The following is a 72,089-nucleotide window of genomic DNA, read 5'->3' as shown; positions in this document are numbered from 1 at the left end:
AAAGGTTATTCTAACGCAAGAAGAAATGGATTTTCCAAACCTGTGAAGTTCTTATTTGGCAGATTTGTTTTATTTTTTAAGGATCATCATGCAACGTTTCATCTAATGATCACTACATTTCATCTCCTTTGTCAATTGAGCCCTGATGTTGAAGCCAGACTCCTTATTGGCAAAGACTCTGAAAATATGAAATATTATGAATATTCACTTAAAAGTGAAATTAACCGCTTAAGTCCTATATTCTTTGTTATACAATGAATAGTGAAAACAGCTGATCTACAAGCTCACGTGTTGCAATGCAACTTTTTTTATCACTTAATCCACCACCTCTGGGTCTGTGGTGTTAATTGAACACATAGACACATAGATCAGTTCCTGGAATTTAAGTTCTTGAGTCAGGTGTCCGAGTGCTAAAATCTTCTCCTGGGCTGTTCCTTGGAAATACATAGTGTTGTTAAAATAAAATAAAAAAATAATCCCGCTACTCATTTCAATGAGATAGTGCAGTACCAGAGTTGGCCACTTGTCAACTTTTGCTTGTCCTGGGGGCTTGTGTGAAACTTTATACCTGCTGTGAAATGCTGTAACTGCTGTTAAACGTTACAACTGCTGTGAAATGCTTAGAGCTGTTAATTCACGGGGTTGGTTGATTCATGGTTGGCTCTAACGTCGCCCGTCTGACGTTTCCGCATTGGTCAGTTTATGACCCATGAATCATTATAAGGACTTCACCTCGCATGTAATTCAATGCCTTTGAAGTGAACAATCTCAGAAATATTTCTTCTATAAAATAAGTTACAATCACACATTATTGCTTCTAAATGGATTTAAGCTACAGTTAATGAAAGACAACTGAAGGTTTACTCTTCCCACTTCTTAGAGTTGAGTGCATTTATCATGAGCTTCAGTCCTTTTGAAAACACAATTATGCACAGTAAAACAGGTAGAATCTACTTTTTCACTTGTATCCCATTGATTTTGTGTACTGAATAATAATCTAAAAAGCTCTGTCAGTTTCTTCAGAAGGTCTGCTGAATGCCAAGTGACGGCCGAGCAAATCCTGTACTAATGAAAAGGCTGTAAATGATTTTGTTCTCTCCTTCTTGATCCAGGGGAGGAGAAAGGTCGCTGTTTCACCATAGACTATGTGATGCCAACTAACATCCAAATGACATCAGAGCCCACCGTTAGTGTCCTGAGTAAGTCCTCTTTCTCACCCTCAGTGTGTGTGTGTGTGTGTGTGTGTGTGTGTGTGTGTGTGTGTGTGTGTGTGTGTGTGTGTGTGTGTGTGTGTGTGTGTGTGTGTGTGTGTGTGTGTGTGTGTGTGTGTGTGTGTGTGTGTGTGTGTGTGTGTGTGTGTGTGTGTATGTGTATATATATATATATATATATATATAGCTTGTTCCCTGGTGATTTTCTCAGATGGCCAAATGCCAGTCTGGTTGTTTGTTTGTTTGTTTTAGCCTTAATAAATTCTTAATAAAGCAACCATGGTGAAATCCAAATACATTTTTACAAACAAACGCCCCCACCCATATGCACAGTGTTTCCCTCCCTCTGATGTACGGGGTGGGAGACGGGGACCGGACGACATTCATAGAACAACTGACACATATGCGTAGGCCACCCATCGTGCATGTGTGTGCTGATGCTATTCCTGTCCCAACTCCCAAGGTGAGGGCTCAATCCACTGAGCACTCACACAAGATATGGGGCATATGAAAAATTCAAGGGTGCCATTTTCGTTTGGGGCCGAAACTCCCCTCATGGAGTGTGTGTGTGTGTGTGTGTGTGTGTGTGTGTGTGTGTGTGTGTGTGTGTGTGTGTGTGTGTGTGTGTGTGTGTGTGTGTGTGTGTGTGTGTGTGTGTGTGTGTGTGTGTGTGTGTGTGTGTGTGTGTGTGTGTGTGTGTGTGTGTGTGTGTGTGTGTGTGTGTGTGTGTGTGTGTGTGTGTGTGTGTGTGTGTGTGTGTGTGTGTGTGTGTGTGGCAGCGGTGGCCTAGTGGTTAGAGGGGCGGCCTTGATAGGAAGGTCCCTAGTTCGATTCCCCAATTCATCACATCAATCATGAATCACCGCTGAATAGCCCTTGAGCAAGGCTTCCATGCAGGGTCCGGCTGGAAACAAGCTTCGTGCTTAGTCCGACACCCTGGGTAAACAACAAACTTTGCTTTGCTTTGCTGGGATGCACAACGAAGCATTACAGTGTGAAAGTACAGACAGGCTGGCAGTATACATCAGGGAAAGGCACACTATAGGAGCAACAACAGCTACTTAGAGCTACGTGTGCGTCATACTCTATTAGAGAGAGAGAGAGAGAGATAAGGTGGTAACGCTTTATGTTATAGTCCCCTAATACCAGGTATTTGTCAGGAAAGTAGATGGTAATCAAATATAGTTACTAGGAAAGTATCCATAACAATTGGACAGTAAATAGGCCTACTATATAATTTACTAGTAAGTCGATTTATTTAATCTATGGTGATATATGGTGTTTTTGTTATAAATGGGCCCCTCTCATTGATTGATTGAGTAATTTATTAGCAAGATTAGAAAACAGTACGGCAGTACAGTTAGAAAAGATATGCTAAAAGGATAACACAAAAAAGCTCGGGGGGGTTCCTTTGTTGTCCATTGTACTCGAGACATACAATGCATACAATACATAACATATCAGCAACGACACTAAAAGCAATACTAGGTATATTTACAGAAAGACAGGGGGAAGGGGCGAGGCACAGAGGTTGACACTCCCACGGGGCTCCTTCCAAGGAGCTCGCTGAGGCAGTGCATTGTTTGACTCTCTGGGGGCAAGATAGTAGGGGATGATGAGATTACCAAGTACGATTATAATTTGAGGACAGTCTTGTTTTTGAGAGGATAGGGAATCGAGACTTTGATGTCTGTTGGTTGGGCATTCCACATTTTGGTGGCAGAATAGTAGAATGCATTTTTCCCCATGTTTGTGTCGAATCTAGGGGAAACTAGGTCAGAGGAGCTTCCTCTGGTGTTGTGCCCATGGGCGTCTCTCACTCTACTATAAAGAATACATCACATGGATGCACCTGGGATGTATCATCAGTGTTGTAGCCTGGGGTCATAGGGTGTTTCGGGTCAAGCAACATACACCCTCGCCCAGGTGACCCAGCCGGGGTTGATCAAGCCCCAACTTACATCCCAGGTAGCTACCCACGGTCAGTCCTATAGGGAAAGACAGGGCCACTCAGTCCGCTTCTCCGGAAGTACTCTGCCTGAACACGGGGAGGCTCTGACACGTGGAGGGACTAGGCACTGTGGGTTGTCTCCTGGCCGGGCTCCTCCTTCGTCTCACCAGGTCCAGGACCTGAGCGCTGCGCCAGATCAGGTGCACCGCCCCGATCCAAACGTGGCACACCAGAGAAGTAGTTTGACAGGTACTCACTAAATTTGGAAGCAAACATATTTCTGCAACAAACTTCCTTGGCCTACTGCAGTTTGTTTGTCCAGCAGTTTGCAATATTAGCTCCGGACTAATTCGCTCATTCACTTCCATTAGGAGTTATTTATGCAACTGCACATTATGTCTCTTTTGAGAGAGACTAGATTTGACATGACAGAACATGTGCTGCAAGAACACAACCTCCATCCATGCATGTGCTTGCCACTCCTCAGGCCACAGAATCTCTGACAGATCAGATGTTTGATGGATAATTTTAACCATGTTTCAAATATGCAGAAGTGAAGTCATGAAACCCTGCACATGATCCAATTATGACATTAATATGAGACATGGGATCGTAGCTTACCCAGCCTACAGCTTTGTCATTTAAATCAGTCCTTGTGTAGCATGTGAACATGTTATGTGACATGTTTCTGCCACCACTGGGTCTATTATTTGATCTTCTGGCATGCTGACACTTTTACGTAAGCTTAGATATCGAGGTTGTAAAGGCAAGTAGATGACACAATTCTAACTTCATGCAACTCCTTGAACAGCCTGCATCCATGAAGGTTATGATGTCAGAAATATTAAAGTGCTAATGGAGAATACAACGGGAGTTTGGTGAGCATGTGATGAATTCACCTTCTAGGTGTTATCATTCTGACACTGTGTAGGTGGTATTCAGCTCCAATTTCTTATGGAAGTCACCATTGTTTGTACAGCACCTCTGCTCCCCTAAGTGCAGTACTGTTCCGTAGAAGTAGCTGCAGCACAGAGCTTTCAATGTGGAACAAACTGGCTTTAAGTAGTTTGTGATAAAACACATTTTTTAAATAATAATTATAATAAATCTACTACAGTAACCCCGCCCCCCCAATAAAATAAAATTGAATGTTTCTATTCCACCTATATAACTCTTTGTACCTTCTCTATTTTCTTCTTTTTCTTGTCTCCCTCACTCTTTCTCTAACCCCCCCCCCCAGAGATGATCCGTTCTTCCACGCCCTTCCCATTGGTCAGCCTCTTCTTCATGTTCATCGGCTTCGTCCTCAGCAACATCGGCCACATCCGACCCCACCGCACCATATTGGCCTTTGTCTCCGGAATCTTCTCCATCCTCTCAGGTGTGGTACATTGCACATTATATGGACTGCATGGCTAGCTGGCTGGCCAGCTTATGAGCATGTAAATCTGCTATTTTTGTCGTGAAAATTTGTGTTACTTTTAGTCTAGTTTTAGTTGACTAAATATCATAAGATTTTTTATGACATTTTATGTTGGCAGGCGTTGATGGCGTTGTAATGCCTGATTTATACTTAGCTGTGTGGAAAAAATATTGCCGATCGGCATGGGCGTCGTACACAACTGCACGACAGCCACGCGCACCCGCGCAGCCAAGCATAAAATGACTTGTCTCAGTTCTACTGGATCTCTTCTCCACTAGTCCCTCCCTAACATTTTAGTCTAGTTTTTATTTGCTGACGAAATTGTCAATATATTTATTCATATAGATGTTTTAGATTAGTTTTAGTCATTATAGCTTAGTTTTTAATTGTTTTTTATTTAGTTTTCATCGGTGCAAAAGGGTAGTCAACAAACATTTTTTGTCATAGTTTTAGTCAACGAAATGAACACTGGGGGAGCGATGCAAGTCGGTAACGATGCAAGTTGTGAATGCATGCCCCACTCAAGAGTTCCCAGTGTGGTACTCATGACCACAGTAATAATAACGTTAGATATTACAATCAATGGCTACTGGCCTACTTTGGAATGATGCAAGTTGGGAATTCCCCATCCATTTACGCAACACCCATTGGGCCATTGTACCCATTCATAGAGTACCATGTGTGGTGCACACTAACATACGATCCATCGACTAAATATGGTGATTCGGGGATCCCTTACGTGATGAGAAACTGCTGTCAAACTACTGCAACGTCATGTTGAACACATACATGGACATATGCGAATGGAGTTTTCCGTTTCCCCGGAAACCGTTGGTCATTGCCACTCGGCACTGTACACCTGTATGTGTGGGACACAGATGCCAAGTTTGAAGTCAATCTTTCGGACAGTGCCCGAGTTATGCCTGACACACACACATACACACACAGGTTTCGATGGATGAATGGATGACAGTGTGACTTGCGTTCCTCTCCGTTAAAATGGTCCTGTGCATCGGTGGTATATATTGAAGTAAATATGCATTCTTTTTTTTCTCTCTCTTCCCCTGTCCCTCGTCCTGCCTCAGGTCTGTCTCTGGTGGTAGGTCTGGTGTTGTACATCTCCAATATTAGTGATGAAATGTTGAACGAGACCAAAAGCAAAGAGGCCTATATCAGCTACAAGTACGGCTGGTCCTTTGCCTTCGCCGCCATCTCTTTCCTGCTCACTGAGGTAACTGAGACCGATGTGTGCATACAGTGTTACGTCATGCTAAAATGTTTCATGGGGAAATTGCTTAATCAGGAAAAAAGAAGAAAAAAAGTGTAACTCTGAAAAAGAAAAACTTTTATGGGGATACATACAGGCACCATAAGACCCTCTTGTGTTGGGTGTAAAGTTGGTGGTGAATAGATTACATCGTACAATATCTACAGTCTGCATTATGGTAGTGATGCACATACAGTATCTTAAGTAACATGGAGTAGCAATTGTCTCTTGAGTCTTATGAGGTACAGCATAAGTAGCTACATGATAAAGTATTTATCAGAAAGGGAATACCCAATCTATACCTGAGTGTATTGTACAGCAAGTAGTCCATCACTATACTGTATGTAGTGTGAAGGATGTTATGGATTGTGGCTCTCATGTTGCTAAGACTCATGTGAGTTTGTTTCTGCTGATAGAAAAGCACTGGATGCCATCTGGTAAGCGTGTGTTTAAAATGTGTCAATGTTTATTTGAGTAATCCAATGTTGGTAGCAAGCTAACAGAAAGATTATACCGCTGTAGTCCTTTAAAGGGAAAAATGATAGATTGTAATTACACTTACACACATACACACATGCAATGCCACTGACTCACAAACAAAACATTCATTGGGCTCATTATCCATGCTACTGTTTACAGTGCAGTATCATAAATAAATAAACAAATTAACTTGCTATTACTCAGCCATGTGACAGAAAGATGATTATTGTCTTAATGGATTCCTTCCTCTGGGAATTTAGACATGGGTCTATTAGAGATCATTATGGAGGTCTATAGGATCCATTAGTGTTATATACCAGGACACGAAAATAATCACCAGGGGAAGCAGAGACACATAACAGAGCTATTTTGTATTTTGACAGTGTAATACAGGAAAACATGAGAGAAAACAAAAAAAGAGAACAAAACCCCCTAATGACAAAAGCGTAAGTCTAATAAGTAGGTCAAGTAAAAGTAAATGTGTGTGTGTGTGTGTGTGTGTGTGTGTGTGTGTGCGTGTGCGTGTGCGTGTGCGTGTGCGTGTGCGTGTGCGCGTGCGCGTGTGCGTGTGTGTGTGTGTACATACCTGCATTCATCCTTGCCTTCATGCATTTTGGCTGCACATCTTAACCCATTAAATAGCACTTTACAATAATGACCCGTTATAAAGCATTTATAAACGTTTTTAAGTAGTTTGTAGACTATTAACAAATCATTAACAACCTGTTTGTTGACATTCGTAAATGATTACTAAAACCTTTATAACTACAGTTACAAATCATTTGTAAAGTATTAGTAAGTAGTGAACTATTCATGAATAAGCCATTTATATACATCTGTAAAAGATTATTAAATCATTTGTAACGACCCATTCTAAAGCATTTATAAATGTTTATAAGCAGTTTGTAGACTATTAACAAATCATTAACAACCTGTTTATTGACATTCGTAAATGATTACTAAAACCTTTATAACTACGGTTACAAATCATCTATAAAGGTATTAGTAACTATTCATGAATAAGCCATGTATAATACATCTGTAAATGATTATTAAATCATTTGTAACTGATGTTACATAATATATGCAAGCTATGGTAGCTTGTTCATGTTTAACATATGCTTTGTTAAACATTCCTAAAGTATCTATAAATCCTTAGTACATGTTATTATGTGCCCTATAGTAAAGTGAAGACAGTTCATCATTTACAACTGTCTGTTAATGTGTTTGTTCATGTTTAACATGCTTTGTAAAACATTCCTAAAATATCTATAAATCCTTTGTACATGTTATTATGTGCCCTACAGTAAAGTGAAGACAGTTCATCATTTATGACTGTCTGTTAATGTGGACTTTCTCCTTACCTGTTGCAAACTACCTGGCTTTCATGAATGCAGACACCAAACAATTACTAGAATTATCATTCATGTTAAGCAAATGATGCGTAAGACATTCGTAAAGAGTATGTAAACCATTTGCAGACGTTATCATGAGCCTGAGCCTAGTTGCTTCTTTTGGGCTTGTTTTCATAGACCTGTCCGCTTGTTTCTTTTGCAAAATCTGGCAACACACTGATTACCTGCATTACACCTGCAGTAGCCTACTAGGGAGGAAGTGAACAGTGATGCAGTTGCAGACTGGACAGAAATATGTCTAATTCATGTTTTATGTGTTTTAACTGTCTTGTTGCAGGTGATCGAGGTAACATAAAATGGCTAATCTTACACACATGAAGTAGCATTATGACTAGGGGGTATTTCGATGGTGGCTGTTTGTATCCACAATGTTTGTTTTGATGTGTAGGCTAGTAATGTCCTCCATGCTTAGCAGTTTAGCTTAGCAGCTAAAGCTAACTTGCACTGGTGACTGCAGAGGCTCCAAGCTGCTACTCTGTGATTCTGTTGTGATTCATTTCTTTGTTTAAATGTCAGTGTGTGTGCTGTGGCCAAGAGTTGCTACATTTTATATCTTAATAAATTGTTGTATACTTGTATACTATATAACGTTACTTTTGCCACTTTTTGATGTCACATGTTTTACTAATCACTGTCTTCACTTTACAACAAGGCCCATGATAACGTTAGCAAATGGTCAACACACTCTTTACGAATGTCTTACGAATCATATTAAACATGAAAGATAATTCTAGTAATTGTTTGGCATCTGCATTCATGAAAGCCAGGTAGTTTGCAACAGGTAAGGAGAAAGTCACATTAACAGACAGTTGTAAATGATGAACTGTCTTCACTTTACTATAGGGCATATAATAACATGTACTAAGGATGTATAGATATTTTAGGAATGTTTTACAAAGCATATGTTAAACATGAACAAACACATTAACAGACAGTTGTAAATGATGAACTGTCTTCACTTTACTATAGGGCACATAATAACATGTATTAAGGATTTATAGATACTTTAGGAATGTTTAACAAAGCATATGTTAAACATAAGCTACCAATAGCTTGTATATATTATGTAACATCAGTTACAAATGATGTAATAATCATTTACAGATGTATTATACATGTCTTATTCATGAATAGTCATAAAATACCTTTATAGATGATTTGTAACCGTAGTTATAAAGGTTTTAGTTTCTTCGGATTTTTTCGGATTTAACTTTCGTTTCGGTGGTGACCAACTTTCGTTTCGGTAGTTTGATTACAAAATGTAAGTTGTGTAAAAAATAATCTGACTATACTAAGTTGTTATTTGTTTGTTTAAGTCAGGCTATACTCTACTCAGAGTCATAAGTTTACAAAATGTACTAAAGTACAGTGAACGTCTGTGCGGTTTGTCTTCATCACTGAAAATAACGTACATGTAAACTGATATAAAACTGCTGTCATGTGCAGTTGGGGTGAAGAAACACAACCATTTCACTCCTAATAATACCTATTTGATTTGACATCCTGACTTGCTGCTGTAGCTGAGGCTTGAACCTGTTACCTGCGGCTCACTAGTCAGTGACTCTATCCATTCACCTACAGCTGTTTCCTTGGAATCTGTGGTTCTGAAACGTTTTGTTGTCAACCCCCCAAATTGACATGTATTTGGGCAGTGGACCCCAATGTGAAAAGATGTAGTGTCAGGGCCCCCCATGAAAAAGATTTATATTTAGGCTGTAACACATTTTTTTTTAAAGTTATTTGTCTTGTTTGTTGTTCAAGTCAAAGCACCAGGAAGGCTGTACTTGTCAGCCATCTGTTAGCTCAATGGGTTGAGACGCAGTATTCATGATCCAGAGGCCATGAGTTCAAATCCCATTGATGTCTTTCCTATGATTCTTTCCTTTGCAGACTGGCTTCCAGAAGATCAACTGAAAACTACCAGGAAGGCTATATTTGTCATCCAACTGTTAGCTCAATGGGTTGAGACGCAGTATACATGATCCAGAGGCCATGAGTTCAAATCCCATTGATGTCTTTCCTATGATTCTTTCCTTTGCAGACTGGCTTCCAGAAGATCAACTGAAAACTACCAGGAAGGCTGTACTTGTCAGCCATCTGTTAGCTCAATGGGTTGAGACGCAGTATTCATGATCCAGAAGCCATGAGTTCAAATCCCATTGATGTCTTTCCTTTGCAGACTGGCTTCCAGAAGATCAACTGAAAACTACCAGGAAGCTACATTTGTCATCCAACTGTTAGCTCAATGGGTTGAGACGCAGTATACATGATCCAGAGGCCATGAGTTCAAATCCCATTGATGTCTTTCCTATGATTCTTTCCTTTGCAGACTGGCTTCCAGAAGATCAACTGAAAACTACCAGGAAGGCTGTACTTGTCAGCCATCTGTTAGCTCAATGGGTTGAGACGCAGTATTCATGATCCAGAGGCCATGAGTTCAAATCCCATTGATGTCTTTCCTTTGCAGACTGGCTTCCAGAAGATCGACTGAAAAGTACCAGGAAGGCTGTACTTGTCAGCCATCTGTTAGCTCAATGGGTTGAGACGCAGTATACATGATCCAGAGGCCATGAGTTCAAATCCCACTGGTGTCTTTACTCTGATGCTTTCCTTTGCAGACTAACTTCTAGAAAAACAAGTTAAAACCACCAGGAAACCTGTAACTCTCAGTCTACAGCATAGCTCAACTGGTAGAGCGTCTGTCCAATAACATGACTTGACTTGACTTGAGTGGGTTCGATTCCCACTCGAGTCAAGTGTCCCCGGTATCTTGGGGCAACGGATAAATTGACTGATATCCTTAGTGATGCTTCTCTTTGCAGACTAACTTCTAGAAAACAAGTTAAAACCACCAGGAAACCTGTAACTCTCAGCCAACAGCATAGCTCGACTGGTAGAGCGTCTGTCCAATAACATGACTTGACTTGACTTGACTTGAGTTGGTTCGATTCCCACTCGAGTCAAGTGTCCCAGGTAACTTGGGGCAACGGATAAATTGACTGATATCCGTAGAATAACTTGTAGGAGTGTGCTGGTTCAAATCCAGTCACCACCTTAGTAACTGAAACCGAATATGGCCAATTCGGTCTCAGTTACAGTTACTCTACACACCCTCTATCTATCTCAGTAACTGAGACCGAATTGGCCAGATTCGGTTTCAGTTACCAAGGTGGTGACTGGATTTGAACCAGCACACTCCTACAAGTTATTCTACGGATATCAGTCAATTTATCCGTTGCCCCAAGTTACCTGGGACACTTGACTCGAGTGGGAATCGAACCCACTCAAGTCAAGTCAAGTCAAGTCATGTTATTGGACAGACGCTCTACCAGTCGAGCTATGCTGTTGGCTGAGAGTTACAGGTTTCCTGGTGGTTTTAACTTGTTTTCTAGAAGTTAGTCTGCAAAGGGAAGCATCACTAAGGATATCAGTCAATTTATCCGTTGCCCCAAGATACCGGGGACACTTGACTCGAGTGGGAATCGAACCCACTCAAGTCAAGTCAAGTCATGTTATTGGACAGACGCTCTACCAGTTGAGCTATGCTGTAGACTGAGAGTTACAGGTTTCCTGGTGGTTTTAACTTGTTTTTCTAGAAGTTAGTCTGCGTAGGGAAGCATCACTAAGGATATCAGTCAATTTATCCGTTGCCCCAAGTTACCGGGGACACTTGACTCGAGTGGGAATCGAACCCACTCAAGTCAAGTCATGTTATTGGACAGACGCTCTACCAGTTGAGCTATGCTGTTGGCTGAGAGTTACAGGTTTCCTGGTGGTTTTAACTTGTTTTTCTAGAAGTTAGTCTGCAAAGGAAAGCATCACAGTAAAGACACCAGTGGGATTTGAACTCATGGCCTCTGGATCATGTATACTGCGTCTCAACCCATTGAGCTAACAGATGGCTGACAAGTACAGCCTTCCTGGTAATTTTCAGTTGATCTTCTGGAAGCCAGTCTGCAAAGGAAAGAATCATAGGAAAGACATCAATGGGATTTGAACTCATGGCCTCTGGATCATGAATACTGCGTCTCAACCCATTGAGCTAACAGATGGCTGACAAGTACAGCCTTCCTGGTAGTTTTCAGTTGATCTTCTGGAAGCCAGTCTGCAAAGGAAAGAATCATAGGAAAGACATCAATGGGATTTGAACTCATGGCTTCTGGATCATGAATACTGCGTCTCAACCCATTGAGCTAACAGATGGCTGACAAGTACAGCCTTCCTGGTAGTTTTCAGTTGATCTTCTGGAAGCCAGTCTGCAAAGGAAAGAATCATAGGAAAGACATCAATGGGATTTGAACTCATGGCCTCTGGATCATGTATACTGCGTCTCAACCCATTGAGCTAACAGTTGGATGACAAATATAGCCTTCCTGGTAGTTTTCAGTTGATCTTCTGGAAGCCAGTCTGCAAAGGAAAGAATCATAGGAAAGACATCAATGGGATTTGAACTCATGGCCTCTGGATCATGAATACTGCGTCTCAACCCATTGAGCTAACAGATGGCTGACAAGTACAGCCTTCCTGGTGCTTTGACTTGAACAACAAACAAGACAAATAACTTTTAAAAAAAATGTGTTACAGCCTAAATATAAATCTTTTTCATGGGGGGCCCTGACACTACATCTTTTCACATTGGGGTCCACTGCCCAAATACATGTCAATTTGGGGGGTTGACAACAAAACGTTTCAGAACCACAGATTCCAAGGAAACAGCTGTAGGTGAATGGATAGAGTCACTGACTAGTGAGCCGCAGGTAACAGGTTCAAGCCTCAGCTACAGCAGCAAGTCAGGATGTCAAATCAAATAGGTATTATTAGGAGTGAAATGGTTGTGTTTCTTCACCCCAACTGCACATGACAGCAGTTTTATATCAGTTTACATGTACGTTATTTTCAGTGATGAAGACAAACCGCACAGACGTTCACTGTACTTTAGTACATTTTGTAAACTTATGACTCTGAGTAGAGTATAGCCTGACTTAAACAAACAAATAACAACTTAGTATAGTCAGATTATTTTTTACACAACTTACATTTTGTAATCAAACTACCGAAACGAAAGTTGGTCACCACCGAAACGAAAGTTAAATCCGAAAAAATCCGAAGAAACTCAAACCTTTATAACTACGGTTACAAATCATCTATAAAGGTATTTTATGACTATTCATGAATAAGACATGTATAATACATCTGTAAATGATTATTACATAATTTGTAACTGATGTTACATAATATATACAAGCTATTGGTAGCTTGTTCATGTTTAACATATGCTTTGTTAAACATTCCTAAAGTATCTATAAATCCTTAATACATGTTATTATGTGCCCTATAGTAAAGTGAAGACAGTTCATCATTTACAACTGTCTGTTAATGTGTTTGTTCATGTTTAACATATGCTTTGTAAAACATTCCTAAAATATCTATAAATCCTTAGTACATGTTATTATGTGCCCTATAGTAAAGTGAAGACAGTTCATCATTTACAACTGTCTGTTAATGTGACTTTCTCCTTACCTGTTGCAAACTACCTGGCTTTCATGAATGCAGATGCCAAACAATTACTAGAATTATCTTTCATGTTTAATATGATTCGTAAGACATTCGTAAAGAGTGTGTTGACCATTTGCTAACGTTATCATGGGCCTTGTTGTAAAGTGAAGACAGTAATTAGTAAAACATGTGACATCAAAAAGTGGCAAAAGTAACGTTATATAGTATACAAGTATACAACAATTTATTAAGATATAAAATGTAGCAACTCTTGGCCACAGCACACACACTGACATTTAAACAAAGAAATGAATCACAACAGAATCACAGAGTAGCAGCTTGGAGCCTCTGCAGTCACCAGTGCAAGTTAGCTTTAGCTGCTAAGCTAAACTGCTAAGCATGGAGGACATTACTAGCCTACACATCAAAACAAACATTGTGGATACAAACAGCCACCATCGAAATACCCCCTAGTCATAATGCTACTTCATGTGTGTAAGATTAGCCATTTTATGTTACCTCGATCACCTGCAACAAGACAGTTAAAACACATAAAACATGAATTAGACATATTTCTGTCCAGTCTGCAACTGCATCACTGTTCACTTCCTCCCTAGTAGGCTACTGCAGGTGTAATGCAGGTAATCAGTGTGTTGCCAGATTTTGCAAAAGAAACAAGCGGACAGGTCTATGAAAACAAGCCCAAAAGAAGCAACTAGGCTCAGGCTCATGATAACGTCTGCAAATGGTTTACATACTCTTTACGAATGTCTTACGCATCATTTGCTTAACATGAATGATAATTCTAGTAATTGTTTGGTGTCTGCATTCATGAAAGCCAGGTAGTTTGCAACAGGTAAGGAGAAAGTCCACATTAACAGACAGTCATAAATGATGAACTGTCTTCACTTTACTGTAGGGCACATAATAACATGTACAAAGGATTTATAGATATTTTAGGAATGTTTTACAAAGCATGTTAAACATGAACAAACACATTAACAGACAGTTGTAAATGATGAACTGTCTTCACTTTACTATAGGGCACATAATAACATGTACTAAGGATTTATAGATACTTTAGGAATGTTTAACAAAGCATATGTTAAACATGAACAAGCTACCAATAGCTTGTATATATTATGTAACATCAGTTACAAATGATTTAATAATCATTTACAGATGTATTATACATGGCTTATTCATGAATAGTTACTAATACCTTTATAGATGATTTGTAACCGTAGTTATAAAGGTTTTAGTAATCATTTACGAATGTCAATAAACAGGTTGTTAATGATTTGTTAATAGTCTACAAACTGCTTATAAACATTTATAAATGCTTTAGAATGGGTCGTTACAAATGATTTAATAATCTTTTACAGATGTATATAAATGGCTTATTCATGAATAGTTCACTACTTACTAATACTTTACAAATGATTTGTAACTGTAGTTATAAAGGTTTTAGTAATCATTTACGAATGTCAACAAACAGGTTGTTAATGATTTGTTAATAGTCTACAAACTACTTAAAAACGTTTATAAATGCTTTATAACGGGTCATTATTGTAAAGTGCTACCAAAGCATTGGCTATTCAAAAATAGCAGACATACAAGCTCACAGCGCGTCACTTCGTGCCGCGCTGCAAGATTGTACATCTGCTATTTTTGAACATTTTAGAAAAATATTGAAAGAACTACTGGCTTAGAAGGCATGTGTCGAATCGGCCTCAGGTCTTAATGGGTTAAACACGTTGTCCCCCTCCAGACTGCAGGCGTCATGTCGGTGTACCTGTTCATGAAGCGCTACACGGCCGAGGAGATGTACCGTCCCCATCATCAGGGCTACTACCGGCCACGCCTCAGCAACTGCTCCGACTACTCTGCCCAGTTTCTCCATCCGGACGCTGTGGCCGGAGCCGGCCGCGGGCGCAGCCCGTCAGCCATCTCCTCTGAAGCCTCCCTCCAGATGAACTCCACCACATACCCCGCCCTCCTCAAGTGTCCCGAGTACGAACAGATGTCCTCGTCGCCTTGCTGAACAGGGTTTCCGTTAACTTTGGCAGATAGACAGACTAGGCTTTTTTTGGTCTCAAAGTTGTCGGGACAGTATCTCTCCTGTATGCGCGCCCTCCTCTATTAGTCCCAATACGAACCGCTGCAGACTTTATTTTGTCTCTGGGTCTGTGGGGAATCCTAGGTCGATATGTTGACTCTGTCTCATCTCTTATCTTTGGTGCCTAGCAGTCTAATGAGACAAATCTACAGTGAGCACAGTGAGTAGGGTGACGTTGCCATAGAGGCTGAGCTTGGAGTCACTTTAGGCTGTTTATCCAATCAAGTAGGAAAAAGAGGGTGTACATGTATACATTAAACCTGGAGAGTGAAACTGCACCCTGGCAGTGAAACGGTGACCCATTTCCCTTTAGAAGAGCCAAGATCCTGTTACCCTGGTTAATAGTGAAGATATCTAATCTCCAGGAAAAGGAGTCTATCAGGGTTGGTTGAGGGGGAGTGATTGCGCTAGGGTCTTGTGAAACAAATTGAATTTGACTTGGTTTTATACCCCAACTTCAATTTGAGAAGGTCGTTTTTCTTTTCCAAATTGTTCACAGATAAATCTGGAGCGTTCATTTAGTGTCTGGATTGTCAAAATGGGTCCACTTTGAGTTAAATTAAGATTTTACACAAGATCTGGCCCATGTGCTTGTGCTTTACACATCCATAACCAGTCATTATCAATCCAGACTGTTGTGTTTTGCAATGCAGTGGGGTGCATGCGGAATACACTTTTTGTATTATAATCTAATATCTGCTCTTATATGTACCTCACAACCCAGGTCTTTTTTTCATTTGTTTATGTCCAACCAACACATTCTCACGCCTGTCAAATACGTCCGCTTGGTCACGTCCTCAGGCATCACTTTCCATCGCTGGTGAAGTGGCGATGCCCTCTAGTGTATAATTCATCCATATGTTTCAGCCCTGCAAACAAGACTAAGATCATGTTTGACCAACATACCATTCTGTGTGTTAAGCCTTTGGTGTTGTGGAGTTGTTTTCTGGGCAGAGACGCCCCACCCTGAGAAATGGCATTGATCTCACCTATTATTCCCTGCTTCTCTACCATATTAACATTTCTGCGTGTGATTTTTACTCAATGTACAGGTAGCAGCTCTTTAAAAAAGATGAGCAACCCTTTTGCTACAGTGAATAAACAAAAAAAAAATTGATATTCACCATCTAGATTCATTGGGTTGAAGCCATCCTCTCTCTTATAGCCATAACAGGACTTTGAAAAACCTTTCTTTCTTATGACTATTTATACAGTGGTATGATTCACAATGTTTTTATTGAATATTGAAGTTCCTGTTTTGTTGTTTTCCTTTTCATTTCACTCTTAGCACTTTACTACTACTGTCAGTATCTCTACTACTACTGTCAGTATATACACAGTAAAAGTTTGTATTTTTTGTACAGAAAATTATCAAGAAGCTGCTAGCCCATTATAACCAAACAAACAGAGATTAGCTCATGATAAAGCCCCTTTCCAGAATTGTTTGGCCATATAAAATATTGATATTGCGATATTTTTTTCTCCTTCAAAATGTTAACAAACATTGTTAACAAATGTTAACAAAAATCAGCTTTCATAAACCATCATAGCCCAAAAATATTTGTTTCATGCAATGATTTATACATATACAGTAAACAAACCGCCTGAAAATAAATGGAAATATTTGTGCCATTTAGTTACACTAATTAATGGATTCTGGGTTTGGGGGGGGTTTTAACTGACACAGCTTTGAATAATATTCAAAGGTGAACAAAAAGGAAAGGAGAACATGTTGGCTGTGGATAAGATGATGATGGAATGTGATGGAAAGTATCTAATAGTTTGAGCGCTAAGTTGAATGTAAGATTTGCTGAAGGAAACAAAGGTGACCTAATCTAAACAATTTTTCACTGTGCACACAGTTAAATACCTCTCATACGGATACTGTATATTACCTCAAAATAAAGTATTAGTAGTTATCGCTTGAGTGATGCAGACAGTCGTTGCACAGCTCTGCAATATACTCACAGGTTCAATGTAAAACAACAAAATTATGAATTAAACCTACAGTTTTAGACTAAAACACTAATTCCAAAGGAGTTGTCACAAGTTACGTTTACTGTATAGCACATTTTGGATTGAATATAGACATTTCAAGTATCAATAAACATATTATAGGACTATATTTTCTCTTGTGCTAGAATGTTTATATGCAGTAGTTTGATATATTACTAACAGCATAATTATTGTTCATAAAAGGTTGCATGGTTTAAACGCTGGCATGCAATGAATTTCCATAACATTGAGATTTTCTTTCTTCTTTTTTGTGTGGCTTTCGTATATTCTTGCAGTCGGGAGGTATATTTAGAATTCTGTTGATTTTAAAGACTGTAAATGTGAAATTATAAGCATGTACAGTACATAGACTAACTTTTGTATATGTTCCAGTTTCATTGTTGAGTATAGAGTCAGAAATATTACATTTGTGACTACTGCATCCTGTTCAGAATGTGAGCTTTTACATAATGTCATAACTAATATAGGCTACTGTATTAAAAAGTGATATTACAGGTGGAAATGTTATCTGTTTATTTCTATTTGTCCAAGGGAGTCTTTTTCATGGGTACATGTTGCAGTGTGCTGTGTGTTCTCAACAAAATAAAACGTAATGGGATTGAATAAAGAAATACACAATGACTCTTTTTTTTTCGCAGTTTCTTGCTATTTTTCTCAAATTGTGTGCCTCAAATTACATCTCAAATGAATGGAAACCATGTGTGACATCATCAAGAGTTTAGCCTATAGCATAAAGCCTACTGTAACTTTAAAGCAATGATGAGGGAATCATTAATCCCATTTAGACCTGGAACACCTATACGTTATTTTACCTTTCAAGCCGGGAACACCTCTGTGTGTAGTTGTTGCTATATACAGTATATTATAGCAAAATTAATTAAAAAATATAGCTGCAAGCAGCGATAAACAGGTCCGAGGCATGATAGGCAAAAAGCGATATGCAACAATAGCACAATAAGACGTAGAAACAGAATAGATTGAACTTGAGACAAAGCAGCCATGCAACTAACAATGAAATGAGCATTCTCAACAGCTGAGCAAAGTGCTGAGGGATTGTGGCTATCAATCCTTTGTTTTATTTGTTACCTTGTACAGCACTTTGGTCAGCTTCTGTTGTTTTAAATGTGCTCTATAAATAAAGTTTGATTTGATTTGATTGAATGCAGGGTTAAGAACATTACTCATGGACACCTAAACCCATGGCCATAGACAGGAATCGAATCCTCAACCTTCGGACTCATAGGCTGTCACACTAGTGATTGAGCTAAGGCTTCATCCAGAAACGAAAGTTAAATCCGAAAAAATCACTGAGTGTGGAGGCCAAAATCGTCCCCCCAAAAACCTGTTAGGAGTACGTTTCAGGCAATTTAGAGTTGATTGGTAGTACTTTGTAGTGACGATTTTTTTGGTCCCTAACATTCATCGAGCTCTGGAATTAGTACATTTCACCATTGTGTCACTACCGAAACGAAAGTTGGTCACTACCGAAACGAAAGTTAAATCCGAAAAAATCATTAAGTGTGGAGGCCAAAATCGTCCCCCCAAAAACCTGTTAGGAGTACGTTTCAGGCAATTTAGAGTTGATTGGTAGTACTTTGTAGTGACGATTTTTTTGGTCCCTAACATTCATCGAGCTCTGGACTTAGTACATTTCACCATTGTGACCGAAACGAAAGTTGGTCACTACCGAAACGAAAGTTGGTCACTACCGAAACGAAAGTTAAATCCGAAAAAATCACTAAGTTTGGACTTGTGTCACTACCGAAACGAAGTTAAATCCGAAAAAATCACTGAGTGTGGAGGCCAAAATTGTTCCCCCAAAAACCTGTTAGGAGTACGTTTCAGGCAATTTAAAGTTGATTGGTAGTGACTTTTTTTTTGGTCCCTAACATTCATCGAGCTCTGGACTTAGTATTTTTTTTTTTCGTTTCGGTAGTGACACCATTGTGTCACTACCGAAACGAAGTTAAATCCGAAAAAATCACTAAGTGTGGAGGCCAAAAAAAAAAATGTTCCCCCAAAAACCTGTTAGGAGTTCGTTTCAGGCAATTTAAAGTTGATTGGTAGTGACTTTTTTTTTGTACCTAACATTCATCGAGTTCTGGACTTAGTACATTTTTTTCCGTTTCGGTAGTGACATTACCGAAAAAAAAGAAAAAAATTCTCCCAAAAACCTGTTAGGAGTACGTTTCATGCAATTTAAAGTTGATTGGTAGTGACTTTTTTTTTGGTCCCTAACATTCATCGAGCTCTGGACTTAGTAAAAAATGTTCCCCCAAAAACCTGTTAGGAGTACGTTTCAGGCAATTTAAAGTTGATTGGTAGTGACTTTTTTTTTGGTCCCTAACATTCACCGAGCTCTGGACTTAGTACATTTTTTTCCGTTTCGGTAGTGACACTACCGAAACGAAAAAAAAAAAGTTCCCCCAAAAACCTGTTAGGAGTACGTTTCAGGCAATTTAAAGTTGATTGGTAGTGACTTTTTTTTTGGTCCCTAACATTCATTGAGCTCTGGACTTAGTACATTTTTTTCCGTTTCGGTAGTGACAGTACCGAAACGAAAAGAAAAAAAAAATCCCCCAAAAAACTGTTAGGAGTACGTTTCAGGCAATTTATAGTTGATTGGTAGTGACTTTTTTTTTGGTCCCTAACATTCATCGAGCTCTGGACTTAGTAATTTTTTTTCCGTTTCGGTAGTGACAAAATGGTGTCACTACCGAAACGAAAAAAAAATTGTTCCCCCAAAAACCTGTTAGGAGTACGTTTCAGGCAATTTAAAGTTGATTGGTAGTGACTTTTTTTTTGGTCCCTAACATTCACCGAGCTCTGGACTTAGTACATTTTTTTCCGTTTCGGTAGTGACACTACCGAAACGAAAAGAAAAAAAAGTTCCCCCAAAAACCTGTTAGGAGTACGTTTCAGGCAATTTAAAGTTGATTGGTAGTGACTTTTTTTTTGGTCCCTAACATTCACCGAGCTCTGGACTTAGTACATTTTTTTCCGTTTCGGTAGTGACACTACCGAAACGAAAAGAAAAAAAAGTTCCCCCAAAAACCTGTTAGGAGTACGTTTCAGGCAATTTAAAGTTGATTGGTAGTGACTTTTTTTTTGGTCCCTAACATTCATTGAGCTCTGGACTTAGTACATTTTTTTCCGTTTCGGTAGTGACAGTACCGAAACGAAAAGAAAAAAAAAATCCCCCAAAAAACTGTTAGGAGTACGTTTCAGGCAATTTATAGTTGATTGGTAGTGACTTTTTTTTTGGTCCCTAACATTCATCGAGCTCTGGACTTAGTAATTTTTTTTCCGTTTCGGTAGTGACAAAATGGTGTCACTACCGAAACGAAAAAAAAGTTCCCCCAAAAACCTGTTAGGAGTACGTTTCAGGCAATTTAAAGTTGATTGGTAGTGACTTTTTTTTTGGTCCCTAACATTCACCGAGCTCTGGACTTAGTACATTTTTTTCCGTTTCGGTAGTGACACTACCGAAACGAAAAGAAAAAAAAGTTCCCCCAAAAACCTGTTAGGAGTACGTTTCAGGCAATTTAAAGTTGATTGGTAGTGACTTTTTTTTTGGTCCCTAACATTCATTGAGCTCTGGACTTAGTACATTTTTTTCCGTTTCGGTAGTGACAGTACCGAAACGAAAAGAAAAAAAAAATCCCCCAAAAAACTGTTAGGAGTACGTTTCAGGCAATTTATAGTTGATTGGTAGTGACTTTTTTTTTGGTCCCTAACATTCATCGAGCTCTGGACTTAGTAATTTTTTTTCCGTTTCGGTAGTGACAAAATGGTGTCACTACCGAAACGAAAAAAAAATTGTTCCCCCAAAAACCTGTTAGGAGTACGTTTCAGGCAATTTAAAGTTGATTGGTAGTGACTTTTTTTTTGGTCCCTAACATTCATCGAGCTCTGGACTTAGTAATTTTTTCCCCCCCAAAAACATGTTAGGAGTACGTTTCAGGCAATTTAAAGTTGATTGGTAGTGACTTTTTTTTTGGTCCCTAACATTCATCGAGCTCTGGACTTGGTACATTTTTTTCCATTTCGGTAGTGACACTACCGAAACGGAAAAAAAAAATGTTTCCCCCAAAAACCTGTTAGGAGTACGTTTCAGGCAATTTAAAGTTGATTGGTAGTGACTTATTTTTTGGTCCCACAAAAAAATCACTACCAATCAGCTTTAAATTGCCTGAAACGTGCTCCTAACAGGTTTTTGGGGGAACAATTTTTTTTCTGTTTTCGTCACTCGTCACTAGTCGTCACTACCGAAACGGGGAAAAAAAAACACAAAAAACTCACTACCAATCAGCTTTAAATTGCCTGAAACGTGCTCCTAACAGGTTTTTGGGGGAACAATTTTTTTTCTGTTTTCGTCACTCGTCACTTTTCGTCACTACCGAAACGGAAAAAAAAAATCACAAAAAAATCACTACCAATCAGCTTTAAATTGCCTGAAACGTGCTCCTAACAGGTTTTTGGGGGAACATTTTTTTTTCTGTTTTCGTCACTCGTCACTTTTCGTCACTACCGAAACGAAAAAAAAAATCACAAAAAAATCACTACCAATCAGCTTTAAATTGCATGAAACGTGCTCCCAACAGGTTTTTGGGGGAACAATTTTTTTTCTGTTTTCGTCACTCGTCACTTTTCGTCACTACCGAAACGGAAAAAAAAATTCACAAAAAAATCACTACCAATCAGCTTTAAATTGCCTGAAACGTGCTCCTAACAGGTTTTTGGGGGAACAATTTTTTTTCTGTTTTCGTCACTCGTCACTAGTCGTCACTACCCAAACGGAAAAAAAAATTCACAAAAAAATCACTACCAATCAGCTTTAAATTGCCTGAAACGTGCTCCCAACAGGTTTTTGGGGGAACATTTTTTTTTCTGTTTTCGTCACTCGTCACTTTTCGTCACTACCGAAACGAAAAAAAAAATCACTACCAATCAGCTTTAAATTGCCTGAAACGTGCTCCCAACAGGTTTTTGGGGGAACAATTTTTTTTCTGTTTTCGTCACTCGTCACTTTTCGTCACTACCGAAACGGAAAAAAAAAATCACAAAAAAATCACTACCAATCAGCTTTAAATTGCCTGAAACGTGCTCCTAACAGGTTTTTGGGGGAACAATTTTTTTTCTGTTTTCGTCACTCGTCACTAGTCGTCACTACCCAAACGGAAAAAAAAAATCACTACCAATCAGCTTTAAATTGCCTGAAACGTGCTCCCAACAGGTTTTTGGGGGAACATTTTTTTTTCTGTTTTCGTCACTCGTCACTTTTCGTCACTACCGAAACGGAAAAAAAAATTCACAAAAAAATCACTACCAATCAGCTTTAAATTGCCTGAAACGTGCTCCTAACAGGTTTTTGGGGGAACAATTGTTTTTCTGTTTTCGTCACTCGTCAATAGTCGTCACTACCCAAACTGAAAAAAAAAATCACAAAAAAATCACTACCAATCAGCTTTAAATTGCATGAAACGTGCTCCCAACAGGTTTTTGGGGGAACAATTTTTTTTCTGTTTTCGTCACTCGTCACTTTTCGTCACTACCGAAACGGAAAAAAAAATTCACAAAAAAATCACTACCAATCAGCTTTAAATTGCCTGAAACGTGCTCCTAACAGGTTTTTGGGGGAACAATTTTTTTTCTGTTTTCGTCACTCGTCACTAGTCGTCACTACCCAAACGGAAAAAAAAATTCACAAAAAAATCACTACCAATCAGCTTTAAATTGCCTGAAACGTGCTCCCAACAGGTTTTTGGGGGAACATTTTTTTTTCTGTTTTCGTCACTCGTCACTTTTCGTCACTACCGAAACGAAAAAAAAAAATCACTACCAAACAGCTTTAAATTGCCTGAAACGTGCTCCCAACAGGTTTTTGGGGGAACAATTTTTTTTCTGTTTTCGTCACTCGTCACTTTTCGTCACTACCGAAACGGAAAAAAAAAATCACAAAAAAATCACTACCAATCAGCTTTAAATTGCCTGAAACGTGCTCCTAACAGGTTTTTGGGGGAACAATTTTTTTTCTGTTTTCGTCACTCGTCACTAGTCGTCACTACCCAAACGGAAAAAAAAAATCACAAAAAAATCACTACCAATCAGCTTTAAATTGCCTGAAACGTGCTCCCAACAGGTTTTTGGGGGAACATTTTTTTTTCTGTTTTCGTCACTCGTCACTTTTCGTCACTACCGAAACGGAAAAAAAAATTCACAAAAAAATCACTACCAATCAGCTTTAAATTGCCTGAAACGTGCTCCTAACAGGTTTTTGGGGGAACAATTGTTTTTCTGTTTTCGTCACTCGTCAATAGTCGTCACTACCCAAACTGAAAAAAAAATTCACAAAAAAATCACTACCAATCAGCTTTAAATTGCCTGAAACGTGCTCCTAACAGGTTTTTGGGGGAACATTTTTTTTTCTGTTTTCGTCACTCGTCACTTTTCGTCACTACCGAAACGGAAAAAAAAATTCACAAAAAAATCACTACCAATCAGCTTTAAATTGCCTGAAACGTGCTCCTAACAGGTTTTTGGGGGAACATTTTTTTTTCTGTTTTCGTCACTCGTCACTTTTCGTCACTACCGAAACGGGGAAAAAAAATCAAAAAAAAATCACTACCAATCAGCTTTAAATTGCCTGAAACGTGCTCCTAACAGGTTTTTGGGGGAACAATTTTTGTTCTGTTTTCGTCACTCGTCACTTTTCGTCACTACCGAAACGGGGAAAAAAAATCACAAAAAAATCACTACCAATCAGCTTTAAATTGCCTGAAACGTGCTCCTAACAGGTTTTTGGGGGAACAATTTTTGTTCTGTTTTCGTCACTCGTCACTTTTCGTCACTACCGAAACGGGAAAAAAAAATCACAAAAAAATCACTACCAATCAGCTTTAAATTGCCTGAAACGTGCTCCTAACAGGTTTTTGGGGGAACAATTTGTTTTCTGTTTTCGTCACTCGTCACTTTTCGTCACTTTTCGTCACTACCGAAACGGAAAAAAAATTTCACAAAAAAATCACTACCAATCAGCTTTAAATTGCCTGAAACGTGCTCCTAACAGGTTTTTGGGGGAACAATTTTTTTTCTGTTTTCGTCACTCGTCACTAGTCGTCACTACCCAAACGGAAAAAAAAATTCACAAAAAAATCACTACCAATCAGCTTTAAATTGCCTGAAACGTGCTCCCAACAGGTTTTTGGGGGAACATTTTTTTTTCTGTTTTCGTCACTCGTCACTTTTCGTCACTACCGAAACGAAAAAAAAAAATCACTACCAATCAGCTTTAAATTGCCTGAAACGTGCTCCCAACAGGTTTTTGGGGGAACAATTTTTTTTCTGTTTTCGTCACTCGTCACTTTTCGTCACTACCGAAACGGAAAAAAAAAATCACAAAAAAATCACTACCAATCAGCTTTAAATTGCCTGAAACGTGCTCCTAACAGGTTTTTGGGGGAACAATTTTTTTTCTGTTTTCGTCACTCGTCACTAGTCGTCACTACCCAAACGGAAAAAAAAAATCACTACCAATCAGCTTTAAATTGCCTGAAACGTGCTCCCAACAGGTTTTTGGGGGAACATTTTTTTTTCTGTTTTCGTCACTCGTCACTTTTCGTCACTACCGAAACGGAAAAAAAAATTCACAAAAAAATCACTACCAATCAGCTTTAAATTGCCTGAAACGTGCTCCTAACAGGTTTTTGGGGGAACAATTGTTTTTCTGTTTTCGTCACTCGTCAATAGTCGTCACTACCCAAACTGAAAAAAAAAATCACAAAAAAATCACTACCAATCAGCTTTAAATTGCATGAAACGTGCTCCCAACAGGTTTTTGGGGGAACAATTTTTTTTCTGTTTTCGTCACTCGTCACTTTTCGTCACTACCGAAACGGAAAAAAAAATTCACAAAAAAATCACTACCAATCAGCTTTAAATTGCCTGAAACGTAACAGGTTTTTGGGGGAACAATTTTTTTTCTGTTTTCGTCACTCGTCACTAGTCGTCACTACCCAAACGGAAAAAAAAATTCACAAAAAAATCACTACCAATCAGCTTTAAATTGCCTGAAACGTGCTCCCAACAGGTTTTTGGGGGAACATTTTTTTTTCTGTTTTCGTCACTCGTCACTTTTCGTCACTACCGAAACGAAAAAAAAAAATCACTACCAATCAGCTTTAAATTGCCTGAAACGTGCTCCCAACAGGTTTTTGGGGGAACAATTTTTTTTCTGTTTTCGTCACTCGTCACTTTTCGTCACTACCGAAACGGAAAAAAAAATTCACAAAAAAATCACTACCAATCAGCTTTAAATTGCCTGAAACGTGCTCCTAACAGGTTTTTGGGGGAACAATTGTTTTTCTGTTTTCGTCACTCGTCAATAGTCGTCACTACCCAAACTGAAAAAAAAATTCACAAAAAAATCACTACCAATCAGCTTTAAATTGCCTGAAACGTGCTCCTAACAGGTTTTTGGGGGAACATTTTTTTTTCTGTTTTCGTCACTCGTCACTTTTCGTCACTACCGAAACGGAAAAAAAAATTCACAAAAAAATCACTACCAATCAGCTTTAAATTGCCTGAAACGTGCTCCTAACAGGTTTTTGGGGGAACATTTTTTTTTCTGTTTTCGTCACTCGTCACTTTTCGTCACTACCGAAACGGAAAAAAAAATCAAAAAAAAATCACTACCAATCAGCTTTAAATTGCCTGAAACGTGCTCCTAACAGGTTTTTGGGGGAACAATTTTTGTTCTGTTTTCGTCACTCGTCACTTTTCGTCACTACCGAAACGGGGAAAAAAAATCACAAAAAAATCACTACCAATCAGCTTTAAATTGCCTGAAACGTGCTCCTAACAGGTTTTTGGGGGAACAATTTTTGTTCTGTTTTCGTCACTCGTCACTTTTCGTCACTACCGAAACGGGAAAAAAAAATCACAAAAAAATCACTACCAATCAGCTTTAAATTGCCTGAAACGTGCTCCTAACAGGTTTTTGGGGGAACAATTTTTTTTCTGTTTTCGTCACTCGTCACTTTTCGTCACTACCGAAACGGGGAAAAAAAATCACAAAAAAATCACTACCAATCAGCTTTAAATTGCCTGAAACGTGCTCCTAACAGGTTTTTGGGGGAACAATTTTTTTTCTGTTTTCGTCACTCGTCGCTTTTCGTCACTACCGAAACGGGAAAAAAAATTCACAGAAAAATCACTACCAATCAGCTTTAAATTGCCTGAAACGTGCTCCTAACAGGTTTTTGGGGGAACAATTTGTTTTCTGTTTTCGTCACTCGTCACTTTTCGTCACTTTTCGTCACTTTTCGTCACTACCGAAACGGAAAAAAAAATTCACAAAAAAATCACTACCAATCAGCTTTAAATTGCCTGAAACGTGCTCCTAACAGGTTTTTGGGGGAACAATTTTTTTTCTGTTTTCGTCACTCGTCACTTTTCGTCACTACCGAAACGGAAAAAAAGAATTCACAAAAAAGTCACCACCAATCAGCTTTAAATAGCCTGAAACGTGCTCCTAACAGGTTTTTGGGGGAACAATTTGTTTTCTGTTTTCGTCACTCGTCACTTTTCGTCACTACCGAAACGGAAAAAAAAAATCACTACCAATCAGCTTTAAATTGCCTGAAACGTGCTCCTAACAGGTTTTTGGGGGAACAATTTTTTTTCTGTTTTCGTCACTCGTCACTTTTCGTCACTACCGAAACGGGGAAAAAAAATCACAAAAAAATCACTACCAATCAGCTTTAAATTGCCTGAAACGTGCTCCTAACAGGTTTTTGGGGGAACAATTTTGTTTCTGTTTTCGTCACTCGTCACTTTTCGTCACTACCCAAACGGGAAAAAAAAATCACAAAAAAATCACTACCAATCAGCTTTAAATAGCCTGAAACGTGCTCCTAACAGGTTTTTGGGGGAACAATTTTTTTTCTGTTTTCGTCACTCGTCGCTTTTCGTCACTACCGAAACGGGAAAAAAAAATCACAGAAAAATCACTACCAATCAGCTTTAAATTGCCTGAAACGTGCTCCTAACAGGTTTTTGGGGGAACAATTTTGTTTCTGTTTTCGTCACTCGTCACTTTTCGTCACTACCCAAACGGGAAAAAAAAATCACAAAAAAATCACTACCAATCAGCTTTAAATTGCCTGAAACGTGCTCCTAACAGGTTTTTGGGGGAACAATTTTTTTTCTGTTTTCGTCACTCGTCGCTTTTCGTCACTACCGAAACGGGAAAAAAAAATCACAGAAAAATCACTACCAATCAGCTTTAAATTGCCTGAAACGTGCTCCTAACAGGTTTTTGGGGGAACAATTTTTTTTCTGTTTTCGTCACTCGTCACTTTTCGTCACTTTTCGTCACTTTTCGTCACTACCGAAACGGAAAAAAAAATTCACAAAAAAATCACTACCAATCAGCTTTAAATTGCCTGAAACGTGCTCCTAACAGGTTTTTGGGGGAACATTTTTTTTTCTGTTTTCGTCACTCGTCACTTTTCGTCACTACCGAAACGGAAAAAAAGAATTCACAAAAAAGTCACCACCAATCAGCTTTAAATAGCCTGAAACGTGCTCCTAACAGGTTTTTGGGGGAACAATTTTTGTTCTGTTTTCGTCACTCGTCACTTTTCGTCACTACCGAAACGGGAAAAAAAATTCACAAAAAAATCACTACCAATCAGCTTTAAATTGCCTGAAACGTGCTCCTAACAGGTTTTTGGGGGAACAATTTTTTTTCTGTTTTCGTCACTCGTCACTTTTCGTCACTACCGAAACGGGGAAAAAAAACACAAAAAAATCACTACCAATCAGCTTTAAATTGCCTGAAACGTGCTCCTAACAGGTTTTTGGGGGAACAATTTCTTTTCTGTTTTCGTCACTCGTCGCTTTTCGTCACTACCGAAACGGGAAAAAAAATTCACAGAAAAATCACTACCAATCAGCTTTAAATTGCCTGAAACGTGCTCCTAACAGGTTTTTGGGGGAACAATTTGTTTTCTGTTTTCGTCACTCGTCACTTTTCGTCACTTTTCGTCACTACCGAAACGGAAAAAAAATTCACAAAAAAATCACTACCAATCAGCTTTAAATTGCCTGAAACGTGCTCCTAACAGGTTTTTGGGGGAACAATTTTTGTTCTGTTTTCGTCACTCGTCACTTTTCGTCACTACCGAAACGGGAAAAAAAAATCACTACCAATCAGCTTTAAATTGCCTGAAACGTGCTCCTAACAGGTTTTTGGGGGAACAATTTTTTTTCTGTTTTCGTCACTCGTCACTTTTCGTCACTACCGAAACGGGAAAAAAAAATCACAAAAAAATCACTACCAATCAGCTTTAAATTGCCTGAAACGTGCTCCTAACAGGTTTTTGGGGGAACAATTTTTTTTCTGTTTTCGTCACTCGTCACTTTTCGTCACTACCGAAACGGAAAAAAAGAATTCACAAAAAAGTCACCACCAATCAGCTTTAAATTGCCTGAAACGTGCTCCTAACAGGTTTTTGGGGGAACAATTTTTGTTCTGTTTTCGTCACTCGTCACTTTTCGTCACTACCGAAACGGGAAAAAAAATTCACAAAAAAATCACTACCAATCAGCTTTAAATTGCCTGAAACGTGCTCCTAACAGGTTTTTGGGGGAACAATTTTTTTTCTGTTTTCGTCACTCGTCACTTTTCGTCACTACCGAAACGGGGAAAAAAATCACAAAAAAATCACTACCAATCAGCTTTAAATTGCCTGAAACGTGCTCCTAACAGGTTTTTGGGGGAACAATTTTTTTTCTGTTTTCGTCACTCGTCGCTTTTCGTCACTACCGAAACGGGAAAAAAAATTCACAGAAAAATCACTACCAATCAGCTTTAAATTGCCTGAAACGTGCTCCTAACAGGTTTTTGGGGGAACAATTTGTTTTCTGTTTTCGTCACTCGTCACTTTTCGTCACTTTTCGTCACTACCGAAACGGAAAAAAAATTCACAAAAAAATCACTACCAATCAGCTTTAAATTGCCTGAAACGTGCTCCTAACAGGTTTTTGGGGGAACAATTTTTTTTCTGTTTTCGTCACTCGTCACTTTTCGTCACTACCGAAACGGAAAAAAAAAATCACTACCAATCAGCTTTAAATTGCCTGAAACGTGCTCCTAACAGGTTTTTGGGGGAACAATTTTTGTTCTGTTTTCGTCACTCGTCACTTTTCGTCACTACCGAAACGGGGAAAAAAAATCACAAAAAAATCACTACCAATCAGCTTTAAATTGCCTGAAACGTGCTCCTAACAGGTTTTTGGGGGAACAATTTGTTTTCTGTTTTCGTCACTCGTCACTTTTCGTCGCTTTTCGTCACTACCGAAACGGAAAAAAAAATTCACAAAAAAATCACTACCAATCAGCTTTAAATTGCCTGAAACGTGCTCCTAACAGGTTTTTGGGGGAACAATTTGTTTTCTGTTTTCGTCACTCGTCACTTTTCGTCACTTTTCGTCACTACCGAAACGGAAAAAAAAATTCACAAAAAAATCACTACCAATCAGCTTTAAATTGCCTGAAACGTGCTCCTAACAGGTTTTTGGGGGAACAATTTTTTTTCTGTTTTCGTCACTCGTCGCTTTTTGTCACTACCGAAACGGGGAAAAAAAATCACAGAAAAATCACTACCAATCAGCTTTAAATTGCCTGAAACGTGCTCCTAACAGGTTTTTGGGGGAACAATTTTGTATCTGTTTTCGTCACTCGTCACTTTTCGTCACTACCCAAACGGGAAAAAAAAATCACAAAAAAATCACTACCAATCAGCTTTAAATTGCCTGAAACGTGCTCCTAACAGGTTTTTGGGGGAACAATTTTTTTTCTGTTTTCGTCACTCGTCGCTTTTCGTCACTACCGAAACGGGAAAAAAAAATCACAGAAAAATCACTACCAATCAGCTTTAAATTGCCTGAAACGTGCTCCTAACAGGTTTTTGGGGGAACAATTTTTTTTCTGTTTTCGTCACTCGTCACTTTTCGTCACTTTTCGTCACTTTTCGTCACTACCGAAACGGAAAAAAAAATTCACAAAAAAATCACTACCAATCAGCTTTAAATTGCCTGAAACGTGCTCCTAACAGGTTTTTGGGGGAACATTTTTTTTTCTGTTTTCGTCACTCGTCACTTTTCGTCACTACCGAAGCGGAAAAAAAGAATTCACAAAAAAGTCACCACCAATCAGCTTTAAATTGCCTGAAACGTGCTCCTAACAGGTTTTTGGGGGAACAATTTTTGTTCTGTTTTCGTCACTCGTCACTTTTCGTCACTACCGAAACGGGAAAAAAAATTCACAAAAAAATCACTACCAATCAGCTTTAAATTGCCTGAAACGTGCTCCTAACAGGTTTTTGGGGGAACAATTTTTTTTCTGTTTTCGTCACTCGTCGCTTTTCGTCACTACCGAAACGGGAAAAAAAAATCACAGAAAAATCACTACCAATCAGCTTTAAATTGCCTGAAACGTGCTCCTAACAGGTTTTTGGGGGAACAATTTTTTTTCTGTTTTCGTCACTCGTCACTTTTCGTCACTTTTCGTCACTTTTCGTCACTACCGAAACGGAAAAAAAAATTCACAAAAAAATCACTACCAATCAGCTTTAAATTGCCTGAAACGTGCTCCTAACAGGTTTTTGGGGGAACATTTTTTTTTCTGTTTTCGTCACTCGTCACTTTTCGTCACTACCGAAACGGAAAAAAAGAATTCACAAAAAAGTCACCACCAATCAGCTTTAAATTGCCTGAAACGTGCTCCTAACAGGTTTTTGGGGGAACAATTTTTGTTCTGTTTTCGTCACTCGTCACTTTTCGTCACTACCGAAACGGGAAAAAAAATTCACAAAAAAATCACTACCAATCAGCTTTAAATTGCCTGAAACGTGCTCCTAACAGGTTTTTGGGGGAACAATTTTTTTTCTGTTTTCGTCACTCGTCACTTTTCGTCACTACCGAAACGGGGAAAAAAAATCACAAAAAAATCACTACCAATCAGCTTTAAATTGCCTGAAACGTGCTCCTAACAGGTTTTTGGGGGAACAATTTCTTTTCTGTTTTCGTCACTCGTCGCTTTTCGTCACTACCGAAACGGGAAAAAAAATTCACAGAAAAATCACTACCAATCAGCTTTAAATTGCCTGAAACGTGCTCCTAACAGGTTTTTGGGGGAACAATTTGTTTTCTGTTTTCGTCACTCGTCACTTTTCGTCACTTTTCGTCACTACCGAAACGGAAAACAAATTCACAAAAAAATCACTACCAATCAGCTTTAAATTGCCTGAAACGTGCTCCTAACAGGTTTTTGGGGGAACAATTTTTTTTCTGTTTTCGTCACTCGTCACTTTTCGTCACTACCGAAACGAAAAAAAAAAATCACTACCAATCAGCTTTAAATTGCCTGAAACGTGCTCCTAACAGGTTTTTGGGGGAACAATTTTTTTTCTGTTTTCGTCACTCGTCACTTTTCGTCACTACCGAAACGGGAAAAAAAAATCACAAAAAAATCACTACCAATCAGCTTTAAATTGCCTGAAACGTGCTCCTAACAGGTTTTTGGGGGAACAATTTTTTTTCTGTTTTCGTCACTCGTCACTTTTCGTCACTACCGAAACGGAAAAAAAGAATTCACAAAAAAGTCACCACCAATCAGCTTTAAATAGCCTGAAACGTGCTCCTAACAGGTTTTTGGGGGAACAATTTTTGTTCTGTTTTCGTCACTCGTCACTTTTCGTCACTACCGAAACGGGAAAAAAAATTCACAAAAAAATCACTACCAATCAGCTTTAAATTGCCTGAAACGTGCTCCTAACAGGTTTTTGGGGGAACAATTTTTTTTCTGTTTTCGTCACTCGTCACTTTTCGTCACTACCGAAACGGGGAAAAAAATCACAAAAAAATCACTACCAATCAGCTTTAAATTGCCTGAAACGTGCTCCTAACAGGTTTTTGGGGGAACAATTTTTTTTCTGTTTTCGTCACTCGTCGCTTTTCGTCACTACCGAAACGGGAAAAAAAAATCACAGAAAAATCACTACCAATCAGCTTTAAATTGCCTGAAACGTGCTCCTAACAGGTTTTTGGGGGAACAATTTGTTTTCTGTTTTCGTCACTCGTCACTTTTCGTCACTTTTCGTCACTACCGAAACGGAAAAAAAATTCACAAAAAAATCACTACCAATCAGCTTTAAATTGCCTGAAACGTGCTCCTAACAGGTTTTTGGGGGAACAATTTTTTTTCTGTTTTCGTCACTCGTCACTTTTCGTCACTACCGAAACGGGAAAAAAAATCACAAAAAAATCACTACCAATCAGCTTTAAATTGCCTGAAACGTGCTCCTAACAGGTTTTTGGGGGAACATTTTTTTTTCTGTTTTCGTCACTCGTCACTTTTCGTCACTACCCAAACGGGAAAAAAAAATCACAAAAAAATCACTACCAATCAGCTTTAAATTGCCTGAAACGTGCTCCTAACAGGTTTTTGGGGGAACAATTTTTTTTCTGTTTTCGTCACTCGTCACTTTTCGTCACTACCGAAACGGAAAAAAAAATTCACAAAAAAATCACTACCAATCAGCTTTAAATTGCATGAAACGTGCTCCTAACAGGTTTTTGGGGGAACAATTTGTTTTCTGTTTTCGTCACTCGTCACTTTTCGTCACTACCCAAACGGGGAAAAAAAATCACAAAAAAATCACTACCAATCAGCTTTAAATTGCCTGAAACGTGCTCCTAACAGGTTTTTGGGGGAACAATTTTTTTTCTGTTTTCGTCACTCGTCACTTTTCGTCACTACCGAAACGGAAAAAAAAATTCACAAAAAAATCACTACCAATCAGCTTTAAATTGCATGAAACGTGCTCCTAACAGGTTTTTGGGGGAACAATTTTTTTTCTGTTTTCGTCACTCGTCACTTTTCGTCACTACCGAAACGGAAAAAAAAATTCACAAAAAAATCACTACCAATCAGCTTTAAAATGCCTGAAACGTGCTCCTAACAGGTTTTTTGGGGAACAATTTTTTTTCTGTTTTCGTCACTCGTCACTTTTCGTCACTACCGAAACGGAAAAAAAAATTCACAAAAAAGTCACCACCAATCAGCTTTAAATAGCCTGAAACGTGCTCCTAACAGGTTTTTGGGGGAACAATTTTTTTTCTGTTTTCGTCACTCGTCACTTTTCGTCACTACCGAAACGGAAAAAAAAAATCACAAAAAAATCACTACCAATCAGCTTTAAATTGCCTGAAACGTGCTCCTAACAGGTTTTTGGGGGAACAATTTTTTTTCTGTTTTCGTCACTCGTCACTTTTCGTCACTACCGAAACGAAAAAAAAAAATCACAAAAAAATCACTACCAATCAGCTTTAAATTGCCTGAAACGTGCTCCTAACAGGTTTTTGGGGGAACAATTTTTTTTCTGTTTTCGTCACTCGTCACTTTTCGTCACTACCGAAACGGAAAAAAAAAATCACAAAAAAATCACTACCAATCAGCTTTAAATTGCCTGAAACGTGCTCCTAACAGGTTTTTGGGGGAACAATTTTTTTCTGTTTTCGTCACTCGTCACTTTTCGTCACTACCGAAACGGAATCGAAAAAAATCACTACCAATCAGCTTTAAATTGCCTGAAACGTGCTCCTAACAGGTTTTTGGGGGAACAATTTTTTTTCTGTTTTCGTCACTCGTCACTTTTCGTCACTACCGAAACGGAAAAAAAAATTCACAAAAAAATCACTACCAATCAGCTTTAAATTGCCTGAAACGTGCTCCTAACAGGTTTTTGGGGGAACATTTTTTTTTCTGTTTTCGTCACTCGTCACTTTTCGTCACTACCGAAACGGAAAAAAAATTCACAAAAAAATCACTACCAATCAGCTTTAAATTGCCTGAAACGTGCTCCTAACAGGTTTTTGGGGGAACAATTTTTTTTCTGTTTTCGTCACTCGTCACTTTTCGTCACTACCGAAACGGAAAAAAGAATTCACAAAAAAATCACTACCAATCAGCTTTAAATTGCCTGAAACGTGCTCCTAACAGGTTTTTGGGGGAACATTTTTTTTTCTGTTTTCGTCACTCGTCACTTTTCGTCACTACCGAAACGGAAAAAAAAAATCAAAAAAAATCACTACCAATCAGCTTTAAATTGCCTGAAACGTGCTCCTAACAGGTTTTTGGGGGAACAATTTTTTTTCTGTTTTCGTCACTCGTCACTTTTCGTCACTACCGAAACGGAAAAAAAAAATCACAAAAAAATCACTACCAATCAGCTTTAAATTGCCTGAAACGTGCTCCTAACAGGTTTTTGGGGGAACAATTTCTTTTCTGTTTTCGTCACTACCGAAACGGAAAAAAAAATTCACAAAAAAATCACTACCAATCAGCTTTAAATTGCCTGAAACGTGCTCCTAACAGGTTTTTGGGGGAACCATTTTTTTTCTGTTTTCGTCACTCGTCACTTTTCGTCACTACCGAAACGGAAAAAAAAATTCACAAAAAAATCACTACCAATCAGCTTTAAATTGCCTGAAACGTGCTCCTAACAGGTTTCTGGGGGAACAATTTTTTTTCTGTTTTCGTCACTCGTCACTTTTCGTCACTACCGAAACGGGGAAAAAAAATCACAAAAAAATCACTACCAATCAGCTTTAAATTGCCTGAAACGTGCTCCTAACAGGTTTTTGGGGGAACATTTTTCTTTCTGTTTTCGTCACTCGTCACTTTTCGTCACTACCGAAACGGAAAAAAAAAATCACAAAAAAATCACTACCAATCAGCTTTAAATTGCCTGAAACGTGCTCCTAACAGGTTTTTGGGGGAATTTTTTTTTTTCTGTTTTCGTCACTCGTCACTTTTCGTCACTACTGAAACGAAAAAAAAAAATCACAAAAAAATCACTACCAATCAGCTTTAAATTGCCTGAAACGTGCTCCTAACAGGTTTTTGGGGGAACATTTTTTTTTCTGTTTTCGTCACTCGTCACTTTTCGTCACTACCGAAACGGAAAAAACAATTCACAAAAAAATCACTACCAATCAGCTTTAAATTGCCTGAAACGTGCTCCTAACAGGTTTTTGGGGGAACATTTTTTTTTCTGTTTTCGTCACTCGTCACTTTTCGTCACTACCGAAACGGGAAAAAAAATTCACAAAAAAATCACTACCTATCAGCTTTAAATTGCCTGAAACGTGCTCCTAACAGGTTTTTGGGGGAACATTTTTTTTTCTGTTTTCGTCACTCGTCACTTTTCGTCACTACCGAAACGAAAAAAAAAATCACAAAAAAATCACTACCAGTCAGCTTTAAATTGCCTGAAACGTGCTCCTAACAGGTTTTTGGGGGAACATTTTTTTTTCTGTTTTCGTCACTCGTCACTTTTCGTCACTACCGAAACGGAAAAAGAAAATTACAAAAAAATCACTACCAATCAGCTTTAAATTGCCTGAAACGTGCTCCTAACAGGTTTTTGGGGGAACTTTTTTTTTTCTGTTTTCGTCACTCGTCACTTTTCGTCACTACCGAAACGGAAAAAAAGAATTCACAAAAAAATCACTACCAATCAGCTTTAAATTGCCTGAAACGTGCTCCTAACAGGTTTTTGGGGGAACAATTTTTTTTCTGTTTTCGTCACTCGTCACTTTTCGTCACTACCGAAACGGAAAAAAAAAATTACAAAAAAATCACTACCAATCAGCTTTAAATTGCCTGAAACGTGCTCCTAACAGGTTTTTGGGGGAACATTTTTTTTTCTGTTTTCGTCACTCGTCACTTTTCGTCACTACCGAAACGGAAAAAAAGAATTCACAAAAAAATCACTACCAATCAGCTTTAAATTGCCTGAAACGTGCTCCTAACAGGTTTTTGGGGGAACAATTTTTTTTCTGTTTTCGTCACTCGTCACTTTTCGTCACTACCGAAACGGAAAAAACAATTCACAAAAAAATCACTACCAATCAGCTTTAAATTGCCTGAAACGTGCTCCTAACAGGTTTTTGGGGGAACATTTTTTTTTCTGTTTTCGTCACTCGTCACTTTTCGTCACTACCGAAACGGAAAAAAAAAATCACAGAAAAATCACTACCAATCAGCTTTAAATTGCCTGAAACGTGCTCCTAACAGGTTTTTGGGGGAACATTTTTTTTCTGTTTTTCGTCACTCGTCACTTTTCGTCACTACCGAAACGGAAAAAAAAAATTCACAAAAAAATCACTACCAATCAGCTTTAAATTGCCTGAAACGTGCTCCTAACAGGTTTTTGGGGGAACATTTTTTTTTCTGTTTTCGTCACTCGTCACTTTTCGTCACTACCGAAACGGGAAAAAAAATTCACAAAAAAATCACTACCAATCAGCTTTAAATTGCCTGAAACGTGCTCCTAACAGGTTTTTGGGGGAACCATTTTTTTTCTGTTTTCGTCACTCGTCACTTTTCGTCACTACCGAAACGGAAAAAAAAATTCACAAAAAAATCACTACCAATCAGCTTTAAATTGCCTGAAACGTGCTCCTAACAGGTTTCTGGGGGAACAATTTTTTTTCTGTTTTCGTCACTCGTCACTTTTCGTCACTACCGAAACGGGGAAAAAAAATCACAAAAAAATCACTACCAATCAGCTTTAAATTGCCTGAAACGTGCTCCTAACAGGTTTTTGGGGGAACATTTTTCTTTCTGTTTTCGTCACTCGTCACTTTTCGTCACTACCGAAACGGAAAAAAAAAATCACAAAAAAATCACTACCAATCAGCTTTAAATTGCCTGAAACGTGCTCCTAACAGGTTTTTGGGGGAATTTTTTTTTTTCTGTTTTCGTCACTCGTCACTTTTCGTCACTACTGAAACGAAAAAAAAAAATCACAAAAAAATCACTACCAATCAGCTTTAAATTGCCTGAAACGTGCTCCTAACAGGTTTTTGGGGGAACATTTTTTTTTCTGTTTTCGTCACTCGTCACTTTTCGTCACTACCGAAACGGAAAAAACAATTCACAAAAAAATCACTACCAATCAGCTTTAAATTGCCTGAAACGTGCTCCTAACAGGTTTTTGGGGGAACATTTTTTTTTCTGTTTTCGTCACTCGTCACTTTTCGTCACTACCGAAACGGGAAAAAAAATTCACAAAAAAATCACTACCTATCAGCTTTAAATTGCCTGAAACGTGCTCCTAACAGGTTTTTGGGGGAACATTTTTTTTTCTGTTTTCGTCACTCGTCACTTTTCGTCACTACCGAAACGAAAAAAAAAATCACAAAAAAATCACTACCAGTCAGCTTTAAATTGCCTGAAACGTGCTCCTAACAGGTTTTTGGGGGAACATTTTTTTTTCTGTTTTCGTCACTCGTCACTTTTCGTCACTACCGAAACGGAAAAAGAAAATTACAAAAAAATCACTACCAATCAGCTTTAAATTGCCTGAAACGTGCTCCTAACAGGTTTTTGGGGGAACTTTTTTTTTTCTGTTTTCGTCACTCGTCACTTTTCGTCACTACCGAAACGGAAAAAAAGAATTCACAAAAAAATCACTACCAATCAGCTTTAAATTGCCTGAAACGTGCTCCTAACAGGTTTTTGGGGGAACAATTTTTTTTCTGTTTTCGTCACTCGTCACTTTTCGTCACTACCGAAACGGAAAAAAAAAATTACAAAAAAATCACTACCAATCAGCTTTAAATTGCCTGAAACGTGCTCCTAACAGGTTTTTGGGGGAACATTTTTTTTTCTGTTTTCGTCACTCGTCACTTTTCGTCACTACCGAAACGGAAAAAAAGAATTCACAAAAAAATCACTACCAATCAGCTTTAAATTGCCTGAAACGTGCTCCTAACAGGTTTTTGGGGGAACAATTTTTTTTCTGTTTTCGTCACTCGTCACTTTTCGTCACTACCGAAACGGAAAAAACAATTCACAAAAAAATCACTACCAATCAGCTTTAAATTGCCTGAAACGTGCTCCTAACAGGTTTTTGGGGGAACATTTTTTTTTCTGTTTTCGTCACTCGTCACTTTTCGTCACTACCGAAACGGAAAAAAAAAATCACAGAAAAATCACTACCAATCAGCTTTAAATTGCCTGAAACGTGCTCCTAACAGGTTTTTGGGGGAACATTTTTTTTCTGTTTTTCGTCACTCGTCACTTTTCGTCACTACCGAAACGGAAAAAAAAAATTCACAAAAAAATCACTACCAATCAGCTTTAAATTGCCTGAAACGTGCTCCTAACAGGTTTTTGGGGGAACATTTTTTTTTCTGTTTTCGTCACTCGTCACTTTTCGTCACTACCGAAACGGGAAAAAAAATTCACAAAAAAATCACTACCAATCAGCTTTAAATTGCCTGAAACGTGCTCCTAACAGGTTTTTGGGGGGACAATTTTTTTTCTGTTTTCGTCACTCGTCACTTTTCGTCACTACCGAAACGGAAAAAAAAATTCACAAAAAAATCACTACCAATCAGCTTTAAATTGCCTGAAACGTGCTCCTAACAGGTTTTTGGGGGAACCATTTTTTTTCTGTTTTCGTCACTCGTCACTTTTCGTCACTACCGAAACGGAAAAAAGAATTCACAAAAAAATCACTACCAATCAGCTTTAAATTGCCTGAAACGTGCTCCTAACAGGTTTTTGGGGGAACATTTTTTTTTCTGTTTTCGTCACTCGTCACTTTTCGTCACTACCGAAACGAAAAAAAAAATTCACAAAAAAATCACTACCAATCAGCTTTAAATTGCCTGAAACGTGCTCCTAACAGGTTTTTGGGGGAACAATTTTTTTTCTGTTTTCGTCACTCGTCACTTTTCGTCACTACCGAAACGGGAAAAAAAATCACAAAAAAATCACTACCAATCAGCTTTAAATTGCCTGAAACGTGCTCCTAACAGGTTTTTGGGGGAACATTTTTTTTTCTGTTTTCGTCACTCGTCACTTTTCGTCACTACCGAAACGGAAAAAAAATTCACAAAAAAATCACTACCAATCAGCTTTAAATTGCCTGAAACGTGCTCCTAACAGGTTTTTGGGGGAACATTTTCTTTTCTGTTTTCGTCACTACCGAAACGGAAAAAAAAATTCACAAAAAAATCACTACCAATCAGCTTTAAATTGCCTGAAACGTGCTCCTAACAGGTTTTTGGGGGAACAATTTTTTTTCTGTTTTCGTCACTCGTCACTTTTCGTCACTACCGAAGCGGAAAAAAAAAATCACAAAAAAATCACTACCAATCAGCTTTAAATTGCCTGAAACGTGCTCCTAACAGGTTTTTGGGGGAACAATTTTTTTTCTGTTTTCGTCACTCGTCACTTTTCGTCACTACCGAAACGGAAAAAAAAAATCACAAAAAAATCACTACCAATCAGCTTTAAATTGCCTGAAACGTGCTCCTAACAGGTTTTTGGGGGAACAATTTCTTTTCTGTTTTCGTCACTACCGAAACGGAAAAAAAAATTCACAAAAAAATCACTACCAATCAGCTTTAAATTGCCTGAAACGTGCTCCTAACAGGTTTTTGGGGGAACCATTTTTTTTCTGTTTTCGTCACTCGTCACTTTTCGTCACTACCGAAACGGAAAAAAAAAATCACAAAAAAATCACTACAAATCAGCTTCAAATTGCCTGAAACGTGCTCCTAACAGGTTTCTGGGGGAACAATTTTTTTTCTGTTTTCGTCACTCGTCACTTTTCGTCACTACCGAAACGGAAAAAAAAAATCACAAAAAAATCACTACCAATCAGCTTTAAATTGCCTGAAACGTGCTCCTAACAGGTTTTTGGGGGAACAATTTTTTTTCTGTTTTCGTCACTCGTCACTTTTCGTCACTACCGAAGCGGAAAAAAAAAATCACAAAAAAATCACTACCAATCAGCTTTAAATTGCCTGAAACGTGCTCCTAACAGGTTTTTGGGGGAACAATTTTTTTTCTGTTTTCGTCACTCGTCACTTTTCGTCACTACCGAAACGGAAAAAAAAAATCACAAAAAAATCACTACCAATCAGCTTTAAATTGCCTGAAACGGGCTCCTAACAGGTTTTTGGGGGAACAATTTCTTTTCTGTTTTCGTCACTACCGAAACGGAAAAAAAATTTCACAAAAAAATCACTACCAATCAGCTTTAAATTGCCTGAAACGTGCTCCTAACAGGTTTTTGGGGGAACCATTTTTTTTCTGTTTTCGTCACTCGTCACTTTTCGTCACTACCGAAACGGAAAAAAAAATTCACAAAAAAATCACTACCAATCAGCTTTAAATTGCCTGAAACGTGCTCCTAACAGGTTTCTGGGGGAACAATTTTTTTTCTGTTTTCGTCACTCGTCACTTTTCGTCACTACCGAAACGGGAAAAAAAAATCACAAAAAAATCACTACCAATCAGCTTTAAATTGCCTGAAACGTGCTCCTAACAGGTTTTTGGGGGAACATTTTTTTTTCTGTTTTCGTCACTCGTCACTTTTCGTCACTACCGAAACGGGAAAAAAAATGCACAAAAAAATCACTACCAATCAGCTTTAAATTGCCTGAAACGTGCTCCTAACAGGTTTTTGGGGGAACCATTTTTTTCTGTTTTCGTCACTCGTCACTAGTCGTCACTACCGAAACGGGGGAAAAAAAATCACAAAAAAATCACTACCAATCACATTTAAATTGCCTGAAACGTGCTCCTAACAGGTTTTTGGGGGAACATTTTTTTTCTTTGGTCCTGGAGGGAGTTGTCCGAGCCCTGGAGTGAGTTGGCCGAGCCCTGGAGTGAGTTGGCCGAATATTTCTTAAGTCTTCATGGAGTGAGTTGGATTTGGAGTGAGTTGAGTGGTATTCTTACAACGGTAATTACAACTACATACTTACGCCTAGTAACCTCATTCATACTTTAAAATGTTCATCTTACTGTGGACATGTTTGCCTGAAAAGGATTTTTTGAAATGTTGCATAGTTTTAGAATTGTACTCCTTTAAAAGTTCAGAGATTTATAATGGAGGCGGATGGAAGGTTTTGGGACCTCAAAAAAACGCTTTCACCTAGAAACTCCATTCACAGTTCAAACATTCCACCTTACTGTGGACATGCATGCTTGAGATTTTTTCTTTGAAATCATTTGTAGTTTTGGAGATATTTAACTCTAAGCGCCCCATGCATTGTTAATGCGGCAATGGACATTTAAAGGCAGGCTTAAAACTACATACTTACGCCTAGTAACCTCATTCATACTTTAAAATGTTCATCTTACTGTGGACATGTTTGCCTGAAAAGGAATCTTTGAAATGTTGCATAGTTTTAGAATTGTACTCCTTTAAAAGTTCAGAGATTTATAATGGAGGCGGATGGAAGTTTTGGGGCCTCAAAAAAACGCTTTCACCTAGAAACTCCATTCACAGTTCAACAATTCCACCTTACTGTGGACATGCATGCTTGAGATTTTTTCTTTTAAATCATTTGCAGTTTTGGAGATATTTAACTTTAAGCGCCCCATGCATTGTTAATGCGGCAATGGACATTTAAAGGCAGGCTTACAACTACATACTTACGCCTATAGTAACCTCATTCATACTTTAAAATGTTCATCTTACTGTGGACATGTTTGCCTGAAAAGGAATCTTTGAAATGTTGCATAGTTTTGGAATTGTACTCCTTTAAAAGTTCAGAGACTTATAATGGAGGCGGATGGAAGGTTTTGGGACCTCAAAAAAGTCTTTCACCTAGAAACTCCATTCAAAGTTAAAAAATTCCACCTTAGGGCGGGCTCTCACCAAAAGTTGGCTGGCCGCTGTTAAACGCAGGTTGTGCGCGGCCACAGTTTTTTGCTGCCAGCTGATTCTAAAAAAACGCTGTGACGCACCTGTCACTCACATTCAAGACCATCCCCGTAGCCCGCACCGCCACTAGACACTAGCCACTAGACAAAAAAATGTCTTTGCACTTTCACACTTGGGGTTCGTACATCTACATACACATTCAGATTTAAAATATAAAGTACTTACCCCATGGCCACTGATGTTACAATCATGTACGGGCCCTCATAAGTATCCGTATCTTCCGTATTGTTCAATAAAAAGCATTTTAATCCAATCAGTGGTCATTTTCTCCGTATGCTTTCAACTGCGCGACCCTAGCGGTTGAGAGGTGTATTGCACTGTTGGTACATTATAACTCTATGGGAAAATGGCCACCAATCGGATTAAAATGCTTTTTATTGAAGATACGGGTACTTCTGAGGACCCGTACATGATTTTAAAATCCGTGGCCATGGGGTAAGCACTTTATATTTTAAATCTGAATGTGTATGTAGATGTACGAACCCCAAGTGAACGAAACATAAAGTACTGGGTGAGATGCAACAGCTACAACCAGTTGGTCCACTGAGAGCACCATGTTGCTTCCTGAGTCTTGGGACGGTCCGCCTTCGACTCACCCGATTGGACAGAGGGGGAAAATCAGCTCCTGCCTCCAGCAGTTTTATGCTTCTTCGTGTAGAGCGGATAAACGCAAGGTCTGCGCGACAAGCGGAAAAATCTGCTCTTGCGTGAATCCACGCATTTGCATTGACAATGCTGTAACTCCCATCCGACGCATGTAAGACTCAGGTTCCTTGTACTGGTGTTTATTCATTTGAAAACATCGTAGAACTGACAATACATAAGAAAAGACAAAAAACAAAACATCAACTTGGGCATTCTGACATTCATAATACCAGTAAGACTCCCTAATCGGGAGATAAGCGACCGTAGGTCACATGTATACAGAAGAGGGCTGTAACGGCGATTGGTTCCTAGTTGTGTGGGCAATGTATAGTTTTGTTTGGTGGTCTAAGAAATGTGGTGGCAGGCATGTTGATGACATGAGTGTAGACATACTGTGTAGTGTGTAGCAATTTGCGTGTTTTTAGGGGCAAAACTGTAGGAGTAGTGGGCAAAAATGTGTTGTGAAAAGCGGCCTGAAGGTGGCGCTAGAAGAGGGCCATGTGAGAAATTAGGGGTGGGGTGTCCGCGTTGCCTTGGCGGACGAATAGGTACCGGCCGCGGCTCTCCCGGACGCTCCTAGCCCGAGTTACGGCATTTTATGTGAGCTGCAGTGGCAGGGGGTCCTCCACTGGGGGCGCCACCACTTTTGCATCCGTTCTGGAGCACCAGGAGTGGGTGGTCCCCGGGAATGCCCCGTGAGCAGCCCCGTTGGGGTGGTCATTTGGTAATTTGTCCACATGTGCTCATTTTTTACACTTGGGGGTCCCCGAGGCAGCTGGGGGTCCCTGGAGCTCCGGGGGTCCTTGGAGGGTGTAGTTTGGCAGGTAAGGAGTGTGTGTGCAAAATCTGGCATGGATCGGGGCAACGGGTGCGGAGATATGAGCAGGGCAAAAGTGTGACGTGCTGATTTTTTACACTTGGGGGTCCCCGAGGCAGCTGGGGGTCCCTGGAGCTCCGGGGGTCCTTGGAGGGTGTAGTTTGGCAGGTAAGGAGTGTGTGTGCAAAATCTGGCATGGATCGGGGCAACGGGTGCGGAGATATGAGCAGGGCAAAAGTGTGACGTGCTGATTTTTTACACTTGGGGGTCCCCGAGGCAGCTGGGGGTCCCTGGAGCTCCGGGGGTCCTTGGAGGGTGTAGTTTGGCAGGTAAGGAGTGTGTGTGCAAAATCTGGCATGGATCGGGGCAACGGGTGCGGAGATATGAGCAGGGCAAAAGTGTGACGTGTGTGACGGAGGGACGCACGGACACCTGGAGCAGGTTTCTATAGTAAATGCGACCTACGGTCGCAAATATACATGACTTTCACAGACTCACAACAATTACTGACACTTTGCCTGCTTGCACACGAATGGGGGTGGGGTCGACTTGGATACTTCAGTCTTTCTGCAAAACCTTTGCTTTTCTCTTCTTTACATTCTTTTATTTCACTTTCTTCTATTTTACTTTAATTTCTTTCTTTCTGTTAAACTCTCCTTCTCTCCTCCTGCTCTCTCACAGTGGAATGAGTGCTGCTGCCCTCTTCTCCAGCACAACAGGTGTCACAAACATACTTGATTACAAAAAACACACAGCTGTAACAAGTGTCAACTAATTGGAAACTTACAACACATAGAACACACATAGAGCGCCCCCAAGAGACATGTCACTAGAAGGACAAATACACAAAAATAAACAATGACCTGATGCCAGCAGTAACAATGCATTGGCAGATTCTGCCCCAGTGGTAAAATAAAAGTGCGGTGGGAGCGCGCCCTTAGTGTGGACATACATGCTTGAGATTTTTTTCTTTGAAATCATTTGTAGTTTAGGAGATATTTAACTTTAAGCGCCCCATGCATTGTCAATGCGGCAATGGACATTTAAAGGCAGGCTTAAAACTACATACTTACGCCTAGTAACCTCATTCATACTTTAAAATGTTCATCTTACTGTGGACATGTTTGCCTGAAAAGGAATCTTTGAAATGTTTAATAGTTTTAGAATTGTACTCCTTTAAAATTTCAGAGATTTATGATGATGGACGATTTTGGGACCTAAAAAAAACACTTTCACCTAGAAACTCCATTCACAGTTCGAAAATTCCACCTTAGTGTGGGACCGTAAGGGGTAAGTTGATCCTAGTCAAGGGGTAAATTTACCCATATGATATTTTGCATTTTCAAGTTTAAACTTGAACAAATAATGTATTCGTATCAACAATAATTTAATAACACATTTCCCTTTTGCAAATAGTCTTATTTATTTTCTTAATGGTATTTAAACAATATAAAACCGATTAAATAAAGTTTGTTATTCAGAACCTTTTAATATTTGCAATTGTTAATACAATATTGAAAACTTCTCTTAAATGAGTGTATTCATCCAAATGAAAGGTCATACAGCATACAGTAATTTGAGAAGCAAAGACATAATAAAAAATATGAATAGTGATTAATATTAGGATAATTGGCTCAATTTACCCCAAGGCATTTGTTTCATCTTGCCCCATGGCCACCATTTTGACCTAACCTGGCTAGCTTAATGCTTCAGGCAAATCTTTAGCTAAAGGATTCACATGGTTTCATACATTGGAATATCACCAACATGCATGATATATAAGTTTAAACCTGGGTACATTTGCTTTAAAATAAAATTCATTATACCAGAAAAGTAAAAAATTAACTTGACCAGCAAAAAACACTTTTTTGTGTATAAATATGCTTATCACTTTGCCCATGTGTCTCTCAACTTCACAGCCAGGTAGAAATGATGGGTGTGTCCTGATTTTAAGGTCACATGACAACTCATGTGTATAGTTTTAAAGATACAGGGGGTGGTTCAACTTACCCAGAGGTTCATCTTACCCCGTTCTCCCCTACTTATTGTTTCCCTGTAAATGTCCATTGCCGCATTGACAATGCATTGGGCGCTTAAAGTTAAATATTTCCAAAACTACAAATGATTTCAAAGAAAACATCTCAAGCATGCACGTCCACAGTAAGGGCGCGCTCCCACCGCACTTTTATTTTACCTCTGGGGTGGAATCTGCCAATGCTTTGTCAATGCAAATGCGTGGATTCATGGTCTTGCAGATTTTTTCCAAGAATCCACGCATTTGCATTGACAAAGCATTGGCAGATTCTGCCCCAGAGGTAAAATAAAAGTGCGACCTCCATTTTCTAAGGAGTATATTTCTAAAACTATGAAACATTTCAAAGATTCATTTTCAGGCAAATATGTCCACAGTAAGATGAAGACCTGATAGAATGGGTTTCATTGCGCGCATACTGGTTGCACGCATGGTTCAGTCAAGTGTGACGTTGTCTGTTAAGGGGTCTATAAATTCTTTATCACTTCATGCCTGTGCTTCGCTACTCTATCACTTGCCAACAACCCCCTCTAGTGGTTGTATACAGAGAGACACTGGTCCTCCCATAAAAAACGAATAATGAATGCATTCTTAATCATTATTGAGTCATTTGAATAGAAAAAAATAAATAGTGAAACATTTGGTCTATTTAGTTTATGAATATCAATAATAATATATTTGCTTATACAAAAACATAAACTTCAACTCAAATGTCAACTTACTGGGTCCTCAAATCTGCCCCAACAGAGCTGTCTCTAAAAAGCAGTTTGCATGGCAAATGTGTCTGCATGCCTGTGATAAACAGAGTGGTGGAAAATTACACAAATTTTTTACTTAAGTAAAAGTATCAATACTGGAATGTACAAATGTATATAAGTAAAAGTCTGGAATTCAAAATGTACTTGAGCAAAAGTACAAAAGTATTGGTATCAAAATGTACTTAAAGTACCAAAAGCAGAAAGTATGCAGAAGGTCCCATTTCACAAGTTTTCAAATGTATAAAAAACTTTTGAAAATAGAAGATACAAGCTCACAATGCGTCGCATCGCGACACATTGTGATCTTGAATTTGAATATTTGAATATTTTCAAATGTATATAAGGCTTTAATGGGTAATGTATTTTGTAATAATAATCAAGATCTACAAAGTAACTAGTAACTAAAGTTTTCAAATAATTATAGTGGAGTAAAAGTGTAATATTTTCCTCTGAGATGTAGTGGAGTAGAAGTAAGTATTGAAAATTGAAAATACTCCACTAACGTAAATGCCTCAAAATTGTATTTAAGTACAGTTTGAGTAAATGTACTTAGTTGCTTTCCACCACTGTGATAAACAAAGTCCAGCTAGGCCCCAGGGAACATCTGTAGTGTCTCTGTCTTTGCCTCAGGATGAACTCTATCTACAGTACATAATGGACAGACTAGACACTGATTTGAGGCTGTCACATAGCATAGATTTATCAGAGAATCTGTATGATTACACATCCTGCCATCGCATATCTGCTTAAAAATGACTGGCAAGTTATTTCAATATCACCGCAGATATTTTTACTCATGTGTGTGTGTGTGTGTGTGTGTGTGTGTGTGTGTGTGTGTGTGTGTGTGTGTGTGTGTGTGTGTGTGTGTGTGTGTGTGTGTGTGTGTGCGTGCGTGCTTGCGTGCCTGCGTGCATGCGAGTGTGCGTGCAAGTGTGCGTGCGTGCGTGCGTGCGTGCGTGCGTGCGTGCGTGCGTGTGTGTGTGTGTTCGTTCCAGAGGGTCCCCAGCTAAATTAATTAGTATGGCATGAAAATCAGTGTAACCACTTTAACCCTAAATACATCGGCTATTTTCAAATTGCCGATGACAGAGCTCTGTGAGCTTGTAGATCTGCCATGGTCAACAAATCCTTTCATTTGGGGGTCAAATACATATTAATTTGTGGTCGTTGACATGTTTGAGAACCATTGTGTCTATATGAGGCAGTATATTTCAAACGCGACTTATTTGTCAATGCACCTGCATCACAGATTTTAGATGGTTCGTGCCTGGAAGTGTAGAACTATCTTGTGAGGGCTCGCTCCCACCGCACTTTTATTTTACCCTGGGGCAGAATCTGCCAATGCTTTGTCAATGCAAATGCGTGGATTCTTGGAAAAAATCCGCAAGACCAGGAATCCACGCATTTGCATTGACAAAGCATTGGCAGATTCTGCCCCAGAGGTAAAATAAAAGTGCGTTGGGAGCGCGCCCTAAGCCCTAAAATGCCCGCAGAGTGAATGGCTGCACATGGAATAACATCTCATCTCATTCCATCTCGTCTCATCTCCTCGCTCTCAGACTGGAGTCCCGTAATGATTCAAGAAATCCAATGATATGTGTTTTTTAAAGTGTGTCATCTCTGATATAATAATGTCAAGCAGTCTCCTATTTTCTCTCTCTCTGTGCAAGGCCACTTAACTGGCTCCGGTCTCAGATAACATTCTCTCCTTTCCATACTGCCTCTAACTTTGTTTTGCTCTGATGGGTCCAGCCATGTTAACCATAACAATAGGAGGTTAATCTCGGATTGTTTTAAGAACTTTACAGGAACATTTAGGTCACACCAACTTTGGACACATAACATGAACTTGAGTTGAAGTAAGCTTGGAGGAAATTGGTTGTCACGGAAACGAACCAAGATGGCCGCCACTGACGACGACGTATCATCATCCCTCTCATCCAATCAAAGGATTCCACCTTCGCCCGGAAACTCATCCATGCCTAAACCTATGATGTCATTGTTTATGTTACCGACCAGATAAGGGTCAGTTTATAACTCCTTGCAATTAACTGTTTGAGTAGGGAGAGCCATTAGCCTAGCATCTGTGTGTCCGTTAACCTCTGTCCAGCTCTCTGGAATAAAAATGTTATCCGATTACTTTACACAATGGCTGCCTGTGTCTCTGGAGTTTTCTTATGATCTCTGTGAAATTCATCTGAATCTCATCAGGGTGATAAGAAAAATATCTATCATCCAAGGTGAAAAGAATTTAGATTGTATGACCTATACAGTTCAAGGAGACAAGGAAGAAAGAAGGAAAAGTGAATGCTTGAATATAAGAATGACTGGCATTCTAGTCAATAAACTCCCATTCAGCTCAAGTTCGTGGATATCATTACTAACTTTCACAGTTTCAGGAAATGTGGAGGCAAGTATGGAAGTATGGACAAAAACAAGAGAGCTTTTACATTTGAAGCATTTAATTTGAGCTTGCACTTGCTTAAATATCACTAATGCAACAGCAACTGTCTGAGCTGATATTCATACAAAGTGTGACTGGTTCCTCACAATTTACGATTCAACTTGAAATATGTGATTTGAACTTTTTCAGTCCTTTGTGAAAACTTTCTAAACCAGTGTTTTTAAAGACTGGGTTGGAGAATAAAAAGGGGGCCTGATCAATTAAAGAACAATTAAAATGAAATGAGAGGAAAAGTGTAATAGTGATAGTAGTAGTGATATGTATCGGAAAGCTTTCCGAGGCTTACTGTAGTTTTTCAGTCTTAAGTCAGGTTATTGTAAATCTAGAAAACAGCCATATCAAATTTGATTTCACTAGAAGATTAATTTGGTCCTCAATGAGAAAAAACGGCATAAATAAGCATTTGCACGTTCTCATATACTGTACCTGTACCTTTTCACTGAAGCTGTATAAAACTATATATATCAGCCATGACTAGTCTCAATTCTGTGCTGTGATCATAGTGTGTTCTCCTTGCCTTTCTTTCAAGGGTTGTTTGGGAGTAACAGGAGGTGAATAGAAGACGTGCTGCCTGCTGCGATCACCAATATTGTGTTATCAATATAGTGTCTAGACAGAGTCTATTAAAGGAGCCAAAAAGAGGTAGATAAAATGCATATCAGCTGGGGCCTAAAATTGAAGCGATGACACAGCCCTGTGGCTGTGGGAAGACAATTTCCTGTTTAAGGGTAGCTGTTGTGAAAGCCAAAGTTCAATAATTTTAATTTCTGATTGTAGCACTGGTAACAGTTTGTACCTGGAAGGGTAAACTAATGGAGTTGCTCTGGAGTGACACATTTGACCACATTTCTGACTCCAAAAAGACAACCATTTTACTTGTTAATCAATCATTCTAATCTATTTAATGCATTTATATAAGAACATGCAAAACATCTAGGTAAATATACCTGCTGGAAAGGCGTCATTTTCAAGATGGTGTAGTAACTGGGGGGGGGGGGGGGGTTATCAATTGAATATTCCACTATGATCAAACCATTCACCGATCCAAACTGGATCTCCATTTTTGCTGATGCATATGAACACAACTCTACAAGCATATGAAGGAGCCGTTGACCCCAGAGGTCAAATGCCCCAAACAGCTCTGTTTACACACATCCTGCCGTCTACGTGCCCCGCACGCACACCCACACGTGCACGCACAGATATACTGATGTGCACGCACATACACACAGAGTTTCCTAGACCCACTGGCTAGGATTGACAATGTTGCTGACATGGAACCATGATATCAGGACACAAACTTGGGACAAATTCAACTGGAAATAATGCCATAATTTGCAGTCTGTGACAGTTAGCTGTCACAGGGAGAGCTCCGCTTCCAACCAAATGGCCCGCGACCTATGACCTTGAGATCATCGATCCTCAAGCACTCTCAAAGATTGGAGGCAGAGTTCGTTTCATACGTTCATAGTTATTAATCCATATTAAACAAGTGGTTATTACGTGTCCTACTGTGTAAGCTTGCTGTTATATTTGTAACATTCAATTATGATTAAGTACAACTGTTTATAATACTCTCACTTATGTACATTTATATTATCATTTGATTATTATTATTCATTAGCCAATGACAGGGAGAGGATTGAGTTTCACATGGTATTTAGGATGGAGAATAAATGACCATCTCTCTGTGACCAAGACCCAGTCCAGTCTAGGTCTCGTCTTCTATGTTTGTATGCCAAAATCCTCCCCTTCTCTTGTCTTAGTGTCAGTTAGGTGTATTCTTGTTTTGTTCAATTTGAATGGGAACTACAAGATTCATTGACATTTTCAAGTCATTAAATATTGCGTTCATCTACTGCAAAGGAATCAAAGTTGTGCCTTTCAACACAACAGTGGAAAGTCAAAAGTGGACAGTGGAAAGTCGAAAGTGGACAGTGGAAAGTGGAAAGTTGAAAGTGGAAAGTGGAAAGTCGAGAGAGAAAGTATCACCTACAATCTCTCTTTCGTGAAGAATATAGACTCTAAAGAAGAATAAAAGACGGCTGTTGTTAACAGTGAAGACTTGCTGGCACTTGAGGAGTGTTGAAGAAAAGTTGGTCTACCCAGCATAAAGACGACTGTTGTTAACAGTGAAGATTTGCTGGCACTTAAGGAGTGTCGAAGAAAGCCAGGCAGGCAGGCAGTGAGGCAGGTGACAAATACCAACAGCCCCAGAACGCTACTTGAGAAGTGACCCCTGTCAATCACAGGTCTGTTCCCATCATCTGATGTGCAACGGCAATAGGATTGTATGTGTATTAGGCTTGTTTTCATCAACTTATTGACAGGGCTCTTTAACTACTGTCTCTATTTCTTTTCAGCCCTCACCTACCTTCCCCTCTTTCTATCTCTTTCTGTCTAGGAGCTCACAACAATTAGTATACCATTTTTAGCACATAAAGTTCTAATCAGAGACCACAGCAGAAATTACATCTTGTATGGCTGTATTGGAACATTAATATTGCCTATGGCTTAGGCCTTTGAGTTAATAAACTTCCTTGATTAGAAACAAAACTTGTTTGTCTTTTGTATTGTAAAAACAGGTAAACTGGTGATATATAATTTCATTGATATTCATGACATTTAATGATAATGAATCACTAAATTACCCCTATACACACTACAATGGCTGCCTGCAGCTTAAATTGGTTATATCTTTAAATTGGTTACTATTTATCATAGGAAGGTGGTTTTGGTGTTGAACACAATAAATGCAACATTTTTTGTGGTCTTTATTCATCATCATCCTCAGACTCCTCTGGAGAAACTTGTTAAGTGGATGTCACATTCCTGAAGTTGACATGCTCCACACTCACAGACAGTAGTACAAGGTACTACTAAACCTTCAAGAAACTGTCTGGATTAACATTCATTTTTGACATGAGTGGGACAAATCTATTGTCCTGCAGGTTACCCCCCCAGTTCAGAACATCCATACCATCTTCTGTTCCCATCCAGACCATGATCTGGTATTATGCTCTACGACAGTGACATTTGGTAGCAGATTCAGTTGGTGGCAGACGTTCAGGCGTTACAGCTGATGAAGCTGAGACAACCTTCTTGCTGAAAGTGTTAAATCGGATTGTTGCAAGCAAATCTGTGCACTTTCCACCAAAGAGGACAGCCATTACTTGGATCTCCTTTTAACAATCTTCTGGAAAGCAGTCTTCATGGATGAACATCAACTGAGAACACATATCATGTACGAGTACTTCTTTTAAATGGTTTATGTCATACGCTTTAAAACTGCCATGAGCTTTTGACTTGTCTGATCTGAAATAGAGGCCCTTACTATCTCCCTGTGCATAGTAAAGGAGTTAAGGGAATCAGTATCTTCTCCAATCAGCAAAGTGGTGTGAAGAAGAGATGCATCCACTGCAGCCTTTACTACAGTATGTCTACATCAGCATCTCCAGGTGCATTGACCACAGTGCAATCCCTTTCTTTCAGTTCATCACTAATCATTCAGATTAGTCTCTGTTTATTCATATCTCTTGACAGAAACTCCTCCTTACCTGAGAACTCTGTCTCAGCGGCGAAGTTGACAATGGGATGAATATTGTTTCCTCTTCTTTGATTTGTGTTTTTTTTAATGGATGGCATCCTCATAGCCATCGAACACAATGGTCGTAGCTGAGCCATAATGCTGGATGGTGAAGTCTGTATATGATATTGCATATGCAATTTTACAATAGCTTTCTCTGTGCTTCCATGGTATTCGGTGAAGGAGTGAACCTCCATCAAGAATGTAATGCTCTGTTTCTGGTACAGAATCTAGGATTGCATCACTTGCATGATCACAGATCACATGCGCTATAGTTGTGGTTTATCAGCCTTGCAGAAGACGTTTATAGCTTCAAAGAGGACAGGAGGGAAAGGACCGAGCTCGTAACGCACAACCTCCTCCAATGACAGCTATATAATCAATCAGAATCAAGTGAAAAATCATTCGTATATTTTTTTTCTATTGATATATAGCCATTTTAAGCTCCAGGCAGCCATTTTCAACTCATAGACATTTCTCAGAACTTTGATCAACAAAAAAAAACCTTCATATGTCTGTTCAGTTTTTTTCAGTGGAAACCACATGAGAGGGTCATGACTCATGATCTATCACTGTTACACATATAATAACATTTTACTGTTCTCACTGTAAAAACCCCTATACGACTCAACACATGGAATGTTCACAGAACTTTGAACTTTAATCTAACAAATACCTTCATATGTCTGTTCACTTTTTCAATGGACCAGGTGAGAAGGTCAAGGAAAAAACAAGGAAAGAGACATACTCTCTCGCCATGCCTTTCGGCCTAGCAGAGACAATAACCATAGTCAGTACCATAGTCATTAACCATAGTCAGCAGCACCATAGTCATTAACCATATAGTCAGTAGGCTACCATAGTCATTAACCATAGTCAGCACCATAGTCAAAGTCAGTACCATAGTCACTAACCATAGTCAGCACCATAGTCATGAACCATAGTCATACCAGAAGACAGGGAAGCACCATAGGAAGCACCAGATGACAGGGAAGCACCTAGGAAGTGCCATAGAAGACAGGGAAGCACCATGAAGCACCATAGAAGACAGGGAAGCACCATAGGAAGCACCATATGACAGGGAAGCACCATAGGAAGTGCCATAGAAGACACATCCCCATAGTAAGCACCATTGAAAACAGGTAAGCACCATAGTAAGTAGGCCTGGCTTACCATAGAAGACAGGGAAACACCATTGATGACAGCTCACTCTGGCCTGCGCTCTCAGTGGTAAACATTTTGGCTGCCTCCATGTTCCAAACACCGCCGCCGCCGCCGCCACCACCTCCTGCTGTACACCCCTGCACACACAGGGGCGAGCCTCTGGCCACGGCTTTCGGCCTGGTGGAGACACTATGTCATGCTTTTGTGTACGCGCGCGCCTACTGCGTACTAGCCCTAGAATGTCTGTGATCTTACATACATTTCAAGTATTTCAAATACACAGTCATAGATCACCCTCGCCGGCGCGCTGTGTAGTGGCGATCTGCGCGGCCATAAAAGTGCTCTAAACTCCGTCTGTACTCACCCAATAATTAATTCCTAAGACTTGGAGTGATATATTGTCCTCTAGTTTCATATCCATTTGAAAGTTCTGCCAGAAAACGTTTAGTTTAGTCAAATATCTCCACTTTTCCACGAGCTGCACACTTTCTGTACGGGCGAGGGGCCTGGAATGAGTACAGGACTGAATATATGTAAACTTCCTTTAGGACGCACAAATGTTTGGGACACACAATTGGCCATGGAGTGATTCATTACCCCGCACCAATCACAAGCACCTGTCAATTGTGTGCCCCATTCGTTTGGGTTTCCCTGTGTCAATTTGTTATGACGTTTGTGATGACAAGAGGATGTTTGGGTAAATACGGTCGGTCGCTCAAATCGTGCCCCTCGCCCGTACAGAAAGTCGTCCGTGTGCAGCTCGTGGAAAAGTGGAGATATTTGACTAAACTAAACGTTTTCTCGCAGAACTTTCAAATGGATATGAAACTAGAGGACAATATCACTCCAAGTCTTAGGAATTAATTATTGGGTGAGTACAGACGGAGTTTAGAGCACTTTTATGGCCGCGCAGATCGCCACTACACAGCGCGCCGGCGAGGGTGATCTATGACTGTGTATTTGAAATACTTGAAATGTATGTAAGATCACAGACATTCTAGGGCTAACTGCGTACGTGCTGATGAATTAGGTATTATAGCCTAAATAGCCTACATAACTGAGTGTTTGTCAGGCTACCAAGGATACAGGGTAGGTGGGCACTAGGGACATCTGGGCACCTCGATGTAAAATTGTCTGTTTTGTCCAAAAAGTTTTTAAAAATAAAATATTTTAAAAATGGTCCTAAGTAATGTAAATTAACCTATAGGCCTACATGATACATCATTATCAGACTTACTTTTATCCTTCAACATCTTGCCCAAAATGACAGGATATGCAGGTTTTGTAGCAAATTGTAGCAATTGTAGAAATCAGTCAGAACCCAGCATAGAAACATTTCGTCACTTTGTATTCTTTCCGCTGCCTAAAGCCGTTTCCCATTGGCTTGTAGCCTTGGAAGGTGTGGTCTGGATAGAAGATGCTGCGCTCTTGTCAAATCACATGCATTATCATATTGAAAACTACACAAAGGGGAAGTCGATCAATAAGTGGGCTTTACTCTTTTTCATTCAACCCCGCAATAGGACTAGGCTACTGCTCACATTTCCACCTGTAGCCGAATGGAAAGCATGCCGATGAACTTCTACAGAACCTGAAACCATCAGGATAATCTCAGCCGAGAGACGCCGAACTCCGACTTAAGTTAATGAAAGTGGAATATGCATTGACTTGGAAATATATCAATGATCGGAAGGAAGTATGCGATATTGTAAATATTTGGACGCACCTGTTGGAGTCTCTCTTTGAGAGTACAGAATACTCTGTGGAGAATAGAATAATTATTATTATGAGACGCCATGGCGTGGAGTGACAGAGGAGTCCAGACTTTGCTGACCATCGTAGGCGCTTTCGCTGCTTTCAGCCTCATGAGCATCGCCATCGGCACAGATTACTGGCTTTACAACCGGGCTTACGTCTGTAACGCCACTAATAATGTCACCTCCGACGACACGCAAAGCAGGAAGGTTAGAGGCGACCTGACGCACTCCGGACTGTGGAGAGTCTGCTGCATAGAAGGTGCGTAAGTTACATTTAGTTCACTTGTGTTGTTATTCCTCACGTTATATAGTTGAAGATATCAGTGGTGTAAAGTAACTTTTAGGCCTACTCAAGTACTGTTCTTAAGTAAAATGTTGAGGTATTTTTTTTTTTTACTTTACTGGAGCATTTCCAATTTGCAGTAGCCTATTTTTACTTCTCCGTTACATCTCAGAGGCAAATATTGTACTTTTACTCCACTACAATTATTTGAAAACTTTAGTTACTAGTTACTTTGTAGATTTTAATTAGGCTATAATTAGCCAATAGCCTAATAATAGTGCCTAAAAGTCACTATGGTGTCGCACTGGTTGTTGTTGTAGCCGCTATAATCAATATAAAAAGATGATCGATCACGTCAAATTGTTCCCTTTGTGGTGTGAAAAAGAAGAATTCTATGCGTGCGTAATTATTCCCTTTGAGACCAACTTTAATAATACTACTAATAATAGGCTACTATTATTATTATTATTATTATTATTATTATTATTATTATTATTATTATTATTATTATTATATTGCATTATATTATATTATATTATATTATATATTATTTTTTATTATTATTATTATCATTATTATTATTATCATTATTATTATATTATTATCCATCCACCTACCCACCCATCTACTTATCTGTTACAGTCCTACCACGACATTGCTTGACCGGTGAATTTATTAAACAATCTTTTCGTCGCTCAAGTATGAATTACTTCCACAAAACAAAACCCTGTTGCCAGCAAAACGATGTCAGCTGAGGGAGAGATACTTCATTGATTGACGTTTGGGAAAACCTGAAATTAAACAGAAAACTATTGGGACATTAAGCTGAACCTACGCATTTCGGCTCATTTAGCGAGGAATCTTAACAGTTAAAAAGTAAACTGTAATTTGGAGACGAATAAACAAAACAACCCCAAGACAAACGCACGCCACGCAAAATGCAGACCGCTGCTCGTGAGTGTCGCTGTCCATCGATGCTAGTGCTGAAATGTCCACATGAGTAGGCCTATATGACAGTTGTCTAATCCAGTGGTTCTCAACCTGTGGGTCGGGAACCCCACAGGGGTCCCCACATGCTTTTTGGGGGGTCCCCATATGACAGTGAGGTGACAATTGAAGGACTTTTTAATACCTAAAAAGAAAGAAAGAAAAGAAAAAAGATCATTACTGCATCAAAAGTATCAACAAACTATACTATAAAAACTGGTGAAACATTGGCCAAATGGTCAAATAATATCAGAAAGAGGCAAACATTTAGAAAATAGCAGATCTACTGTACAAGCTTGAAAATCGTCTATTTTCTCAATATTTATCAGTGGAACCGAGTCAAAATGCCTCAACTCCTACAAGTGCTTGTCAGGGTGGGGGGTCCCCAGTTCAAATGTGATTATTTTGGGGGGTCGTGGCCTGAAAAGGTTGAGAACCACTGGTCTAATCGTCAGTCGGCTCTGACGTATTAGTCATATTAGTTGACTTTTAATCGGCTGTGAGGTGTCAGTGAAAGACAGAGGTCTCAGTAGTTCCAAAATCCCACAGGTGGAATTTTGGAATAATGTCTACAAGTGAATCTTGTCCATTTGGTTCCATTTGAACACTCCCAACATTGAGAAACAGCGGTCTACAGTATGCTCTTTCATTTCCCACCAACTATATCCGCCTCTTTTCCCATCCCATCCAGAATATGCTGTATACAGAATTACCTTGTGCATAGTAGTACATGTGCAGGAGATTTGAGCTGTCGTCTAAATCAGTCTCTGTCAGTCAGTGAGGGATCACCAAATACGCAGGACCACAATGGAAACAAGCCCTTAGGGCTTAGGGCTTTTTGTGTTGTCCTTTTAGCACCATTGTATAATCATACCACTGTACTATTTGCAAACTGAGTTGTTCACCTGGTCGAATCTCTTTCAGGGAAGGTCTAATATCATGTGCTTACAACCACAGATCACATCGATCTGCCATTGTTTTAGAAACAACATTTAATGTGTATAAAGTTGCACTGGGGAAAAGTAGTGGACATAAATGCTTTATAATCCCTCGGTTACCCTGGCTAGCACCATGGCAGAGTGCTAGACTGTCTCAGTAAGTGTGTGAATGTGATTGCGAGGTGTCTGTGTACAATGCTTCATGCTGCATGTAAAAACAGAATGAGCTTTGCTGACAACGGCGATGGCCTTTTTAAAGGACAGCAAAGTCTTGTTATATAGTCACTCATGACAAATGAAACAAGGACACTTAAGCACCTCATCTCAGACCGTTGAGCTGGTGAAGCAGAGGAGCCTGGTGTGCCCTGAGGACACGGCATCAAAGTGACAAACACACCTGTTGATTTTCTGCCAGACACTTTTTGTCCTGTGTTGATTTGATTTGGGCTGCAGATTGACAGCGCTTCTCTGGATTGAAAAGGCATCTTTAGTGACTGTAACAGGTGCGTGTGTGTGTGTGTGTGTGTGTGTGTGTGTGTGTGTGTGTGTGTGTGTGTGTGTGTGTGTGTGTGTGTGTGTGTGTGTGTGTGTGGGTGTGTGTGTGTGTGTGTGTGTGTGTGTGTGTGTGTGTGTGTGTGTGTGTGTGTGTGTGTGTGTGTGTGTGTGTGTGTGTGTGTGTGTGTGTGTGTGTGTGTGTGTGTGTGTGTGTGTGTGTGTGTGTGCGTTTGCGCGAGCGTGTGCGTGTGTGGGCCTGGTGAATGCATTAGTAAGATGTCAAAGGCATACTCTGAGGAATGAAGCAAGCAAGGTGACTGTGGGGTGCCAGGGGTAGGTTGCCATGGTGAATCCATGCTGAGTAATAAAAGATGAGCTCTGGTCTCTCAACAGATAACCACCCACCCATCCTACCCACCCACCCTACCCAGTTCTCTGTCTCTCTGTCTCGGTGTGTGTGTGTGTGTGTGTGTGTGTGTGTGTGTGTGTGTGTGTGTGTGTGTGTCTCTCTCTCTCTCTCTCTCTCTCTCTCTCTCTCTCTCTCTCTCTCTCTCTCTCTCTCTCTCTCTCTCGATCACGTCAAATTGTTCCCTTTGTGGTGTGAAAAAGAAGAATTCTATGCGTGCGTAATTATTCCCTTTGAGACCAACTTTAATAGTAGGCTACTATTATTATTATTATTATTATTATGATTATTATTATATTATTATCCATCCACCTACCCACCCATCTACTTATCTGTTACAGTCCTACCACGACATTGCTTGACCGGTGAATTTATTAAACAATCTTTTCGTCGCTCAAGTATGAATTACTTCCACAAAACAAAACCCTGTTGCCAGCAAAACGATGTCAGCTGAGGGAGAGATACGCCTAACTTTCATTGATTGACGTTTGGGAAAACCTGAAATGAAACAGAAAACTATTGGGACATTAAGCTGAACCTACGCATTTCGGCTCATTTAGCGAGGAATCTTAACAGTTAAAAAGTAAACTGTAATTTGGAGACGAATAAACAAAACAACCCCAAGACAAACGCACGCCACGCAAAATGCAGACCGCTGCTCGTGAGTGTCGCTGTCCATCGATGCTAGTGCTGAAATGTCCACATGAGTAGGCCTATATGACAGTTGTCTAATCCAGTGGTTCTCAACCTGTGGGTCGGGAACCCCACAGGGGTCCCCACATGCTTTTTGGGGGGTCCCCATATGACAGTGAGGTGACAATTGAAGGACTTTTTAATACCTAAAAAGAAAGAAAGAAAAGAAAAAAGATCATTACTGCATCAAAAGTATCAACAAACTATACTATAAAAACTGGTGAAACATTGGCCAAATGGTCAAATAATATCAGAAAGAGGCAAACATTTAGAAAATAGCAGATCTACAAGCTTGAAAATCGTCTATTTTCTCAATATTTATCAGTGGAACCGAGTCAAAATGCCTCAACTCCTACAAGTGCTTGTCAGGGTGGGGGGTCCCCAGTTCAAATGTGATTATTTTGGGGGGTCGTGGCCTGAAAAGGTTGAGAACCACTGGTCTAATCGTCAGTCGGCTCTGACGTATTAGTCATATTAGTTTACTTTTAATCGGCTGTGAGGTGTCAGTGAAAGACAGAGGTCTCAGTAGTTCCAAAATCCCACAGGTGGAATTTTGGAATAATGTCTACAAGTGAATCTTGTCCATTTGGTTCCATTTGAACACTCCCAACATTGAGAAACAGCGGTCTACAGTATGCTCTTTCATTTCCCACCAACTATCTCCGCCTCTTTTCCCATCCCATCCAGAATATGCTGTATACAGAATTACCTTGTGCATAGTAGTACATGTGCAGGAGATTTGAGCTGTCGTCTAAATCAGTCTCTGTCAGTCAGTGAGGGATCACCAAATACGCAGGACCACAATGGAAACAAGCCCTTAGGGCTTTTTGTGTTATCCTTTTAGCACCATTGTATAATCATACCACTGTACTATTTGCAAACTGAGTTGTTCACCTGGTCGAATCTCTTTCAGGGAAAGATCAGGTGGGTCTAATATCATGTGCTTACAACCACAGATCACATCGATCTGCCATTGTTTTAGAAACAACATTTAATGTGTATAAAGTTGCACTGGGGAAAAGTAGTGGACATAAATGCTTTATAATCCCTCGGTTACCCTGGCTAGCACCATGGCAGAGTGCTAGACTGTCTCAGTAAGTGTGTGAATGTGATTGCGAGGTGTCTGTGTACAATGCTTCATGCTGCATGTAAAAACAGAATGAGCTTTGCTGACAACGGCGATGGCCTTTTTAAAGGACAGCAAAGTCTTGTTATATAGTCACTCATGACAAATGAAACAAGGACACTTAAGCACCTCATCTCAGACCGTTGAGCTGGTGAAGCAGAGGAGCCTGGTGTGCCCTGAGGAAACGGAATCAAAGTGACAAACACACCTGTTGATTTTCTGCCAGACACTTTTTGTCCTGTGTTGATTTGATTTGGGCTGCAGATTGACAGCGCTTCTCTGGATTGAAAAGGCAGCTTTAGTGACTGTAACAGGTGCGTTTGTGTGTGTGTGTGTGTGTGTGTGTGTGTGTGTGTGTGTGTGTGTGTGTGTGTGTGTGTGTGTGTGTGTGTGTGTGTGTGTGTGTGTGTGTGGGTGGGTGGGTGGGTGGGTGGGTGGGTGGGTGGGTGGGTGTGTGTGTGTGTGTGTGTGTGTGCGTTTGCGCGAGCGTGTGCGGGCCTGGTGAATGCATTAGTAAGATGTCAAAGGCATACTCTGAGGAATGAAGCAAGCAAGGTGACTGTGGGGTGCCAGGGGTAGGTTGCCATGGTGAATCCATGCTGAGTAATAAAAGATGAGCTCTGGTCTCTCAACAGATAACCACCCACCCATCCTACCCACCCACCCTACCCAGTTCTCTGTCTCTCTGTCTCGGTGTGTGTGTGTGTGTGTGTGTGTGTGTGTGTGTGTGTGTGTGTGTGTGTGTGTGTGTGTGTGTGTGTGTCTCTCCTCTCTCTCTCTCTCTCTCTCTCTCTCTCTCTCTCTCTCTCTCTCTCTCTCTCTCTCTCTCTCTCTCTCTCTCTCTCTCTCTTGGTTCCCTTCTTTAGGTTCTTTGTTTCTCTCTATTTATTTATTTCTACATTTTCAAATGTATTTCTCTTTCCATTGATCTCTTTCATTTTACTCTTTCTTTCCCTGTGGATGAGGCACAGGCATTCAAATGGGTTAATTACCTTCCAGACACAAAACAGCTCTGGAAGCCCACCCTTTAAGTGTGCAAACTGGTGATTTAAGCACATTAGACAACACAAGGGCTGTGTTGTTTATCCACTATTTACACAATGGGCATGAGGTCCAGAGAGACGACAAATGAAAGAGAGAAACCAAAGCGATGAAGAGAGTCACAGAGAGACAGTGGATCGTGATCCGTGAGCAAGAGCAGGGTGGTAAAGAGAGAGACAGAGCTGTTCAGACGTGCGTGCGTGCGTGCGTGCGTGCGTGCGTGCGTGCGTGCGTGCGTGCGTGCGTGATTGCGTGTGTTTATTATCTTTGTCTATTAAATATATTGTGTATATTAACTGTATATATTTGGGAAATAAGGTCCTTGGCCTGCTGGCAGCATGCACAAGACATATTATCCCGATCAGCTCAGTAGTATGCGAGATTAGTCCCAGAAAGATGCACACACACGCACGCACGCACGCACGCACGTACAAATGCATGAATCTCCTGGTGGAGATTAATGAATAATGATATGGATAAGTGCCAGGCATCACTCATATGCAACTAGCATGATTTCTACTACAAACAGTTTTTTCCTTTTTTTTTTACCTTTCAATATTCATGGCCTGGCAATGTTTTATTCTCTTAAAAGTGAAGGGAAGATTTTTCAGCCAAAAGAATAGACAGTGCCTCAGGGGCTCAGGAACTTCAGCGCAAAGCTGTTTGTCCTTAAATGGCTTCTCACAGTGTTACTGGTTCAACAAGCACAGTGGGCTCAGATATTCCTTAGTCATAAAACATGAATTCATGTATCTAATTCCTTGGTCTGAGTGGAAGGACGTTTTGCAGAAGTTAGTCATTGGAGGTTCAAGGTGTGTATTTTCTTGTACGTTTTTGTTTTGTTTTGCTCAAAGCGTATCCTTTTCCTCCCCTCAGGCATCAACAAAGGCAGCTGTTTCCGGATCAATCATTTCCCAGAGGACAATGACTATGACACGGACAGCTCAGAGTACATCTTGCGTAAGTCCCTGCTACCTCTTCACCTTCATGAAGAGGAAGGATGAGTTATTACTATGGTACTTACCGTGTCATGACTGCTGCTTTACCTCATCCATAAAAGCTTGGTATCATGACAGTAATTGGAGCTGTGAATGATGAAGTGTACTGTGTGGGGATGAGTAAGTACGGTACGTCTCCAACATGACATTGTTGAACTCATGTTAGCACTCCACTCGTAGAGAGCACCCATAAAGCCTCGCATTATACTTTTTAGACTTTGAGCGAGACATTTTAATGGAGATTTGGGCAAAAAGATTTACAACCTGCAACAGGTTTAGAGTTATTTTGAAATGAAAGGGCAAGATTTTATATTATTACCACTCATAGCTCATCATTAAAACAAACAATCTTCTTAATTGTCTTTATTAAGGTACAATTTGTCTGTGATGTCTGTCATCTATGGCAACTACAACATATAACTCCATGGTTTCAGCCCGATCCAACCCCCATTCACTATAAAATTAAGGTTAAATATTTCAAAAAATATAAAACATAATGTGAACCAAATGCATTGAGTTACTTCCCTGGCCTTCTGGCAGTATGCACAAGACATTTGGCACTGATCAATCTAACTGTTTGTGAGATTAGCCCCAGACGGACAAATAAACAGTGGCAAAAATATAATATCCCCCCTTGCCTTTTAACAATAACAATATAAAAAGAAACAACTACATTACTATTACTCATACTACTACTATTAATTTCATAGTATGTACAGTTTGTGTGTGTGTGTGTGTGTGTGTGTGTGTGTGTGTGTGTGTGTGTGTGTGTGTGTGTGTGTGTGTGTGTGTGTGCGTGTGCGTGTGTGTTTGCGTGCGTGCGTGCGTGCGTGCGTGTGGACTCTGCATGCATGTGTCTTTGTGTGTCAGTGTCCCCATGATTCCATTAATTGTAGCCACAGATGCGTTCAGCCACAGGGCTAATGATGTTAGCACTCATCATATTTCCACGCCCTGCTCCCTACTCTCAAAATCAAATCCTATATTAACCCTTGTGGAGTCTTCACTTTCTGTATATTTTCCTTGTCCTGCGGGTCTAAAATGTATATATATTAATAACAATAGTATCCTCCTATAATTCGACAAAGCTCTGTGCGGTGAGCCCAAAATCTGTTCTGCCCGGTTCTCCTCAGTGGCTGGAGCAATTGATCTGAATTTGCACACCATTGCACTTGGTCACCATTACCAAGTGCACGGAACAGCGAAGCCCATTTTTCGCTTTCCCCAAATGTCAGCTGTTAGCTTTTTTCTGTTCACTGGCTCCCGGGTTGCCAAATCATGTGCGCATATCCCCCCACGGGTATGGTCTAGTTAGTAATAATTAATTATAATATAATAATATAATTCATATCAATATAGGCCTAATTCATATATGTGAATAATGGCAATGTTTCACTTTTTCTAATGTTTGGGTCACTTTAGGAAAAGTCACCAAATATCAAATTGAAAAGTTTTTTTTCTGCTGTTAAACATGCTGGCGGCATTTTTTTTTACCCGAAGACAATTGAATAAAATTGTCTTCGGACAATGAAATAAAATTGCTAAACTGGTGGACAGTGAGTGGACCGTGGACGGTGGACATCACAAACATAACATCCAGACTTTGCTCCAATCTGCACCGAACTTTGCAAAAACACTGTTCAGGGGTCTGCCATGACAATAGTCATACCAGGGGCCATGTCAGGGCCACCGGGGGGCCACATGCTCATTGTTGCTCCAATACATTTAACACATCCTAACTATCAGGAGCAGTGAGCAGGTGAGCAGCACCTCTAGGAGTTGTTAGGGGTTGAGCAATCTGGGAACCCATCGCCAAATGAAAAGGAAAAACAGCGCCCTCTGCTGTTTTTTACTATCTCAGTTGGCTCTGGGAGGAAGTTGACGTACTGTAGCACACGTGTGCAAGGAAACCGGGGTTTTGGTCTGCCTTCAGCCTTTCACTTCCGGTGGTGCGACTATGTTTTCATTCCCACTAGCAATATTTCTACACGGAACACTAGCACCACTTCTCCCAGAGAACATGGATCGTTTTGGTTATAAGCCCACTTGTTTCTATGATGAAAGAGCAAGTTAAAATGTGAATATCTTTCCGTGGTTTTGTCTGCTCCGAGGACGCTATTGTTAAATGAGTTTTGATTTGTTTCTGGTGGGGAAGAATCGGCGGACACGTAAATCCTGGCCACTACATTTGATTGGGTAAAGCGCGGCCTGCTTCCTGATCTGAAGGCACGCCCACTTGTAGGCCAGTGCGTACGCGATATGACGAACCCCCCCGACAGATTCAAGCGGAGAGCAGAATCTGTTCTTGAGAGATTAGGGGTTGAGTGTCTTGCCCAGGGACCTTCTGTTTCCCAGGTGGCTTCTCTACCCACTCAGCTACAGTCGCCCACTGTGGCCTACTGTGCTAATGTTCTTAAGCACTGTGCTAATGTGATATAATATAGTATTACGAAACGCACATCGTGTTAATGTGCTATGTCCTATATGTGTGATGTTGGAACAAAGCTGAATGCCACGCTGTACCAAAGGCAAATTCGATCAGCTTCGGCTGTGTGAAGATAACAGTTTGTGAAATTCTTTAAAAGTTTGGAAATTTAAAATGGAGGGTGGCAGAAATGTATACAAAAATATTGTGTTAAAGGGTAAGTGATTTTTTTGTTAAAATAAGTATTGAATAGGTGGAGAGACGGGGAGACCTCTGTTACTGAACATACACTCTATAGCAATGAGTACTATCAGAATATACTAGTGCTTTAACCTTTTAACAAAAAAAAAAATGTTTAAATATCTCTTACCCTTCCTTTAAGGGGGACTCGCACCAACAATGATTTTGTCGCTGTGTGTCACCTTGTCGCAGCCGCCAAAATCCAAAAAGCAAACTTTCTGATATGGAGTAGACCTATGGCATTTTATAATTCCGCTGTCTTTGCATGTTGACTCCTCTATAGCCAGCACGTACATATAAAGGATATATATGTATGGTCTATTATGAATTTGCCTTCTGTATGAATAAACAAAATCAATGTTTGCGCTGAGGGAACACTTTGTGGATTTAGTGACCATATGTCAAACGATCTATATTTCACCTATAATACAACATTTTATGCAAGAAATTGTCCTGTATTTACCCAATATCTATTCATTCAGCATTCAACAGCTATAGTAAACACAATTCGTGAGCTGTTCACTTACAGTATGAGGAAAAAACTAAACTTTACAAACACATCTGTCATCTGATTGGCCATCGCTCGTTGTAGCTTGAATGCTCATTTTGCATAAACATGGAACAATTCATCTTATGTTGCCCGTGATCACATAACCGCTGCGAGAGGCATACCGTCGCTCAGTGTACCTCTGTTGACATTTTTGGTGTGGGCGGCACTTTAAGGAGGATGTCACATCCTCTTCTCCCCCTCCCCCTCCCCCAGGTATCGTGCGTGCTTCAAGCCTCTTCCCCATTCTCAGCACCATTCTGCTCCTGTTGGGTGGGCTGTGCGTCGGGGTAGGACGCATGTACAGCAGCAAAAACAACATCCTGCTCAGCGGCGGCATCCTGTTTGTGGCCGCAGGTACAGTAGGACAAGTTTTGTAATACATTACTACAGATTCACACATACACACAGCTGGACATGAAAGCATGTGAATACGTATATAGTCAAGGCTACAAGCATATTATATACACATAAAAATACATACAAACAAAGGCTACACAGGCTCAGAATCAGATGCAATTACACACAGTAAAACAAAGGTACATAATACATAGCCTGGCATTGATACCGTGGAGGAACTTGTGAGGGAATCCCACGTGATCAGTCTGGCATTGCCAGGCTACATACAGTAGTACATACACTTAAAGTCTAAATACACTCACAGTCAGATACATATCATTTTGATTATCCAACCGAGGGCCAGCATATAAGTTTTGTCCATGTTTGACACGGTAAGTTCCTTCAGCAGTGAAGTCAATCAATCGTGGCAATACTTCAGCGTGGTCACACTGATCGGCCATCCACTACTGTAGGGCTGATACAGCTTATCATCCTCTGCTTATACCCGGGGTAATAAAGGCTGAGTATTTGATACATACATGTATACACACACGCCATTTTACACACACACACACGCACGCACGCACGCACGCACGCACGCACGCACGCACGCACGCACGCACGCACGCACACTCAATTGCTGTCTCCCACTTCGCACTTACGCAGGAAAGTGCGAAGTGTGTAAACTTCTCAATGCCTGCTTTGTCATGTTTTCACAAATCCACGGTCTGATGCTTTGATTTTCTCACTCTGCCTCTCTCTCTCTCACCAGGCCTGAGTAACATCATCGGCATCATCGTCTACATCTCCAGCAATGCCGGGGACCCCAGTGACAAGAAGGACGAGGACAAGAAGAACCAGTACAACTATGGCTGGTCCTTCTACTTCGGCGCACTGTCCTTCATCGTGGCGGAGTCGGTGGGCGTCCTCGCCATCAACCTCTACATCGAGAGGAACAAGGAGACGCGCTTCCGTGCACGCCGTGACTTCGTCAAGGCGGTGTCGTCCTCGTCGCCGTATTCCCGCATCCCCAGCTACCGTTATCGCCGGAGGCAGTCGCGGTCGAGCTCGAGGTCACTGGACCCGTCCCGTGAGCCATCGCCGGTGGGGATGAAGATGGCTGGAGGAGGGAGCGCTGTGGGAGGAGGAGGGATGGGCATGGGGCTGCCGATGGGCGACATGTCTCATTATGCCCTCAGCAGGGACTCCATGAAGGTGGGCAGTGGGGGCGCAGGGCCCTACAGCCCTGAGAGGGATGTAGGATTTTTACAAGTCCACAATTGCTTCCAGAAGGATGTGAAAGATGGGGTCAACAGAAGGACCACACCGGTATGAGGTCTGGAAGCACGTTTAGACTCCAAGGCCGCTCTTGTCCACTGTTGCATTTTTGCAAAGGTCAGAGTTCACCCTCCGTCTGAGGAAGAGCCACCAGGCTCGAAGCGTCACCTTAGTGGTAACTTAATAAAACACGTGTGGAGCTTGATCCAGTGTGCGGACTCTATTGTTCTCTTTCAAGGCTTTGCTTCTGTCCAGCACCTGGCACTTTATCTTTTGGATGTGAGTGCAATTGTCAATTTTTTTCCCAGAGTTCATACTCCGACATCTATTCACAATTCGCATGAATCTATGTTTCCTCTGGAGGATATGCTCTGCATTTCTATAGCGCCTTTATCCAAAGCGCTTTACAATGTGTGTTGTATTCACCTACTCACACACACACACATTCACACAAAGGAAACCATGCAAGGCACCAACCTGCCCATCGGGAGCAATTAGGCTTTAGTGTCTTGCTCAAGTACACTCATACACAGAGCCAGGAGGAGCCCGGGATTAAACCAGGAACCTTTCAGTTCCCAAAACGGCCACTCTACCTCCTGAGTCACTGTTGCAGAAGGAGAGGAGTCTTTAAGGGAAGAACTAAGTAAAAAAAAAGCCACATGTACAGTACTTGTGTATCTCCAAAATTGCTATAATAAAAAAATAATATATTTATTGGTGGTGTTTGAGGGGAAATTGGTGTAGTACGTGTGTGTTTACCTGTACAATCACAACTGGTGCTAGCTTGAACACCTTATACAACTGTACATTTTTGCTAATTGTAAGCCTTCTCAGCTGCCATTTAACCCATTAAGACTGGGAATGCATCTGTGTCATTTTTAGATTTATTTGGCTGTTCAAAAATAGCAGATATACAAGCTCATAGGGCGGCGAGAGCTTGTAGATTTTTGAAAAATCGTGAAAATTTGTGAAAATCTTTGAATATATATAGTTTTTTAAAGCGAACATTTGTAACTCAAATATATATATTCAAACTAAAGATTTGCACTCATTTTCACAATTTTTCAAAAAACAATTGCAAATCTACAAGATTTGCAACTATACAAGCTCATGAGCTTGTATATCTGCTATTTTTGAATAGCCAAATAAATCTAAAAATGACACAGATGCGTTCCCGGTCTTATGGGTTAATACTCCCAACAGTATCCCAATAAACTCTTTCAATTTCACAGGGATCCAGTGACAAGTGTATACAGAGTGCTGTATACAGTATGTGATACTTATAGAAACACTGGCACATTATGACATATCCTTGTATAACCATAGATTCCTGTGGAGATACAACTTGTCGCTGTCAGGCAGAAACCTTGTAACTCTATATTTAATATTCATAAATTAAAACGGGACCCTATTTAATACTTTGTTTGTATGACAGTGTCACTGTGTCAAACAAAAGTAGTCAAACTAGCCTAATAGCCTACAAGCTCAAAACGAGCTAAGCTAAGTAGGCTATTTTCGCTATTTAAAAAAAAAAGTTAAACATTTTGGAAAATCTTTCCAAATTCCAATTCCAAATTTCTCCTTTAATGAAATGAAAAATAGGGATGCCGGTTTTAAAGTGGTTAAGTCTGTCTGTGAGTTTTAAATAAATATATTTAACAAATATTTTAACTAAAATTAATAACTGAATAATGGAAATTCCATTTCCTAAAACATACAGTATGAGGTTTCCCCCCGACAGGGACAACATGTAAAGGAAAATGGATAATGAGAATATATTCATATCTTAACATTCCAGTATATTGTATGATATGGTCCAATTATTGTACCTGATTAGTACAAACACATGTGCAGTAAAGTTCTACATTTGCTCAGGGAAGTTGTTCAGTATGGTACAAATTAATCAACCAAGTAACCTTATTATGCGTTGAGTAGACGAGTATATGATAGGAAAAATATATATATATTCCTCATACTGTATTTATGTTGTTTTGGTTTCCTTACCTTAGCCAGGCTGACTGTTACAAGTAGGTGTTTGTAGAAATAGAGGTGCGATCTCACTGTAGGCCTATAGTGTGTATTATCATACATCGGTTCATTCACATAACTCCTTTTATGGCCTGGTTCAGAATCATTCCAGACAAATTGTACTTGAGATAAATAACTTGTTGACAGCGCTGTTAAATGATTACTGCACTCCCGACTGTTTATTGCATGCTTGATTCACTACACTATTTTTCCATATATCCATGTTTTTATTGTGTCTAGGTCTGTGATAAAGTGCAATTTGTGGATCGCGCTGGTCATATTTCTTTTGGTTGTGCATTTCAAGAGAAGAAGGATAAACGCGTTACCTTTATCATCTTTATATCTGAACAACACATCCACAGGGAAGACATTTTAATCCAAACCAAGAGTTAGCTGTAAATGACAGCAAATGGAGGAGAACATAATTTGCAGATAACTTAAATTTGCATGTGATCTTAATGGAAAATGTGAAAGTAAAATTGGTTGTATGACACGCTGCGCCTTAAACGCGTCATTTTCCACAGCGTTTGCCTTTTCTCATATAAGAAATATTTAGCTAATGAAGCACAGTTGATGAGCCTGCTATGAAACGCCATGGTAGACACAGGCACAACCAGAGGGCGTAAAGGGAATCAGTGTCACCTAACTAGAGCTTAAGACAACTTGAAATTGATGGCGTTCAGGCATCCCTCGAATATTGTATGCACCACCCTGTTTATTTTTAGAATGGATTGAAATTGATTTAATTAGATGTTTGGTTTATGAGTTAGTGACATAGATGCGCGTTGACATTTACATTATCATCTAAGTAAAGAGTGTGGTCTCCTCGTTCCAACTGGTTATTCTAGTGGGGAAGGGCACGCTTGGGATTATAATGGTGTTTATTCTAACTCTGAGAGGGGGACATATCTTCGTTACACCAAAATGGTCCAGTGAACTTTTCCATTGCTGAATTTGAGCAATTGTTCTGTGTGTCCCTCAGCCAAGCTGCGTGCAGCTATTATGAATTTGAACACTCACTGATATTTTCCTTGTCACACATATTTTGCGCGCCAGTGAAATATCTCCCCCTGTACGGGGTATTACCCAGATCAGTGTACCATGCAGTCACAGAGATAGCCACTATGCTTGTTAACGTCAGTGTCTGTTACACACAGACGCACAAAGGCAAAAAAAAGTTCTAGAAATGCTTATATTTTCTGCATGTAAGCCAATGAACTGGAATACACCATATCTTCTTGATATGATTGAACAATCATTATAATGTACTACAAAAGAGCATTATTTTTGAATCACAAACTTCCTCAAATGCTTAAAACAGACTTTGAATCGCAGACCAGTGTCACTCATATGGTTCAATATCGATCATTATGAGATTTTGGTCAATATTAAGTTAAGTTGAATACACATAACCCCTTTGAATCTGAGCTTATGAAATATTCTTTTAAAATATGACAGATATGGCTATGAGAAGTAGAGAGAATAATTGGACAGGTATTTAGCCATTTACAGTATCAGGAAGAGTTGCATGATCATCTGTTTCTTTTATTGTCAAGGATAATGTCCGTAAATATGAAAACCATGGGATAAAGATGAGAGGATATGCCAGATACATACAGTAGGGCTTCAGTACATGCACAGTTAAGAGTGGTCTGCCTTTCTGCTAGATGACTGTAGTGCAGTCTTGGGCCATCATCTTAACCACTTAAGTTGTTGATCGGGGTATCCTTGACTCGCTCATTTTCTTCCTCTAGACTAAAATCTCTTCACCGAAAATAGTCTATCTACAAGCTCACATCGCATTGCAACGTGGCGCGTTGTGAGCTTTTAAATCTGCCTTTTTTTGTTGAACGTTCCCCTATTTTCGTAGAATGTTCGTCTAACGTCCAGAACAGGGACTTTAGGGTTTATCCTGGTGTCCCTATTCTGGGTGTGTCATTATAGGCAAAACATTCTACACAAGAATTCTACAATTCTACAAGCTCACTGTGTGCTGCATCGTGGCATGTTGTGAGCTTGTAGATCAGTATTTTTGCCATGTGACAGCCTCATACTATGGTTAAACAGGAAACTAAAGCTGACAGTAACTGTTCCACAGACTTTTTCCTCACTTCACAAGTCTTATGGCAGCAATTCCATAGATCCAGCAGAGATAACCATCACTTAAAGTACAAAGGCTGAGTTCAAATGTAACTCTTGGATTTTTACCCTGTGTCATTCACAATTTCACATAATTTCTCTGGTCGGTTTAAAGCAGACATCTGTGCGTCATATATACTAAGATTTTTCAATGTGCTATCATTCAAACATCCAGGTCCACATCCTGGACTGTGTATTTCCTCACACTTTCACCCTCATGCCTTTTGTGGCCAGCACAGCCTAAGTGACATTACACTTATTTACTCTATTGTGTAAACCATCAAACGTGGCTTGCTTTCCAGCTTAGCAAAAATTATGAAGAAAGGTGCTTACCTTAGTTTGTTTAAAAAGAAGTGTCAAATGGAAACAAGGCAGTGTATTTGTAGTATGTAGTTTGTTTTATTTGTGGGATTTTTTTTATTGTTGACTATTAAACCTATTATACTACACTATATAAATACAATGTTTCACTATGCACATAAAGATAAAACAACCCGTTCTCCTGGAACAATGTTATGCTAATAGTCACTTAATTGGTTTCCTAGTTTATCTCTAAACTGTGAATACATAGCAAAAAATAAAAATATCACCAGAAGTTGTAGTTTGTCCTGATAAATAGCCTTACTTTAAACTTACCTAAGTTTAAACGGTTTAATTAAAATTGTTATGCATATCAGCTAACAGGCTGTTGTATGCTCAGC

At 39.7% G+C, this 72,089-nt stretch overlaps 2 protein-coding genes across 3 annotated transcripts in view; both read left to right on the top strand.

Moving 5' to 3' along the window:
* LOC311037996 (voltage-dependent calcium channel gamma-5 subunit-like) overlaps window positions 1-15,287 on the top strand; it is a gene marked incomplete at both ends in the record, with an annotated part of 18,142 nt that extends 2,855 nt beyond the window's left edge. For both annotated transcript variants that reach the window (XM_084047292.1, XM_084047291.1), the window contains 4 exons: window positions 1,113-1,199; window positions 4,403-4,543; window positions 5,671-5,816; window positions 15,015-15,287. In XM_084047292.1, the coding sequence (XP_083903418.1) occupies window positions 1,113-1,199; window positions 4,403-4,543; window positions 5,671-5,816; window positions 15,015-15,287 (647 nt within the window). The remainder of the gene's footprint in view (window positions 1-1,112; window positions 1,200-4,402; window positions 4,544-5,670; window positions 5,817-15,014) is intronic.
* A 40,177-nt stretch (window positions 15,288-55,464) lies between these two features.
* Window positions 55,465-67,278, top strand: LOC311060498 (voltage-dependent calcium channel gamma-4 subunit-like; the record flags this gene model as incomplete). The annotated part of the gene is made up of 4 exons (XM_084078694.1): window positions 55,465-55,684; window positions 62,271-62,354; window positions 65,821-65,961; window positions 66,716-67,278. The coding sequence occupies 4 exons, from the start codon at window positions 55,465-55,467 to the stop codon at window positions 67,276-67,278; spliced, it is 1,008 nt and encodes a 335-aa protein (XP_083934820.1).
* Window positions 67,279-72,089: the final 4,811 nt, after the last annotated feature.

This window comes from Gymnoscopelus microlampas (genome assembly GCF_963454915.1).
Source record: "Gymnoscopelus microlampas genome assembly, chromosome: 2".
In the NCBI taxonomy this organism is placed as follows: domain Eukaryota; kingdom Metazoa; phylum Chordata; class Actinopteri; order Myctophiformes; family Myctophidae; genus Gymnoscopelus; species Gymnoscopelus microlampas.
This window is presented reverse-complemented; position numbering and strand designations above follow the sequence as displayed.